This window comes from Eumetopias jubatus, unplaced genomic scaffold, assembly GCF_037043125.1.
Source record: "Eumetopias jubatus isolate StellerSeaLion01/CBP00866 unplaced genomic scaffold, mEumJub1_p1.0 scaffold_5, whole genome shotgun sequence".
In the NCBI taxonomy this organism is placed as follows: Eukaryota; Metazoa; Chordata; class Mammalia; order Carnivora; family Otariidae; genus Eumetopias; species Eumetopias jubatus.
Window position 1 is genome coordinate 17356166 of NW_028274811.1, and position 72089 is coordinate 17428254.

The 72089-nt window shown below is 41.9% G+C and overlaps 1 protein-coding gene across 1 annotated transcript; it reads left to right on the forward strand.

The window, feature by feature from the left end:
* The first annotated feature begins 7352 nt into the window (after positions 1–7352).
* ZNF475 (zinc finger protein 475) lies at positions 7353–36563 on the forward strand. Its single transcript, XM_088023596.1, has 3 exons — positions 7353–8387; positions 33326–33499; positions 36405–36563. The coding sequence occupies exons 1-3, from the start codon at positions 7353–7355 to the stop codon at positions 36561–36563; spliced, it is 1368 nt and encodes a 455-aa protein (XP_087879722.1).
* The last annotated feature ends 35526 nt before the right edge of the window (positions 36564–72089 follow it).

Here is a 72089-nt window from a genome sequence, read left to right on the forward strand (position 1 = left end):
CTCCCACCTTCTCAAAAGGAACCAAAATCCTGATTTTGTGTGACATCTCCCAACTTTAAAATAATGGCACCAAAGTCAGACTTTTCTTAAAAAAAGGTATATTTATTTATTTTAGAGAGACAGAGAGAGAGTGAGTGTGGGGAAGGGCAGAGGGGGAGAATCTTTAAGCAGACTCCCTGCTGAGCACGGAGCCCGATGCAGGGCTTGATCCCACAACCCGTGAGATCATGACCTGAGCGGAAACCAAAAGTTGGATGCTTAATAGATTGAGCCACCCAGGCACCCCTAAACTTTTTTTTTAAATAGGTTCCATGTCCAGCATGGAGCCCAATGGGAAGCCCAACGTGGGGCCGGAACTCACAACCCTGAGATCAAGATCAGAGCTGAGATCAAGGGTCAGAGGCCCAACCAACTGAAACACCCAGGCACCCCAAAACATTTTTAACTCTAGGGAGGTCAAAAAGAACTTATTGATGGGCCAGCTTTGATGTATCAACCACTGCTTTAAAGTCTTGAGAAAGAGCTATTTGGAATAGAGCTATTTTATTGGAATAGTAGTATGCCGCATGTCAGAAAAGGTGCTTTGTAAGCTTGTTTATGATTCAACAGCCTGACTCCCCCACTTTTTTTTTGTCTACTCTTTGAATTTCTACACATGATAGGAGTCTAATGTGATTATACTGATGGTTTCCATAACCAGTTCTCCACCACTCCAAATGTCAATGTTACAATTACATGGTCATACCTGTGTGGCGTTCGTGACTCTCGAGGACTCTGTGATTTGGAAGCTCAATATAGAGTGAAAATTACAGACTCAATCTAACAATAGCCTTTATAGGGTGATATTCTGAGCTTTAGCAACATAAAATGTCCTTACCGAAAGCTCTACTTAGAAGTGTAAAGAGTACACTTCTGCCATTTTCTGTGTGCATGGCCCTCCTAACACCATAGACTATTATGTCTACACCTGGGAATTAGACTGAATGAAGGTGAAGAAGCTGACTTCTGGTTTAAAATTCTTCACAGTGAAGGAAAGACAAGGAAGGGTAAATTTTCATTAGCTATTCAGAATCAGCCTGGAAATGCCAACAGGGACAGCCAGATTCCCTTGAAGCCATACGTCTCAGGCTCGGTGGTTTTTCTGAATATGTGTTTTTATTTGTTTACCTTTCAGATGCTGCTCATGTCCTTCCCAAACCAAACCACCTCCAGTTCCTAGTTGCTCTCACCTGGCCTTTCGTCACTCCCATTAGAATTGTTGAGGACCACAAGTGCTACTGGCCCAGGGGCTGGGCCCAGGGAAGTGCAGAGAATCAGCCAGAGTGCGCTGGACCATTCCCCCTCACCCTACCTGGTCATCCTTGATCTAGGAATTTAATTTGACTCCCTTATGACAGTGGCTGGGCAGTCAGCTGCAGAAGAGAATCATATAAAATGAAGGAAAATATGAATATGCCTAAAACGACAGATTTTTTTCTTTTGGTTTAATTCAGTTGGTCACAAAAGGCAAAGCAACATTTTCTAGTTCTGGAAGCATGACGATGGTGTAAAATTTAAAAATATGTTTTCAGTGGTCTGAATGAGTTGAGGATTGAATGTTAATATAAGCAGCATATTATTTTCTAAGATGCTATGAAAGAAGTTTATATTTATTGCATTTGAGTTTATATTTATTGCAAAACTGAGGTAATGTGCAGCTTGAATATCACAGATTTTTATTACTTATTTTCTGAGCGTGGTTGTATCAGTCAGGAGACAGGAACTACACCAATTATTTATTTAATTACAGTTTCATATAAAGAGCTGTTAACCAGGAAGGAAGTTGTTGGTAACTAGCAGGATAAAAAGAGAACACAACTCTATGAAGGAGGCGGCAGATACCACTCCTAGGGCTGAAGTATCAAAGGGAAGAGATTAAGATTAATCCTATCTATTATGGAGCATGTGGAGTCCCAGAGCGAGCACAGTGAAGCTAAATACAGGAATGAGTGTTTGGAATACACGATGTTATTAATTGTCACAGCAGATGCCTTCTAGCTCCTTCCAAAGCTTGTGGAAAAAATAAGTTTCATTTTCCCAAAGCAAAATAAGTCATTCAAATTTGTTCCCCCCAAAAAATAATTCTAGGACAGGAAGATCATGAATGAATTTCTTAAGGACCATTGGTTCATATTTATAGTTTCAATTTTTTTATTTCCGATTTTCAGGAAAAAGTAGATGTTTAGTAAGTCAGTTTTGCCCCCAAGGTGTACTCTCTCTCTCTCAAAAAAAAAAAAAAAAATTCACTTATTAAAAACAAGACCCTGCAGTTTGAAATATTGCTGTTAGAATTCATTTTGTGCTAAGCCAAAGACAGCTATTAAAATACAACTCTATCTCCTTAGAATTAGGTTCTAGTTATAGGTTTTATGCTAGGAAAAGACTCTTTAAAAGTGGCTAAAATACAATTAGATATTTATTTCTCTTATGTAAATTAAGGCTAAGGGTGACACCTGAGAGCTTGTATGGTGACTCCACCATTATTAGGGACTCAAGTCCATCCAAGGGTCTGCTCCGTCATGTCAGGGGTCACATAAATATAGTCTGGTCCACGATGGCTGCTGGAGCTCCAGCCATCACATCCATGATTTAAGCATCAGAATGAAGGAAAGAGGAGCAGGTTGTGGACATGTCTTACACAATTCTGCAAAGGAGCCTGCAGACTTGTAGCTGAGAAATCATGTGCCCAGATAAAAATTGGGGCTCTCTTAATTTGAGGAAGTTGGGCAAAATAATGACTGGTGGGAAACCAGGTGTCTCTGCCAGACTGTGGGAGGGATATTACCTCATCAGTCATAAGCCTTGGTGTGAATAAGTCTATCAGCTCCTTTTTGAAAGTGGGGTTTCAAAAGTAAGGAAGACTGGCGAGCATATGAGGACACCAGGCAGGGGAGAATGGAGCCTGCTGAATGTGGTGGATGGAGGATATTAAAGACAAACCTCCTCTATTTTATAATTTTGCTCAGAGCTAGCACCAGCTCAACTCCATCTTTCTTATTTATTCATTTGTCCATTTAAAGAATTTGGATTCTATACTAACAGGGAAGGGGTCGTGCATCATTTACATTTATTTTGTTTCAAAAGACTAAATTTGTTGTTGTTTTTTTTTAAAGATTTTATTCATCCGACAGAGAGAAAGAGACACAGCAAGAGAGGGAACACAAGCAGGGGGAGTGGGAGAGGGAGAAGCAGGCTTCCCGCTGAGCGGGGAGCCCAATGTGGGGCTCGATCCCAGGACCCTGGGATCATGACCTGAGCCGAAGGCAGACGCTTAACGACTGAGCCACCCAGGCGCCCCAAGACTAAATTTGTTTTTAAAAGATTTAATCCTTTGGTTGTGCTCTTCCCCACCCCCACTCTTTTTTGATAGGGAAACACCTCCTAATGCCAAGATGGCTTTGGATTTCCGTGGTTATTATATTCGTCTTTGTGAGTGTCTCTCCCTTCTCGTGAAGCCCAAAGGGCATGGAAAAATGGCATCATATTGATAAAATGTGATGCCTTCCAAGACATTCTTTAAATATCCTGTGTGCAGATATGGTCAAAATGAAGAATTCAGACCAACTGGAGCGAACCTTTCTCCACGGTTGCTTGGGGTAGAGCTGGCTGGCTTTGCAAAGTAGTTCTCTTTATGAACTCACAACATTGCTTTATGATGTGTTTGCATGGCAAGCCAATTTCTTAAGTGATTTAACTACACGTATTTAGTATTTTCCAGTACTTGTGCTTATAGAACTAACATATGGGGAGAGCCTCTGACCGGGCTAGGCCTTGCCAGAATCGCGGGTGGAAAGAAACATCGCAAGGTTCTCCATTCAAAACTGCGGTTGCCCAAAATTTCACTTCTTCCGGCTACCTCATCTTTTATATGTTGATAACTTTAAGCACAGTAAGGCAGCGAGTTCAGAAGGACATTGAAGGAGGAAAGAGATGGTGGAAAAAACGATGAAGATACAATTAGGAGTCTGATGATGCTCTCATGTTTGCTGCAGAGAAAATATCAATAGCAGAAAAATGCTTATGTGCATGAAGATCCATCCCTAATCAGACGGGGGAAGGGGCTGCAAAGGGAGCAGCCATCTGGCCTCTTGGGGCGGCCTTCGCTTTCACCCTGCGCTCGTTATACCACCCCAGGGCCCCCCGGCCCGTCCCCACGCCTAGAGATGTTGGTGCGATCAGGAAAAGGATCCGTGTTGCACATGCTGCAGAGGCACAAGGTCCTCGAGAAAACCACTTCCGGCAAAATAAAAAATGAGCCCTGTTGCTTCGGGGAAAAAAATGCTGCCTCCCGTATCCCCAGTCTCTCTCTGTCCTGCTTTTTCTATCTCAGAGGCTTGTCTCCACCTGCGCCCTGTTCTCCTCCCTTTCACCTCTTTCTCCTCCTCAAGGGCCACACAAAGGCCGGAGGGACCTTGGTTACCTTCCCGTGAGACCTATGAATCGTACATTAAAACCGGGATAAAAACTAAAGGGAAGAAACTCTGTTGGTGGAATTTGCGGCCAAATGAATCATGGAAAGAGCTGACTCCTGGAGCCAAAGAGAGCTGGGATTGGTCCCCAGTTCTGCCATTTAAAAACGGACCGTCTTGATGGACTCTGAAAAACAAACAGGGTTCTAGAGGGGAGGGAGGGGGATGGGTTAGCCTGGTGATGGGTATTAAGGAGGGCACGGTCTGCATGGAGCACTGGGTGTTATACGCAAACAATGAATCATGGAACACTGCATCCAAAACTAAGGATGTAATGTATGGTGATTAACATAACAATAAAAAAATTAAAAAAAAAACGGACCGTCTTCTGACTCATAGTGTCTTCACTTACAAAACGGAAACAATCATACCTGCCTTCATTTGAGAATTAAATGAAACTGTGTATATAACAAATCAGTACCATATCTGACGCATAGTTGTTCAGTAACTATTAGTCTTCTTACCTGATCCTAAGGGAGATAGGAGTTGCTGGGGCAGGTTATGGGGCCTCCCCAGTATTCTGATCAGCTGGGAGCAGTGTGTGTGTGTGTGTGTGTGTGTGTGTGTGTTTATGAGAGAGAGAGAGAGAGAGAGAAACTGTGAGCAAGTTTAGGGGAAGTAAGGTTATTTAATTGCATTGATTTTTCCTGTCTTCTTAAGGCCTTTCGTTTTCTGCAGCTTCCGGGTATGAAGGAAAATGGGAAAGGAAAATAAGGATCCTTGGTAAACAAGATGCCAGAACAAAAGAAGCAGAGTGGTTTGGGGGTTATTTCCCCCATGTGCTGATAAAAACCTAATGAAATCATTTTCCTAGATTCCTTGTGTTTTTTAGATCCACTTTCTCTTTCAGATGGTGCCAGTCAGGTGACACACTTTGTTTCTGTGAGCTTCATTTTCTGTGCTGGCTATCCTGGGGCCAATGCATTCTTTTGTCACATGTGTTAATATCACTGTCTTAGGATCTGTCAATATGAAGAATCGCTTGCTTTTCTGTGCCAGAGCTGACCCCATAGTCTCATTTGCAAAGATTCAGACCTTCCTTGGCACCAAAATACGGGAACGAGGCATAAGTCTTACAGCTCTTTTGGTCTTTGTGATATTACCAGCAGGCAGTCCCTGTGCCGCCTGAACTCAGGGGTCTGCTGTGGTCCGCAGGGTCCAGCCTCAGGTCAGGCGCTGCTCCCTTTGTGATGGGGGGCCGGTGATACAGAGCCTCGCATCCAGACGGAATCCCCCTTCAGGAAATGAAGGAGGCCCTAAGACGTCTGACAGTAATCTCTCTTGGGCCTTAGATAATAATCTTTACCCTGGGTGAAATCGACTTATGCCTCGCCCCATGGTAAAAACTCCTTAGCCTCCTGCCCAGGATGAGATTTTACCAACCCGCCCTTCTGGCTTGTCTGAGAAAATCATGAGCCATGTTTTTACAAAAATTATTTTGAAGATAGATAATATCTATCATAACATCTAGTATAAAATATAATTATATATGATTAAATATATTAATAACCTATTGATAATTAAAATAACTTAAATTTAAAATAATTTAAAATAATAGATTATAAATATAATATAATACAATAATACAACAATATATAATATATAAATATAAAGTATATTTATAGATAACAGATGTTATCTATATTATCTATCTTCCATATTTTAGTTACTTCATATATATATTATATATAATAATATGTAATATGTAACTATAATATATAAATAGATAATACTTATCTAATTGTATATTATCTATCTTATCTAATATTTAACTAGTATCTATACTGATAAGGAATTAAGCACAATAGCCATATAAAGAACATCAAGCAAAATCTGAGCATCTTCATCCCCGGGAAGATCTACAGATAATTTACCAAGAAGGGTATAGGCCAGGGTTGCATTCTTGGCTTGACATCCATGGCCCCAATTTATTCACACTCCATTCCCATAGTAAAGAAAAGTGGATACATGGTAGGTTATAAGAAGTTTACCCCCTCTGCGGGTTTTCCTGATAATACTCGTAATATTCACTATTGAATTCCTTCTGCAGGGGTTCTTAACCTTAGGCTAATGGGCATTCATTAAGTGTGGCCTATTACTATATCTCGAATAAAATATATATCAGGACCAAAGATATTCGATCAACTGTTTCAATAAAATTAGCTTCACTTTTGCCTTTAAAACCGTAGGCTTCAGAGAAACTGTCAAAAGGATCCATGGCACTAAAAAGCTAAGAATCCCTAAGGGAGTGGAAAAGGTCTTTGTCTATTATCTGCAGTTTCATTAATTTAATTGTCACAGGTCTTAGTTCTGTCTTCCGTGGTCTCACCACCATGCCTCTGCTGGTTTGTGCTGTGCGTGTCTCTAATATACTGTAATTGCTGATCTTTCTTTGCTCAGAACACTCTTTTCAATACAGTAATAGTGCAATTCGTAGCGGAAATTTTCTTCAAATTTATTTCAACATTTACTGGACAAATCTTATGTGCTAGTTACTATCTAGCCAAAGAGGATACTAGGTTAAAAAAAAAAAAAAATTACTGCTCTTTATCAACTTACAATCTAAGAGGGGTGTGTGTGTGTGTGTGTGTGTGTGTGTGTAATGAGTTCTTGATTTATGTTTCCCCCACAGATCTTGGAGGCATCTGAGGTTTAACGAGGACTTTCCAGCATTCCAGACCGCTGCCCTGCAATGAAGCTCTGAGTCACGGTCCTTGAGTCTAAGGAGTTGGCAACAGTGTGGAACCCCAGGACAGCCAACCTGACAAACCTTCACTCCGAGCAGAATCCCAAAATGATTCTGGCCTGAAATCAGAGCAAGCCTACAGAAAAACTTGCTCCTTAATGGAAACAGGAAAGGAGAGAAGGGTTTGCAACAAATTGCAACAGAGTTTCCACCATTCCAAAGAGCCCACCTTCCTTATCAAACAGGCCATTCTACGTGATGACTCCCGTTCTAGCCTTTTGCCGGACACAGAGCATGTTAGTCTTGCTAGAAAAATAAGGATAGGACCTCAGAAAACGAGACCCGGAACGGTGATGCTCTCAAAACAGTCCAGTAGGAGAATTATGTCAGGAAGTCAGCCCAGCCCCCCCGTGATCCCCTCCCGCAGGCCTGGATTCCGGGTGTGCTATATCTGTGGCCGAGAATTTGGGTCCCAGTCAATTGCCATTCATGAACCCCAGTGCTTGGAGAAGTGGCGGGTTGAAAACAGCAAGTTGCCCAAGCGCCTGAGGAGGCCAGAACCCTCCAAGCCACAGCCTCTCGGGGGCAGTGGGTCCTCCAATCTGCAGGCAGTGAACGAGGCAGCGCTCCAGAGTTCCCGGTCTCAGCTGCTGCCCTGCGATGCCTGTGGCCGCACGTTCTTACCAGATCGGCTACCTGTTCACCAGAGAAGCTGCAAGCCCAAGGGCGAAGGGCCCAGAGCACCAACCCCCAACAGTTCTGACGGTTGTACTGGTCCCAGGAAGGCTGCTGGGGGCATCCCAGCCCGACCAAAGACTCTCATCTGCTACATTTGTGGTAGGGAGTTTGGCACTCTGTCCCTTCCCATTCATGAGCCCAAATGCCTGGAAAAGTGGAAAATAGAAAATGACCGGCTCCCCAGGGAGCTCCGCCGACCACTCCCACAGAGGCCTCAGCCACTTCCCACTGGACAGTCCAACCAAGAGGGGCCAAGTCAAGCTCAGCAGGAGCCCTGTCCAAACTGCGGCCGGACCTTTGCCCCAGACTGCCTTCTGGTACACCAGAGAAGCTGTAAAGCTCAACCTCGTGGGCCAAAAATTCAGAATTTGACCTTAGGGAGTAAAGGTGACCTAAAAGAGTCCCCTAATTCCAAGCAGCAAAGGAACATGGCAGCACCCATGGTGACTGATAAGGTAATTCATGCCACGTGAGATGCATTGTGTCGACCCATGGGTACTTTCCAACCCCCCCCACCTTCCCAGGGGGAATGAGAGAAAACTATCCCCAGAATCAGCTGCCTCAACCCCTAGGTTGGTTTCTTTCAATGCCTTATGTATGCCTCAGTGCATCCTGCCCAAGCTGACCGCTGTCGGACCCTGTATCTCGGTCGGCCAACTCGATATAAGAACATCCCTGCCTGGTGGGTCTATAGTCCTTTTACACTCTGCCGCCTAAAAGAAAGAGAGATGGACGTCCTTCCCTGATTCCTCATCCCAGGAATCCTTGGGAGAGACTGTTCTTTGGAAAATGAGTCATTAATGCTGTGTCTACATTGCAGAGATATAATTCCCATTCCAACAGCCAATATTTATTACCGGTTTATTTTAGTCATCTACCTTAGGAATTCATTTTTGGCAACACCGGGTTATGCTGAGTTTATCTTACTAAAATAGAATCTGTGTCAAAAACCCCAAATGACTTTAGCAACAATTAGGCGCTGAAGCACTCACAGAAATAGACGCACTCCTCAAAGACAGCATGTTTTCTTTTAACACTTCTGTGATTCTGATACGTGGGCGATTAACCCCAGGGCGCACTCCCAAAGCGACGGGGTGTGGGTCCGTGGTTCCGGGAAGTGCTCAGTTCCCACTGTTGCTCAGTGGCCTGTGTTTGGGCTGGACAGCAGGCTCTGCTCCCCGCTTGGGCACTTGGGAATAAGCATGACGCCGTGGGTCTCCGACCTGTATGGTGAAGTATCGTTTACCTGAAGGTTCACCATCAGCCACAACTGGGGAAGAACGCTTATTGAGGGTGGCTCCCCACAAGACGTGGTCCGTGTGCTTTGTCCTGCCATTAAGCCCGGGTTAATCTTTTCTCTATGGTTTGCTACCCAAAGCCCACCACCTGTAGGGAATAGTTCTTTTTTTTTTTTTTTTTAAATAGGCTCCACACGCAATGTGGGGCTCCAACTCATGAGCCCAAGATCAAGAGTCACATTCTTTACTGACTGAGACAGCCAGGCACCCCTGTCTTCTAATGGACTGCTTGGGGGAAACTGAGGTTACCCAAGCTATTCTAAAAGATTAAACCAGAAGGACTGGGGGTTGGGGGGGGCGGGAAGCAGCCTTTATTTTTACTGCAACTTTTCTTCCTTACTTTTTTATTGCATTACATTGGCAACCTTCTAGTACTTTTTCCTCACTTTCATGTTTAAAATGAAATGATTAGAAACTTACTGGTTTAGTAGATTCCAAGACCATGATCATAAAGCCCAAGAGTCAGACTAAGAGAGGCTGGGCAAGTTTTCCGATGAACATTGAAGAAAGAATGGCTAGTTTCTGTGCCGAAATCAAAACCCACACTCTTAAGTGTGGCATGAGCGAAAGGCTGGTCTCCTACACATGATCTGTTTTTCCCATCTCCTGCCTGTTGCTTTTCTTCCAAAATGTGTGGGGTCTGGATTCAGAGATCACAAGAATCCGTGTCTCGGGGTCACAAATCAGCGAGTCCGTTAGCTCTCTGACTCGCAGCCCTGTTTTCCTGAGTGTATGCATTTGCTTCACATGTTCTCAGTACAGATCTCGAGACAGGGAAGAGTGTGGTCAGGGTTCCTGTGCTTGTTGTTGTAACACATACTTTGTGCCAACAGGCTGAGCACAGCGTGTTCTTACTCAGTCACGACTGCTCAGAGGCTGGCCTGGGCCCACGGCTTCATAGGAAGACACCTCCTGACTCAGCCAGTCGTCTGGAGGGGAGATGTCAGAAGAAGAGGTCACAGCAATGGCCCTCGGTGACTGGGGAGTTTAGATCAAAGTGGGGGCTGTCCGTCAGAACAAGGGCATCTAGAGGACGTGGCTCTGTAACAGCGCCACAAACCCTGCTCCCGGACCCAAGGAGACGCGTGTCCACGGGTAGTCGGCGCTCACAGCTGTTAGACGTGTGCTGGCCCGGTTTGGGGACCACACAGGCTTTCGTGAAGGGCATAGGAAGGTCATCCAACATAGGGTCCCTTTCGCTGCCAGACTTAAAGCAAGCTTGCATGACTTAAAATGGAGAAAACTGGTAGACTTCAGGGAGACAGAGGTTCTCTTGAAGCAATGGACTTGACTTCCCTAGAAGAGACATTTGCCATTCCACGGTGCCTTTCAGCCGGCAATGTCTCCCGGGCGGTGTGGTTTTCTCTGTCAGTTACAATTTGATCCATTGCTGTTTTTCTTTCTTTGTGTCAATTGAAATTTAGATAGCACCATTTCTTTGTATCGTTCAAAATTGAGATATTATGGGAAACCATCCATTTCCCATGAAAATCACTGCCTTGTGCACGATTAGACTTCAATATTTATCTGCCAGTGACAGCCGACTTTTGGTTATGACACACACGCGTTCTTGTCACACTTCAGATGTGCGCTGCTTCTCTTGTCAGTCAGAATCTAGAATCCTGGGTCTGACTTCAGATCAGCATCAGAGCTCGCCTGATGCTCTCGGAGGGCTCAATCTTGTAGCGAATTCAGGTGAGGAAGAATATTTTCGGCACCGTGATCATGGTGCTTGGAAAACAATTCGCTCTAGTTGGGCAACAATGACTGTTTCGCTGGCAGAGGGAAATACGCCTCTGCTCAGAATGTTCCTCCAACATAGACTGGCTCAGTTCTCTTATGACACAGGGGTGCTGTTACCCTTCAATCAAATCTAAACACAAATAAATACCGCCTGAGATGAGTTCTTCTCCAAGACTTCCGCGGGCATTTTGCTTTAGCTCTTGCTTGGCCCACTGACCACCATATGCGCTTGAATTGTGCCGTTGCTTCTCTTCCAGAATACAGGGCTGAATTTACCCTTTCTGATCTCACAGGCAAGCTCTGAAGGATGCTAAGCAGTATGGAGCAGAGGAATAAAACCCTGAGTGAGGATCCTTATTTCAAAGGTGTGACGGCCCTGGGGCCGCCGCATCTGCATTAGATGGTTTTGTGAGCTGAGTCACACTTTGTCTCTTTCCTCCAAAAAAAAATGGAAAGCCTGCATAAACAATCTCCACCGTAGCAAGATTTTAAAAGTGGTGATAAGCCCAGATGAAATGTTGATGCATAGTATGGAAACCCATAGATTATCCCTTTAAATGTTAATATTGCATTTATTTAATCTATTACATTTTAGTCTATTTAGTAAGCCTACTGTCTATTTTACTAAGCAATTTCCTAAGTGATGCTGAGGGGTACAGTAATAGAGGTCATTATTGCTCCTTATTTTAATACGAGTGGATAAATTTTAGTGCTTGCATCTTAATTTGGGAAAAAATGTTGCCCTTTTCTAGAACCCGATCATCTTTCATTCTTTGATTTCAGGCCCTTTCTGGCTAATTGGAACACAGATCAGCAGTTAATGAAATGTAACTACAAACCAAAATGAAACCTTGGTCTCATTATCTTTTATTGGTTAGATAATGCTTGGGGTTATTTTCTTAGAATTTTGCTTGTAACACGTGAAACATTGTTCCTAAAAATCCCCTACTATATTACAAAATAGGTGTTCTTTAGGGAAATCATCCTTTTTCTGTAAATGATTCTCTCTGAATTGAGTTTTAAGCTACCTTTGGCATCCTAGATGTTTAGGTTTGAACTAAAATCCCATCGGACACATCGTTAGCATCTGGTGCTGCCATCTGGCGTTTTCTTTTAAAGTCAGGTCTCTATGCTGTCAAAAATACTGTTCTTCTTGTGTTACCTCCAAATATATTTGAGAAGGTGCCCTTATAATACAGACTGCAGTTATTTAGAGATTCAGTTATATACTTGGTTTAGCATTATGAATGCTGTTCCATGGCTAAGTATTCTCATTCTCTAAAGGCAAAACTCTCAGTGGGCATGTCACAATCAGAAAGACTCAGAAGGGGCAGGATGCATGTTGTCACCTTGTCAAATGTGTGTGCACGTTTGCATCTACTGGGTTAGAAGCATTTGGAATTTATATGAAAGCATGGAAGAAAGAAAACTGACTTTTTATTAAGTACCTTTATGATCAGCCCTATATATGCATGATCTCCTTTGAGTATTACCATAACACAGATATGATTTTCCCATTTTCCATCTGGGGAGACTGAGGTGAAGCATCCTGCCCAAAGTCACACAGTGGGTTTGGTAGTGGGTGTCAGAGCCAGATCTAATTCCAAAGACCTTATCTTTTCAAATCTAAGAGACATGGCATGCGTGTGATACAAAAAGGGTGGAAGTGTTAAGTACGACAGAGGACAGAAGTGTGTTTATTCAGCAAATATTTATTGTTGGGCAGTGGACTGAGTCCTAAATATAGAGTCATAAAAAAGGCACAGTTCTTGATCTCATGGAGTTTTTATTCTTATGGAGGAAATAAATACAGAATTCCAAATTGTGGCCTGCCAGACTTGAATACTACTGCCTTAGATGTCAATTATTTAAATGCTATGAACAAAATCTATTCGTCTTTTTTTACAATTTTCTAATAAATGCAGGACTAAATAAAAAAAAAGGATTCCAAATTGTGATATGACAGTGTCTAATGATGGGAGGTTGGCATTCCAATAATCTTGGTTAGAGAAGTCCTCTGGGAGGAAGTGATATTTCAGCTGCTACATGACAAGTAAGAAAGAATTAGCCAAGAGTAAAGATGTGGGAGGGAAGGGAATAGTAAGAGGAAGAGACATTCTGGCCAAAGGTCAAGTGGCCAGAGCCTGATGAAGGACATGACAGGCACAGAAGATGAGGCTGTAGAAACAGTATGGTCCCCGAAGCTGCCCAGTGAACATAGGTCATCAGCTGCGTGGCTCTTGCAGGGATCCAGCTGAGAGCAGATGAAAGCTTGGCCAAGGTCATTGATAACGAAGATGGAGATAAGGTATAATAGACAGAATCCGGTGGCAGTTGGGATGTTGGAGGTGTTGAGAAAGGGCCGAGCATGGCTCCCAGACTTCTGGCTTGAGTAAGTGCTCTGGTGCCATTTTCTAAGATGAGAAGACTGGAGCCCCGGGGAGGACCTTGGAGGTTAAGACCAATAGTTCCTTTCTGGACACAGCAAATTCAACGTGCTTGTGAGAAATCTAAGTGGGTAAGTCAGGCTGAATATAGAAGTCTGGATCTCCAAAGAGATGACTGGACTGGGACATATATTTGTGCATTATTAATATATATTTCAAGTCACCGGAATGAGTAGTGGGTTGGAAAAGGCGATGCCAGGCTGAGCCCTGAGGCATTAAGTGATTTAGCGGTTAGAGGAGAAGGAGCTAGAGAATGACAGCCTGGAGACACTGCAGAAAATGTCACGAACAAGGGTGTGGAAAGCAGTGAGGGATGCCGAGAGGTGGAGTCAGAGGAGGGCCAAAAGAACACCTCTTGGATTTGGCAGTGTGGGTTGAGTCTCATAACCTTGGAAAGGACGCATTCCCTGTAGTGATGGGGGTTCCAGAGTGTGTGAATGATGAAGATTGTGTCCTTGGGGTATTTTTGCTGTGAGCATCTTTGCCACAGACACCTTTGCCCCAAGCATTTCGCTGCAAACATTTTCACCACGTAACTAATTGGCTGTAGGGCAATTTGGCTGTAAAAGACAAAATAACCGGTTGACAGTTTTGTTTTATTTCTTTATTGACAAATTCCAATTTTTACATTATATAAATCTTACCTAGCCCTAATAAAGCTCTGTGCAGTGACGAACAGACATGGTGATCTTAATGTTAGTGAATAACAACACCATATGTAGACTTGATAGAAAATAGTGATAAAACTTACTTGAAGTGTGAAAAAAAGAGAGTGTGAAGCCAGATTGCATACTATCCTCTACCATACTAAAAAATGATAATGCATCAGTGACAGTGGTGCATTACAACATTAGCATTTCTTCCACATTTCCCGTAGAACTTTGGAACGTCTATCGACAGACATGTGCCAATATGCCAAGAACAAACAGCGTAGAAGGCTTTCACAATGCAATGCAAAGCTCAGTTTCAAATATGCACCCTCGGATTTGGAAAACTGATACCTCTCTTAATGAAGGAAGAAATTATTAATTTTATTACTTTTTAGGTTTCATCATGTCCTTTCTCCTGTCCCTCTTTTTTCATCATTTTATCCTTTACGGCAAAATTGCCCTACCGCCCATTAGGTATGCAGCAAGAATGCTTGCAGAAGATGCTTATGGTGAAACTGCCTAGAACCAATAACAGTGGGATGTGTTTTGAAATGTTTGGCTTTGAAGACCAGGACAGAAATAATGGGTGGGCTAGAAATAGAGATGGCGGGGTAAGAGAGGTTTCTATAGGAGATGGGAAACTCTAGACCATATGAGAATGTTTAGGATCATGATTCAGTGGAGAGAGGGGGTTGAAGATGCAGGGGAGGTCATAGGGACAAGTGTGAAAGCTGGGGGAGAAACACACAGCAGCGGGTGGAATCCTAGCACACCGGGAGGGCGGGTTTGACAGGAGGTGTTCTTGCTCATGTCCAAAGGAGGTTGAATACAGAGAAGGCCAGTTTGTAGGCTGCTGGAGGGAAGATGAGGTAACTTGGATCTGTTCACCTATATCTCATGTTTTCTCAATTAAATACCGGTCGAGCTTATCAAGCCTATCAGATGAGAAAGAAAGGCGGAGGGAGTAAAAGGTTGATTTATAAGAGTCTACTTAGTCATCTGTCTCTTCATGCCTTCGGTTAGACTGAGTTCCTGAAATCAAGAGTAAGGCTAGGTTCCCGGAACCATTTGCCTCTACGATTCCCAAACACAAGAATGGCTTGGAAGTCTTTGGAGATGGTGGATGAAACATTCAGTGGGATCCTTCTGGGAGTTCTTAGCCTTACAGTGGCCCTAATTCACCTCCTCAGCTGTGTTGATGTCATGAAAACCAGCATCGACCTCACAAACTGCCCCCTGATGATGCTGACAGCTGGACCACTAATGTCCAACTCCATGTGCCATTTCTTCATCTTTCCTTGGTGCCAACCATGCCTCCATATCAGGGAAGCATTCTTGGATCCCATGACTCTCAGGTGTACCAGGCACAACTGTAAAGGTAACCAGACCAGTTCTTTTCCGCACTCTTGATTCTAGAAGCCAGCCCAAAGGAATCTGTGCATGTATATCGTGTGTGAGCTCTGTGTGCAGTGAGGGTAGGGGGGAGTTACAAATTTTAGAACAACAGCATCATCAGTGAAATTGATGTATCATTTCCTAATATGAAAATGTGAAGAGTAATGCTCATCTGTACAAATGACAGTCTAACATAATTTTTTTTAAAAAAATCAGTATCAAATTACAATTGTATATATGGGAGGAGAGACCATAACAGAGTTACCTCTTCCAGAGCCCAAAGACCAAAGCAATATTAGATATTTGTTACATTAGTGTTCCAATATGTACAAATATACTGTCACCTCTGTGAGAGGAGAGTGTCATATATAATAAATTCTAATATTATTCAGGCCTAAAATGAACAAACTACAACATGCTACAGTCTCAAACAATTAGTCCAGCTTAAGTAATTTCGTATGTCTTTATGTGCTTGCTGCTCCCTGTCACTTCCTTCTCCCTACTTCCAGCCCAAGCAGACGTCCATATTTTCTGGTTGTGAATCCTCAGTAAATCATTGCATAATGACTGAATGGATATACATAGTTCTTAGAAATCCAAATTCCAGGGTCAACAACTAAGATCTCTCCCAAGATTCTTAGAACTTCACCAAAGGCAATGCAAGCTTGAAGAAGTTCTTACTGAAACAGAGGTGATTCTCCTGTGAACAGAATCTCACTGCTAAACGTCAGACAGAAGTTCAGCCTCTGAATAGGTGGAGCTTCAAGAGGGTCTGACTTAGGACTCTGTGTCTCACTTTCCCTTTATATTACATAATTCACCTCCTTCTTACATCTACTTCCCTTTCAAGTTTTTACCTCTGTGAAGTTGTCTTACACATGAAGAAATGTCCTAGAGATTGAACGAGGGCCTAATATGCCCAGGAACTCAAGAAGTTTCCAATATTTCAATATATAAATATTCTAATATTCTTCTTTGACCTTCCCTCTGAGCTGGGGGGCCTGTTAGCTATAAGTTGGAGACAAATCAAGCATTGGAAATAACCCAGCTTTCAAGTTCCAGGTTGGATAGTATCTACGCTTTGCTTTTTTTCTCTCTAACTATAAAAGCTGGAAAAACTGAGTGGTTTTCTCAGTTTTTGAGTCTTTCCTCTCTTACCCGCACTGCTCCCTTGATTGTTCATTTTACCTGTGACCTGAAAGTCATTTCAGAGCCACAAGTTCAGGCCTTATGCCAAACAGAGGAGCACCAGAACCAAACACAAGGGACATCCTCCAGCCATTTTCTTCAAGGAAAGTCAGTCTTGATAATAATTTGGCAAGAGACTTAATTGATCATACACCTCACCTTCCAACCAATATCTTTACAAAACATCAGGGACAAGAGCAGTTTTATCTCAAATGTGAGAGAAGAAGAAGAAGAAGAAGAAGAAGAAGAAGAAGAAGAAGAAGAAGAAGAAGAAGAAGAAGAAGAAGGAGAAGAAGAAGGAGAAGAAGAAGGAGAAGAAGGAGAAGAAGAAGAAGGAGAAGAAGAAGAAGAAGAAGAAGAAGAAGAAGAAGAAGAAGAAGAAGAAGAAGAAAGACAAACAAAACAAAACAAAACAAAACAACAAACTTCAGCCAAGAAACTGTATTCCTTTCAGAAGCAGAGACCAATTTGGCACTTGTTCTTTGACTTACATTATTCAGCCTTGTATCTCAGGATGAGCAATTCTAAAATGCCAAGCATATATTCCAAATACTTGTAGCTCATTTTAAAAAATCAGGTATGTGCAGATACTTGAATATTAACAGCCTTTCCAAATGACTGGCGAAGTCTTCCTTATCGTTCAAAGGAGCAAAACAAAACCCCACATCATAAGTAACAGACTCTAATAGTTGGCCAATACACAGGCTGGGTCGGAAAATTCCTTAACGTGGCAACCAGTGATTTCCAAAAACAATTCAATTTCAAACAACGATCCTTCCAGATGTGACATTTGGGTAGAATTGTTTGAAAACACCAGAAGGAAATGTGAAATACCAGTGGTTTCTAGACAATCAAACTACAATTGTTGAGGTTTGAGATGGAGCTATGCTGTTACTCCTATATATTAAAATGTTATTTATACTTTGCATGGTATGGCGTGCCTGAGGGGATGGAAACTTAATTATACACATTCAGTCTCAGTCAGGTTTGTTGAAATTATGCTTTAAATGGCCACAGGCAAAATTATGACTTGGGAAATGAGTCTCTGGTGACCCGGTCTCATATTCTGGTCTTGTTCTCCTTTTTAGCACCTTGTGTACCCTCCCTGTCCCTGCCCACCCCCATCTCTCGATATTGTTGGAAGGGGCTTGGGAGAATCCAGTAAAATCCTTCACAGGAAAATCTTCCGTAGGGCTTTTTGCATTTTGAAAGAGGATCTGGAAAGAGGGCAGTGTTCAACCCAAAGGAATAAAAATTCGAGGTAGTCAAGAGAACAGACGTAGGAATTGTGCTGGTTTCTCTCAAATCTTACCCAGTGGCTGATGCTGCGGACAAGACTGAGTGTGACACTCTGCTAACCTTTGGTGACCTTACCTCCACCATGTTCCTAGAAGCAGCCGGCATCAGACAGACCTGGAATCTAAGAGTAGATGAACAATGAAGTCACAGATCTTTGAGCCAATTACTAAATTTCCCCAGCTTCTGTCCTCCCACTGTGAGAGGCTGAAATGAAAGATCTCCCACACAGAACCGGGGATGGTGTCTGACAAATCATCCCTCATCGGCTCCTTCCTGCTACTGTCTGAGTGAAAACAAACTTCACTACCTATTAACTACCCTGTGCCTCCGTTTCCTGATTTGTAAAATGGGGGCACGGAGTCCTGCCCAGAAGAATATCATGAGAATTATTGTGATTAAAGCATGTTAAGCGCTTAGTACAAGGCCTGGCACTTAGAAGGTGCTGGGGAATTACTAGCTGCTACTTGGTCAGGTATTTTCAATACTGGAACATTCACAAGGATTTCTACAAGAGATTTTATTCTTTTCTCCACAAGTATGGAGGAGAAAAACTTTCCCTCTTGTTTCTCCATCCAAACTTTCTGCCTTCTCTGATATGCCTTGTGCACTTACCACAGACATTTCAATTATTTGGCCCTAATGGAAGGAGTCAGGAGTGTGGAAAATCTAAAATAGCAGTGAAGGCCCAAGTCCTCTATGTTTAATTTTGTCATGCAGAAAGGGAGCACCATCAATGGCATGACACCCATCCAAAAGCCGCGGAGACCCTCAGCCTCTGGCAGGATGGGCCCTATTTCTGACAGCCAGCGATCAGGAGTGGGGGAAGCAAAACATCGTCCAGCAAGCCAACGACTTGTGGGTAATGCACAGTCACTGTGCGCACAGTTACAATGCGGTCTTGGAAACCATCCTCAGCCTTTAAAGTAAGAACTTCTTTAGACCTCAGGATGGGCGTCAAGACTCCTGTCGAGCTCTGTGGGAATTGCCTCGGTGCTAGATTCAAAGAAAGCAGGGAATTCTCATTGTGACCATCTGTTAATTTTCACTGTACACGCTCTCTCTCTCTTTTTTTTTTTTTTAACACCTTCCCTGCTACCTGGCGGCGAGTCTTGAATTCCAAAGTCTGAGATTCAGTCGTTTGAGTTCCAGCTAAAACGCAAAGATTTCCTAGATGGATAACAAACCCTCTTTAGCTATTGGCACACGAATGCCAATTAACCACAAGTTCGGCTTATTTCTTAGACAAATACCTTTTATCGGGGAGAGGAGTGGGGAATTAGCTACTCAGGGCCCCCGGCTCAAGTGCTTTCAGGGTTTGGGCAGGCTGCCTGTAGGGCTAGAGGGAGAGGTAGAGGCTGTGGTATTTTGGAGAATAAGTCCTCCCTAAAGGTATCACATTTAAAACTTTTAAGAACATCGTGCTAGTCAAGTACAACATGCCTGTCTTTTGGCTGAAATGGTCGTTGGTCCATCGGGTTACCACCCGAGATCCAGAGTATGAAGCAGAGGGAGGGAGTTCTGGGCGGTAGCCTGGTGAGATGCTGCGAAGGGGACAGCCTGAGTCATGAGGGACCTGTGAAGGGACGCACATAGTTGTGTGACAGTTGTGTGCAGGGAATGCTGGCCTGCACCCTCCATGCCTGAGTGTAGCATAACTCACCCCAGCCGCCAGCTGCCATTTGGATCACCTGTGAGAGTCCCCAGAACAAAGAGGCAGTTCTTGTGAGTCAAACATCCAGGAGACAAACCTTCTAAGAATTTTACAGGGCCACAAAAAGTACAGGATCCTAGAGAGATTCCATAATCTGGAGAGTACTTTTTAGAACTTAGAGTCTGAGTTTAAACATATTAGCGGGTGGAGAGGTGAAAAAATGCTTTCTCCCCTCAGTGGGCCCCTTGATCACCCAGACTCTGCTTCTTGACTAACTTCACATGGAGTGGGTTCTGGGCATGCCACAGAGGGATCTGTCCGCCTGACCTACTGTCCCAGAGAAAGGGCTTAGGGGAAAGTGAAAAAATATTTCCCAAGTAAAGTTAGGGAGTGAAGTACGGTTATCCCAATTGTTGGGACCAGTTCCTGGTTCTGTAGCTAGCATGGTGCCTGGCACATGGCCTGTAACCAGAAGATTCTTCCTGAGCAACGATATCTGGGCTGCACTGGATCACCTTCTGATAGACAGCCCATTCGTCCAGATGCATTTCCACTTAGGGTAGGTCTCAGCCTTCCAAAAGCCTGAGCTATGCTTTTAGTAGGTGTCCCTAGGTCCTTTCTGCTCACAGTGTACCTTCAGTATCAATATTTAGAACCTCATTGCTTTCCTGGCTTTTGTGAAGTTGAAAAAAGCTGATGGAACCCAGATATTTACAGACTGGCCATACTGGGCTTATCACCCGTCGCACTCCCAGAAACAAAGTACATGTCAACATATAGAAGAATGATCCGGGGCCAAGTCTTGAGACGGGAAGGATTGTCATGTGTATCCCTCCCATGGCCATCACTTTTCAATTTTGCATCTTGTGACTTCTACCATTACAGATTAATGATCACAACCAGATGGTTTGAAAGCGTGTTAAGGCGGGGTACCTTTCTCTAATGTACTCATCAATGTCATGGTTCAGAACAATGGAGATGGTTTCTTTTTCAGGATGTTCTCACCTCTGGGTTCCTTGACTCTCAGGTTAACGAATGTCCCCAAATGAACACAGGACATATGGCTGTTTTGATGCAGGGATGTTATGATTCACGCTTTAAAAAAAGGACAATTAGGGGCGCCTGTGTGGCTCAGTCGGTTAAGTGTCTGCCTTCAGCTCAGGTCATGATCCCAGGGTCCTGGGATCAAGTCCCGCATCGGGCTCCTTGCTCAGCAGGGAGCCTGCTTCTCCCTCTCCCTCTCCCTTTGTACTCTTCCTCTCTGTCTCTCTCTCTAAAATAAACAAATAAAATCTTAAAAAAAATAGAAATTAAAAAAAAGGACAAGTAAACTTACTGCATTTTTTGTTTCATTTCCAAATAATGTGTGAAGCACATTTCCTTGGAGGAAAAAGCAGGCATTTTATTTACATACATATTTGGTAATAAAATGACATCTTTTACATTTTGATGTGTTTGCTTCAGCACAGCCCCGCTGAAATGACCTCCTCAAAATGAACAGGCCAACTGCTCCCATGACGACAAAGAAATCCAGCAAATGACTGTCTCCCAGTGGGTGAACGTGGGAGGCTTCCTCTGCGTTCCGGTGGCACATAGCTAATTGTACTTGGGACCTTCTAGAACCAAAGCTCTCAGCACTCTCTATCTCTTTCCTCTTGAGGGAAATGAACTGAGAGATGGTAACGGTAGGCTGGAAGGAGGTCAAGGACAAAGCCGGGGAAAATGTAAAGGCATGGATAGTTTGAAGCAAAGGGCGCCTTTGGATATCCCTGACATCACCTGCGGAAAGTGACTGACCTGACCTGTGTCCTTTGTGCACAAGCTCACACACACACACACACACACACACACACACACACACACACTCATGCACTAAAGGACTTTGTAGTTCCTTTTACAGGAAGATGAGAAACTGGTTTGAGTGATGTTTCCAACGGACCAGATGCCACGCACGTGGGCACGGAGGGATAGCCCTACTTTCAAACTATTCATCTCTGCCCTAGGGCGAGGGCCTGACAGTCTAGAATTGGACTTTTCTGAATGAATTTGTATGTGACTGGGGTTGCCACTCCCTGGGGCATTGTCTCTGGTAAAAATGTTGATGTCCCGGAAAAAAAAAAAACAAACAACTCAATAAAGCGTTTTCTAATTCTCGCTCTAGTTCTTTTTCTTTTTTCATTTTTCTTCTGTGGTATTTTTTTTTTTCTTTTTTCAAGAATTTCTTGGGAGACAAATTAAAGGGTTGTGAATCTAGATGACTTAACAATTGTCTCTAATGCCCGGCAAACGTCGCTCTAAAATACATCATTTGTGGGGCGCCTGGGTGCCTCAGTCGTTAGGCGTCTGCCTTCGGCTCAGGTCACGATCCCAGCGTCCTGGGATCGAGCCCCGAGCCCCGCGTCGGGGCTCCCTGCTCCGCGGGAAGCCTGCTTCTCGCCCTCCCACTACCCCCGCTTGTGTTCCCTCTCTCACTGTGTCTCTCTCTGTCAAATAAATAAATAAAAAATCTTTTAAAAAAACAAGATACATCATTTGTGACGGGGTGTACTGCTGACTTGAAATTGACTGCAGTCCCTGATCACGGCAATGCAAGATACTCCCCTAAATGAGGTCTGCGTGAGTGGTTTTTAACCAGTGTTATTGGGGAACGAAAACAAACAATAAACTGCATTCATTAAACTCAGGCAATTCAGTGAGTTTTGACAGTTTTATGTACCTGTTATATCACCACCATAACTAAGATACAGAACATTTTCATCACCCCGAAGATTCCTTATATACTTCATTCTTGATCCTACCTCCTGGCAACCCCTGATTTGATTTTTAAACACTACAGCTTAGTGTGGATTTTCTCTCCCTGGAATCAGGCAGCAATGGACTCTTCCGTGTCTGGCTGCTCTCAGCCTAAGGGCTCTGAGTGCTATCCACTTTGGTGCAAGCGGCGGTGGTACTTATTGCTAAGTAATGGTCATGACAGTGTTATACTTTATTCACAGGTTTTTCCAGTTGCCTTATTGTTTTTTTTTAATTTTTTTTATTATGTTCAGTTAGCCAGCATGTAGTACGTCATCAGTTTTTTGAGGCAGTGTTCAACAATTCATTGGTTGCATATGATACCCAGTGCTCATCACAACACGTGCCTTACTGTTTTTATTATCACTTAAGAGTGCTGTCTACTTCAGGGCAGGCAAAAACCCATCTGCATTTCCTCAACAAGAAAGAAATCAAGATGGTTTAATCTAGGAAAAGTATAAAGTGCCCCCATGTGATCCATGCCTTCATCTGATTCTGCCTCAAAGAGATGAGATCCTCAACCTTACACTCAGGTCTCAGTACGATCAAGAGCCTTTGCGTTACTTTTCTCATTGCCCTCTCTCTGCCTGATGCCCCAAACAGCACAGTGCCTTAGCAGTGGCTGATGCTGTTCTGTTGGCAGAGAAAGTGCTGGCTGCCAGTACCTTCTGTCAAATCACTCCCCAGCATCTGAGGCATGGCTAGCTTCTTGTGGCAGGAAGGTGAAGTCTGGGGTCAGGACCCAAGCGGAAAGGTGGCAGGATGCTTTGAAGAGGTGCCAAACTTTGAGTGTGTTCTCAAGGACTGACCACCTATTTTGAATAGACTGATCCTTGCTCTCACACTCTCTCTAATCAGTTTTCATGACCGACTTGAATGTGCTCATGTTAACTGACTACAGTAATATTAAACAGTTGTTGAATAGGTCAAGTACGTTTCTACCGCTTCAACAGCCCATTTTACTGGCTTCTGGTCAAAACCCTTCCTTCCTTCCTATTGGAGGCTCCTGTGGGGCCCCTTCTATCACAGCACTTAACCAATTTTGCCTTCTAATTGAATGAGTAATTGATATGCTAGTCTCCATTACTAAGGAGAGTTAAGGTTTTTGGCATTCCCCATAACCTCCAGCACGGGGAAGACGCTATCCTCCATTTAAATAGTTATTGCTGGAAGGAGCAGACGAATAAAGTCATGAAGGTAGGAAAAGTTGAGGACTGTGGGCCTGGGGTCTGGGGCTGAGTTTGGTGTTGCTAGTAGACCTGTTTCACGGGGCTAAAGTTGGCATGAATGAAGTCAGCATGAAATGTTTGGCCTTTATTCTGTAGCCACGAAGAACCACAGAAATTCTGGATACCACATCAGACAGGCCAAGTCTGCACAAAACATAGTCAAGTGCAGAGAAGAGAGGGGGGCAGCTGGGAGGCTGAAAATTATATGTTGACTTGTCAGTCCAGCCACAGTTGGGCAACACAGGACCCAGGGGATGGTTCAATCCATCCATCCCCCCAAATTATCCTTTTGGCTGCCACTTTTCAGCATAAGATGGCTAATACCATACGGTTCCATTTAGTCATTTCTGAAATCATATTTTGGCTAATGTAACCAAGCCAGACAAATGAGCCTGAACAAAATGAAAATATCTGGAAGACCTGGATTTAGATTATCTTAGGTGGAAACAAACTCATGCTAAATTCTGTCTTCAGATTTTTTTTTTCCCCAGGCCTTTTTATTGCTTTTTAAAGTAATGGAGTAGAATTCTAGGGCTTCAATTAAGTTGTATCATATAAACATGTGACTGATGTATGTTAACTATAAACAGTTGACAAAATTAAAAGGTACTATTGGACTAATGTAATTTAAGACACTGTAAATATTTTCATTTTGCATTACAGTTTTATTTTATGCTATGCAAAACTATTCATTTGTAATATTAATTCTAGGTCCAATTACTAATTGATGACAACACTAGATTGGCTTATATACACAAGCTTGATTACCATCTTTTATCAGTTATTTAAGGAATATTCGGAAAGTACTTTGGGCCCCACCTGATTTTTCCTGTTAGGACTGATTTGATTACCTAATCCCAACTTGAGTTTTGACCCTGGAGTTGATATTCTTTTTATCATTTTATTATTCTTATAAAAATGACACAAGTTTATTATAAAAAATTCAAAAAAAAGAATTAAAAAAAGTCTTATAAAAATGACACAAGTTTGTTATAAAAAATTCAAAAAAATTATAAAAAATTCAAGCCCCTAGTAAAGTACAAAGATTGGCATAAAAATTGCTGTGAGCTCCTTTTCATTTGGCCTAAGTGACTATTACTCCAGCCATCTCTCTCTGGGCACGAACATATATAAATAAGCAGGCATGCAGATGTTTTCATAGGACTAAGGTTGTCATGTGCAAGTTATTAATACAGATATTATAAAGGCAAAACCAGAGAATATTATAAAGGCAAAACCAGAGATACTATATTTAATTTTACTTGAGTTTGACAAAAAGAAACCAAAGAGATGGTGATGGTATTGCTGAGCTTCAGAAAAATATTTCTTCCCTAAAGAATATTCTTTAAAGAATATTTTTAAAGGACCCACTACAGTTAAAAAACAAAGATAAGTTACCAGATTTGGAAAAAAAAAATGTAACTCTGGGTTTTAATTTTATACTGTTTTAAGTGACTGTTTGTCGTGACAGTAAAGAATTTAGTATCATTAACATCTTAGCCCCTCTCCTTCCCTTCCCAAATTTTGATAAGTATTTTTGTATGTCAAGGTATGTTCTTTTTTTATTCTCTTCTCAAACCCCCAATTTCTAGGGTCGTCTTGCTTTAGTTCTAGGCTTAACTGGATCCATTGCCAGTCTTAGAGTCACGGCTTCAAGATTTCTGAGCTTGTCTGGTTGTTTCATTTCTTGATTGCTTCTATTTTATTAAATAATGTTTTCCAAAGGGGATCAGAAGTAGAGTGATTACATAATCTGTTAATCAAATGGGGACACCTCAGAGAATGCAAGAAGGAGCTATTAATACATGTCAAGACAACAGGTATCATAGGGACTGTTTTAGGCAAAGCAGAACTTAAGATCATCCTAAAGCCAGAGGTGGTGTATTTCATAAGTTCTCATCAACTCAGCCCTTTTTTGAGTCATTTAAATGGTGCCAAATGGCTCCTTACACAAAGAAGCCTCTATTTGGGGGGAAAAAAAGTTTGCTCTGACTAAAGTTTCAACAGCTGACTTCTTGGGGCTAATGGGTAGGCTTTACGGAGTCCACCAATTGTTCAAAATCATACCCATAATTCTGTATACGTGTGCATTATTCTGGAAAGATGACCATATAACTCATTAGATTTTCAAAGGGGACTATTGCCGCATAAATATTACTAATTTCTACTTCACCACAAATCTCCAAAAGGCTACCTTGCTGGATTATGTTCCCCTAATCTCCTAGAAATGATGTCACACAAATATATTTCACATTATTATTACTTAGTTTTTGTTGTGGGATTAGTATAAGCAAGGGCCAAATGTAGAGTGTTTCTGATCTTTTGTAAAATTGCTAGTAAAGACTTTGATTTTACTTTTCAGTATCAATTTCGTTAGGATTCGTATGATAACACTTAATGCTTGGAGGATTTTTCCCCTTCAACCAGTTGTTATCCTTCCTTCTATAAGCTCTATTGGGATTGAGCTGTGCTGTTTGCTAGGGTTTCCTTTCAGCCTGAGCTCTCAGGGTGGTCACTGGGAGCTGTTTGAAGCTATTGAAATAGATATCCTAATCTAGGATTACTGGAATTATTTCCATTCTTCTTCTGTCAATACCTCATTTAATACCAAAACACTCTCCTTTTTGGTCCTTTTTCTGTTTCCATTGCTTAGAGGGTGGTATTACACACCTATTTATTTTTTATTTTATTTTATTTTAATCTTACTTTTACATTAGTTTCAAGTGTACATTACAGTGATTCAACACTTCCATACATCACCTGGTGCTCATCATGACTAGTGCACTCCTTCATTCCCAACACCTATTTCCCCCATCCCCCACCCCCTTCCCCTCTGGTGGCCATCAGTGCGTTCTCTAGGGTTAAGAGTCTGTTTCTTGGCTTCTCTCTCTCTCTTTTTTCCCTTGCTCTTTTGTTTTGTTTCTTAAATTCCACTGATGAGCGAAATCATAGGGTATTTGTCTTTCTCTGACTGACTTCACTGAGTATTATAATCTCTAGCTCCATCCATGTCATTGCAAACAGCAAGGTTTCATTCTTTTTGATGGCTGAATAATATTCCATTGTATATATATATACCACATCTTTATCCATTTATTTATTGATGGGCATCTGGGCTTCTTCCATAGTTTGGCTTTTGTAGATGATGCTGCTGTAAACATCGGGGTGCATGTGTCCCATTGAATTAGTGTTTTTGTATCCATTGGGTAAATACCCAGTAGCGTGATTCCTGGGTCATAGACTAGTTCTACTTTTAACTTTTTTGAGGGACCTCCATACTGTTTTCCAGAGTGGCTGCACCAGCTTGCATTCCCACCAACAGTGTACGAGGGTTCCCCTTCCTCCGAATCCTCGCCAACGCCGGTTGTGACCGCTACTTTTTTTAAACTGTAATAGTGAGTAGGTAGATGGCCGGTCACCCACAGTGACCCGGAGAAAAGCTGTTAAATGTCCACTTTCCTTTGCCATGCACAATCCTGGCCCAAAAGATTAAACATGAAGCATTCCCAGCAGAGAAAAGACATTAGCATAAAGGAGGGGAAAAAATGCTGCGTGGAAAATAAAATGATAATGCCAAAGGTGGCCAGCAAAATGATTGGAAACATATGAAAGTTAGTGGATTCAAGTTAAAAGAAATACACACGTCTGAAAGCTTTCCCTGAAGGGCTCAACGCCCTCTGTCCATTTCCAGCCTCAGTAGACTTTCCCAGGAAATCAGGAAGCAAAAGCAAATTTGTGATGAGTCCTAAGAAACTTGCATGGGGGTGGGGCTTTAGCTGCTCCCCCCCCCCACCCCCATAAAACAGTTCACACCTGAAAGAGCTCTTCTGTAGATTCAGGGATTAACTTCTTTTAAAAAATCTTTTATCTAGATGTTAAAAAATTAACGCCTCACCCCAAGAATATCTGAAATGTTGACAGGAAAACTGTTGATCTAACCGTTCGCTCTGTCGGAACTTTAGACTTATCGGCTTCCTCTTTGCCTTCCTTTGATTACGGTTTCCTGGAATCCGTGGCCCTGGCAAGGCCCCGGGTAGACAGTCCCCACGCCGCGCGGGGCAAAGCCTCAGTGCGCCTGCCTTGCTCGGCTGGGCTGTGCCCTTTCATAGCAGAGCCTCCTGCCCTTTTCTTTCCTGGGGCGCTGACCCCCTCTACCTCTGTTCCCTCTCCATCTTCCCCACAGCGCCCCCATCCTGCTCAAAACACCAGAGAAAGAGGCTGAAGAGCAAACCCACCGCAGGGACCAGGGGATGGAGATCGTTTAGTTCTCTTTGCAAGTTTCAGACTGACAATCGTGAAATGAATGAAAAATAAAAGAGGTTATCTTATCTCCATTCAGCCCCACAGGGGATGCATTTTTCTCTACAGCTGTGTTCTGGGTTGCTTGCACTTCCCTCGAGCAGGCTTAGGAGTGAAATGTTTAAAACCTAAGAATATGGAGTGTGTTGCAGGTTCAACTGCAGTTCAACCACAAATAGAGAGCATGGACCAAGCTTTGGAAAATATAATATAGAACATCTTAGCCTTTTTATGGTATTAATTTTCTCCCACATCCCCTTAAGTTATTTTGTGCATGTCTTCTGGCCTCTGGGTCTGCCTGTTTTCTTCTAATTTTTCCTTCCAAAGGAAACCTTCTGACAATGTGACATGAATGTCCCCATTAATGACCCGTGCCATTTATTTTGCTTATATGCTTGGTTAAATACTGGAATCGGCTCATGCTTTCCATATGGAATATTAATATTCATTATTCTCAAAGTAAAAAGACAAGCTTCTCATGTTAAACTAAAAAAGCCTGTATTTAATTAATCCTCAAGTAAATGAACATGTAAAAAATAGTAACTGTTGAGTATTTTGAAAATCACTGCTTCTGCTTTAGCCTTTCTCTTAGGTCTCGAATTCGCCAAATATTTTTAAAGTCACTTTTCAGGCATTAGATCCTCTTACATGGCTAATAAAAGAGAAGTCTAAAAACAATTTAGCCATTTTTTGAGAAATGTAGTTTATTGGCATGGTTCAGCATAGAATAATAGAAGAAAAATATTCTACTTCAAATAGTGTGCTTTTAAAAAAAATGATTCTTTTGGGGCGCCTGGGTGGCTCAGTCAGTTAAGCATCCGACTCTTGGTTTTGTCTCAGGTTATAATCTCAGGGTCGTGGAATCGAGCCCCAGATCGGGCTCTGCACTGAGCTCAGAGTCCGCTTGAGATTCTCTCTGCCTCCGCCCCTCCCTCCACTCTCTTTCTCTCTAATTAATTAATTAATTAATTAATTAATTAAAATATTTTAAAAATTATTCTTTTTTTTAAATTATTGAAGTATAGTCAACATACAATATAATACAATGCTGTATTACTTTCAGGTGTACAGCATAGTGATCTGACAATTCTGTAAATTCCCAGTGCTTACCCCAGACAAGTGTCATTACCATCCGCCACAATACAACGTTACTACAATATTACTGACCATATTCCCTATCTGTACTTCTCATTTCTGTGACTTACTTATTTTATAACTGGAAGTTGGTACCTCCGAATCCCCTTTACCTTATCTCATCCGTCCCCCATCTACCTCCCCTCTAGCAAATAATGTGTATTTTTTAAAAAGTGGATCATCTCGGGAGTAACTCCATTTTCCACTTTGCTTGCTGTGTATTAGTGACTTCACTCATCTAGAATCTGTCGTTCCTGCTCGGGTATGCAGAAACCAGAAACGTGCTTCCTTCTTGTTTTGATTTTGCTCTCTCTTTGCACTGCAGGTGTAACCCCCATGAGCCTTAGTGAAAAGCTGGCTGACTCTCAAACCTGCACACATTTGACCGTGTCTTATATCCCCAAAGGAAACCACACCACCAACTTAATTTGTTTCTGCTTTCACGCCACCCAGTGCTACTTACAAACATTGGCAAAGGTCTTTTCATTCCACTAAGTTTCTTGCAGCTCATCCTCACTGGGTCTTCCCATTATCCGGTGAGTATGCTTCCCTAATTGAATGACTGTCAGATTCTCTGCGGTACCAAGAGAATCCCAGTTTGTTTTTGCAAACACCTCAGTAATTTTTGCTATTTTATTTCCCAGAATCCAAATCTCTTCATTCTCTGAAGATGGTTTGCCTCATAGTTAGAAGGCTGAATTCATCCTGTAGGAGCTCCTTCTTGTGCCTCACTTCCTGATGACCCATCCCTCTTTCGTCTTTTCTCCTTGTCCTCAGAGGCTAACATGTCTAATTACATCCGGGGATCTCATCTCCTCCTGCCTCCTCAGAGACCTTGCTCCCATACTTAGCCCTCTGCTCTCAGTGCTAACTGTCTCTTTCTGCCTAAGATTGTTCTACCCCTAAAACAACAACCAAACAGATCTCTTTATTTTTTTTAAGATTATTTATTTATTTTAGAGAGAGAGAGAGAGTGGGGGGGTAGGGGAGAGGGGCAGGGAGAGAGAAAGAATCTCAAGCAGACCCTAGTTAAGTGCAGAGCCCAACGTGGGGCTCCATCTCATGACCCTAAGATCGGGGCCTGAGCAGAAACCAGGAGTCAGAGGCTTAACTGACTGCGCCATCCAGGCGCCCCCAAAACAGATCTTTCTTCAGCTCTACCTCTGTCTCAAATTTCCTTTCTGCGAACTTTTTGAAGTTGTATTTCTGTTTTCCTTGACTTAATCCTTAACTTTTAACAGTTAAGTTTTTACCCATATCCCTCTGTCAGAGCTCAACTCTCAAAAGTCACTGGTATATAATCTGTCAGCAACCAAATCTAGCGACTTTCCTCAACCCCTCATTATTCCCTGTGGCATTGGACAGAAGTGATGCCGCCTTTCTGGAAACCGGAAGTGTTTCCTGAATTCTGAACGGAGTCTTTTGTCTCCACGCCCTGTTTCTTTAATTGAGAACTTGAACCTTTGTCTTTTCAGGCTGTGATTTCCTTTGCCCAATCTCTTCACTGTAGATTTCCCTCAGGACTTTCCCTCCATACATACTCTATATTCTACTTTTCTGGAATTTTCATGGTTTTAAACATCATCTCTGTGTGCAAAGCTCTGAAACCCATTAATTCCAAAGGACAGGACTCTATTTGCTATTTTGGCTGGACTTACACTTGAATTCTACTAGGATATCAAACGCAACACGTCCAGAACAGAATCCACTTTTTTCTCCTTCCCTAACCTGCCTTTCCGGGTTTCCTCTTTTCCGCAAGTGACATCACCACTGATGTTCTCTTGGATCCATGATTTCCTTACCCCAGAGCCAGGGATGCTCAAGCTCTCATTGATGTGCTGCCAACACAGCCCTTGGAGATACATTATTGCCAGACTAATTTTCTATAAGTGCAATTATAGGTTATTCCCCTGCTTAATAGCTTCCTATCACTTACAAAACAAAATCCAGATCTTAACATGGCATTCATGGTTGTTCATAGCACGGCTGCAGCCAAACTATCTGATTATAGTTCTCAAGGCTACACTTATCACTGGGCAACTATTTGTTATTATTAATATAAATATTTTATATTAGTTGCTCTTCTCTCCACTCACTTTTAGGTTCCTGTCCCTGAGGCTTCGCTCATGCTGTTCCCCATCTCCAAAACCTTCTGTGATCCAAACTCTACCCATTCTTCAAATGCTACTTCCCTCAGGCTTCCCTGGTCTTCACAACTGGAAGAAACATTTCCAACCTTTGCATTTCATTTATGTGTTACCACTAATAGAGCCATACTCATTTTCTTTTGCTTAGTGTTTACATGAAACTTCTTCCCCATCCTTCTGCTTGTAAACTGTTTGTGCCTTTATTCATAAAATGTGTTTCTTGTAACCAACATATAGTTGGGGTTTTTCATCTAGAGATTTTTTATTTTATCTAGTCTGTCAATCCAGACCTTTCAATTATGTTCTTTAGTCCATTTATATTTGCTGTAATTATTGATCTGTTTGAGTGTAAGTCTATCACCTTGGTGTTTTAATTCTATTCCTCTTGCCCTTTTGTGTTTGTTTGTTGTTTTGTTGGTTCCTTCTTTCCTATCTTTCTTCGGCAAGTGGTTAATTTACCTTTTTTTTTTTCATTCTACGTCCCATGTTGAATTTTTAGTTCTGCCTCTTTGCATGTGTTTGTGGTTTGTGATTACTGTAGACATTAAAATTTGCACCTTTAATATATCACATTCTCTGTTTAAAAAAATCAGTTTAAGAAAAATCTAAGAATTCTATGACAATCTATTTCCAATGTTTAGTCCTTGCTTTAGGTAAGTTTAGTCCTGGGGTTTAAACTCCCCAATGGTAAGCTACCCCTGCCTTGTACTTCATATAAAGCCTGGGAGCTACAAGGCTTTTCCCTGTTCTCCTGCCGCAGCCTTAGGCTGCTGTGGACCCTTCCGGCATGCAACACGGAGGGAGTCCCTCCTACTGTCCCCTCCCTCCTTAGTTCCTACCCCTCCATCAGCAGTCGATTGTTCTTATCTCGAACCCAGAGCAAGGCCTAGTTCTCCAGCCTCAGATTTAGGCAGGACCTGCATTCCTGAATTGGTGAGGGTTTCTCTCCGCATTGTTAGACTGCCCCACCCCTTACTGTTACTGGGTGTAAGACGGGGTGTGGGAGGGCTTATATAGATAGTTACTGCATGCATGCCTGCATTTCAGTAAGGTTCACACTCAGCTGTCCTGCCTTCTCTCTGTGGGAGACCCTGCTGTCTCATATTCACATAAGGTTGCAGCCTGGGAGATTCTCTTGGTTGTGCTGATCCACTCTCAAACTCAGGCAGTCCTTCTGGTTCATTAATTTACCTTGCAACTTTGATTCTCCAATAGACTAAAAACTTACGCTTCCGTAAGCTCTCTGATTTGTTCTTATTGCTTAGGTGGGAGCAAAGTTTCGTGTCACTTTCTATACCCTGGAGAGAAGCAAAAACTCCCTATTCCATTTTAACCTTCAGTCTTCCTTAGATTTAGTTCTCCCAGAAACAAGTGCTAAGAAAAGAATTTGAGTCCAAGTAGTTTATTGGGGTGGTGATCCCAGGACCCCCAGTAAAGTTGTGGGAGGAGCGACAGGGAAGAGAAGGAAGTCTATATAGTGTGTGAATGAGCAGCTGAGGTGAAATCCCACCGGGGGCTCTTGGAACACTGCATGGAAAAAGCCTTGGTGAAGTGGCCATTATCGACCAACTCCCACTTGTGGTTGATTAGCCGCCCTGCCTGTGGGTGGAGCCTGCTCCAGGTCAGAAAAGGCTTAGAATCACAGGAAGTTGTTAAGGTGAGGGAACGTGGGACGCTCGCTACACAGTGTCCCTTCTAGACTCTCCAGTGACACTTAATGACTTGACTTCTCAGGAATATTGGCTTACTAGAGCCTGATGTTACTGAAAAGATGATTCATACCTGATTTATTTCCGTAGTCTCCCAGCGTGGAGAATGGCCGGAAGATAGGTAATCAAAAATCATTAAATGAGAAAACACATTTTATAAAGTACCAATTTGTAGAATTCTGGTCAGCTCTTCTTTATCTCCTATCGTCCTCCCAAACCCACACCCGCACCCCCACCCCAATCACTCAGATGACATGGTTTGTTCTCTTAGTTGTCAAAAAAATTTCCATTTACCTGACTGGCTGGAATTTTTAAAAAATGTGATTGTCCAGCTAATGTGAATGTATTATAATTTAAAGTGTAATTTCTACGCCTGCACTTTATCTAACAGATATTTTATATTACTTGTAGCCAACAATGATAAGGCGTCCACCAACAGTTATCTGCTACATTTGTGGTCGTGAATATGGAACAAAATCTATTGCCATCCATGAACCACAATGTCTGAAAAAGTGGCATAATGAAAACAACTTGTTACCTAAAGAGTTAAGGAGATCAGAACCTAAAAAACCAGAAGTCAGGACCATTACAGGTAAGTTCTGGGAAACAAAAACAAAAACAAAAAAACACTTGAGTCTGTAAAGGGAGACTTTTCTCTCTGAACTTATTAAGAGGAGAGGTATTCCTTCTTATTTATTCAAATAACTGCAATCAGCAACATTTACTGTCTTGACTATAACCAAATAGGAAAAACAGTTCTAGAAGGCCTGACCAAAGGGCCTCAGATGCTAAGACGTAAAGACACTATTGTCAAAACTGTGCAAGGAGAGCGACCCACTGGCATTCCCTGTATTTCCCAAAAGTTACTTTCGTATATTATCAAACTTATACTTAAAAAACATGAAGCTTAAAAAATCTTGGCGGGCACCTGGAGACATGTTTTCAAATATGAATGTTTCTTAGTGTTCACAGAGCAGGCTACCGGCCTCACAGTTTTTAGGGTCCACCAGCCAGGATGCCAAACTGAATAAATTAGTCCACGTATGACAAAAGGGAGGGTGGGGGCCACGGGAGTGGGAGAATACTGACTCTTTCTAAAGGAGGCCACGGCTACCTGCTTCCTGCTGTTACCATTAAGAAATGTAGCCCAGTGTGGGCATGTTTTTCGAAAACACAGAAGAAACTGTAAATCCAGAAATCGATAGGCAATGCCCAGATCTTTCAAATTTTGCAATTAATGCTTTGTAAAGCACCGCACAAGCCAAATGAAACCCCATTGACTGCCGTGTGTGGCCTACTGATGGAGCATTTGTTTGCCCATTTGGGGCGAGAACAAAGTAGTTCAGAGAATGTTTGCCAGGCCAACTCAGACTTGCGAATCTTATTTCTACCATCGTCACTTTCTCAGTGGATCGCCTCAAAGAAAAATCATTCTTGGTTTTAAGAAAAGTATCATTCAATTCAGTAATCCTCCTTCTGTAACTGTAGATTTGCATAACTGGAGGGTACCTCCAAGTCATTTAGTATTGATCAGTCCAGAGCACTCTTGTCAGAAATGTGACCCGGGAGAGTTCTCTAACAACCCACAGAGTGGAATCTAGGTTGTCATGATGAAGTTCTAGAGGCTGCTAGAACCCAACTATTCACAGTCCTTGCCAAGAGTAAGAGGACTCATCGTTCAGGTGGGAAAAGGGCTCAAGATGAACACATGCATCCATTGAAATTAGAGCATTTGCCCACAAAGACCTTGTTTGCCTCACTGAAACTCTCTCCTAGCAATTCTCTGTGGTGTCAAAAATCTGTTTTCTTGGGTGCCTGGGTGGCTTAGATGGTTAAGCGTCTGCCTTCGGCTCAGGTCATGATCCCAGGGTCCTGGGATCGAGGTCCTTATCAGGCTCTCTGCTCAGCGGGGAGCCTGCTTCTCTCTCTGCCTCTCTCTCTCTCTCTCTGTCTCTTATGAATAATTAAATAAAATCTTAAAAAAAATCTGTTTTCTTCACTTCTGACTTTATCACCTTCTGTGCCTGAGCATAATGATCACAAGTCTCGAAGAGGAGAGAGAAATGACGGGCTTGAAGGCCCTGGGGGTGTTCATTAGTCTCTTACTGGCCACAGGTGGAAATGGTAGGCCCTATCACTGTACTTCCCTGCAGTTTTCCTCTGGGCGCCATGCTGTTTTTGTTTCTGAAGGCGTCATTCATCTCGAGGCAGAGAGAATTCCCATTCTGATTTCCACCCCCACGGACTTACTATGGTCATGGAATCCAAAGAACCCTTCCTCCAGATCCAAAGTCAATGTCCTGCTCAAAAACTTTTAGCGATGTGATGAATCATCCCCAGTGAGACTCAATGAATACTCTGGAATTTTTGAATACATATTACATTGTATGAGTGAGGAGAAAGTCCACGCCATTCCTTTTTCAATAGTTTTCAAAGCTTTCAAAGTATACATTCGTGTGGAAAGTGATACTGGTTTGTCCAAAGGAGAAAAATGAGGTTGTGCTGGGGTTCAATTTCCCGTGGAGTAAAATAAAGAACATGAGGAGTAGCAGGTTGGGAATCTAAAGTTTGCTATGCTTGTGTGAACCATTAGGAAGAAGTCACAGGAGATTTGCTTGGGCTTTAATGAAGAAATATTTGCTGTGAAAATGATAAAAAGAAAAGTATGCAATCTATGTTTGAGTGCCTGGCTACACTTAAGGGGACCTATTTGGGGTGATTCGAAGACACAGTCAATTTAATGTACTAAAGCCATTCTATTTAAATAAGGTTTATTAAAGCTAAATCCCACACTGTTTTTCTAAAATAAAGCCATATGCCTTTTTTCCTATGGTCTGCCAATGAAGATTATACATTTCTCAGATGTCTTGGTTGTTTTCTTAAGGACACTTCTTTTTGTCAGATTAACTATTCTGTTTGCATTCTTCGCTCTAATTATTTAAAGAATCTCCAAGTTTATGGCCTTGAAGAGATGATACATTTTTAGGATATCATTCATCCTAAATTCACCCTCAACTGTCAGTTTTGGCTTTTCAGAACATTCCACTGAAGGATTACAGAAGAGGAAAATACAAATGCATGTTCTTTTCCCTTTGTAAGTTTATATTTAGAGTCAATTGAAAGAAGGCCAAAAGTTGTATTTGCAAGATAATAATGTGTAAGCAAAGATGTTAATAATTAGTGAAGAATGCATATCATAACACATAAAACAATGTCTTCCCCTTCTTAAAATACAAGGAGCGAAAAGTCTCTGGTTCATAGCTAACTTTTTATTCAACCCTTGCAAGAGGGAGTGGCACTTTTTTTTTTTTTGGCAAAAGTAGTATGATTTGTTTAAAAGCCTCAGTCAACAGGTATTTCCTGAAAATATTTTCCATAAAAAGTAGAGTATGGTTCTCCAGAATAAAAACTGATCCATTTTACCATTTTTCTTTTTCTTTTCTTTCCTTTTTGTTCCTCTTTCTTTCTTTCTTTTTTTTTTTTTTTTAACTTTTCTGCCAAAGGCTTCTATGATCTCGATGCCTTAAATGAAGCTGCTTGGACCAGCGCCCTGAGCCAGCTGGTTCCCTGTAATATTTGTGGGCGTACCTTCCTGCCAGACAGACTGATTGTTCACCAACGATCCTGTAAACCAAAAGCCGCCAAGTAAAGCCCTCTCCCAGCACAAGTGTCACAGGACTAAGATCCTTTTGAGAGAGATTGGGGTAATGGAGGGAAGGAGGAAGAGGGGGTAAGGAGAGGAAACAAGAAACCCTGGAAACCGCTCAAGGTTGTGTAGCGCGGGAAGCCAGCTCAGGGGTCCGCTGGCACGAGCCTGGCCATGACCGCGACGTGGTAGGCCGACGCTCTGCCTACCCCCCCCCCCCGACCCCGAACAGCTGTGCGCATGTGCGCAGACACACGGGTAGGGGGCGGAGCGTCACACTCCGTCGGGCAGAATTACAAGTGGGTTGCACCTCCTCAGGGCTGGCATTTTTGTCTCCAGGAAATTTCAGAGCCAACTGTTGCTGTTTTTCTTCCTTTCTCTTTTCCTGAGCAAGATTTTTGGAATTTCACAATTAGGCCTATTATTATTATGGGAACAAGAGGGTTCAGGTGGCAATTTCAGGCAACTCCTTAGTCTCAAGAAAAACCGGATCCCTCCCCATCCCTGTGCTCTCTGAAATAACGTGCCACCCAGGGAAATGCTTTTGATTGAGCTATTGATTGGAAATCTTCTTTTCTCTACAAAATTATTGCACAGCAAAGACTTTCAAAAAAGAGATAAGGAGTTAAAGTGCTAGAACTGTGCCTAACTCCTACTCTCTTACCAAGAGTGGGAAATTCTACAGAGAAATTTCAGAACTGGTGCCAGCCTCATATGTCAGAAGAGTTCTACAGTGCAATTCATCACATGGGTGGAGGTTAGCTCTTTCCTTCTATAGGAGAAGTCCAGAGAGTTCTCCAGGGTCTCCGAGGGGCTGATAGGTGTTTTATTGTTGAGATCTAAAAGCCTGCCAGGAAGTCCTGTGCCTCCCCACCCATTGCCCAGGCAATGGCTTGTGAAACTGCCCTGTATTTTAGACCTTGAATGTGCATTCATAGAGGCGAGGCTCTCCTGGGAGGAGGCCAGGGTCAGGGAGGGGCTCTGCCCAGGAAATTCTGCTCCCCCGGACAGCGCTGCTTTGCCCAGACTCCCGGCAGTTTTGCTTGGGATCTTTGTTCATTTTATGGCTGAAGTTCAGAGCCATCCTGGATCCACTGGGTTGCTGCAGACCTTGAATTCATGACCTAACAGCACAGTCAGCTCCAAATTATACAAGCAGATGTATTGGACCTAATATTTTAGTCCCACATCACTGTATTATGAGAGGTTAGTTAAGATAGTTGCACTAATCATCGTTGTTGGTTTTTTTGTCTGTTCCAAAGGAAGAAGAGATTAACTTTAAAATAGTCTTTAGCTACCCTCAAAGAACATTATCGCCTTGAGAAAGGCATAACATCTCATACCGTTGATGGTTTAGTTTTTTCATTTCGCTAGCAAAGATGACAACATCTAATACCCAAGTTAGAGTAATAGGTCAGACTGTGCTTAGAGCTCTCTAGACTACCGTGTGTATAAATCTCCCATCAGCCTACAAGGAGAGGTTATCTTTATTTTACATCTGAAGAGACTGATATTTAAATAGGTAACAAGCTAACTCGAGGTCACACTGAGCTTGAGTCGAGGGACGGACTAGGGAAGCAAACTCGTGACTCGGAATCCCAAACCACCACTCGTACCCAGTGCTATCTGTATGCTACAAACAGATCTCATCTCATCATGAACTCAATGAACTATGCAAACGAAAGATCTGCCGAATGTGTTTTTTTTTTTTTTTTTTATCCAGTGTTTATAACTAAGGCAAATGGGAACCTTAGTATGCTTCTAGTTTGCCTGCCGGTCAGGGTTTCTCTTACACTGAGGAGGTGAAAACCCAAGTTTGAACGGCACTGTCTTTCAAAAGCCACTCTGCCTTCTGCTGATACTCAGCAGTCCAGCGAGGAAACACAGCAAAAATGCCGGCCTCCACTTTGAAATGGGTTGCCACTTGGGGCCCTAACAAGACATTCTGATACCCGTTCCTTGCAAAGCATGACCAAAAAAATCCAAACCAACTACTCTGTAGACATTATTAGGTCTGTGAGTTCTGGAAGTGGGCAACGACTGGCTCTTGCAGGAATTGTCACTTCCACAGGGAGTCATGAGTCGCCTGGACATGCACCTGGACACAGGGGGAGACTCCCCCCGCCAACAGTTCCCCCTCAGCTGGCCTGCAAGTGTTCCGTGGAATTACACCCAGAGCAAGCTCAGGAGGAACGACCTCAGTCTAAGAGTTCCTGTCTCTTAGCAAAGGCAAGTCGTCAGAACCTCCACATGGACAGGAGGGAGCTCGACGGTTCTCTGCCAACGGCCCTCCTTCCAATTAACTCACTTCTGTGCCGGTATTTGTACCGCAAAAAGAAAATAATTTCTTGAACAGTAGTCGGAACCTCCGTGAGCTGTGAATTCGAACCTTGCTGTGGTCCCCGTAGATAATCTCCTGGATGATGAGGAGCAGACACTAGATGAAGGTACTCCTAGGTTTCCATTTCCACTCCCAGCTGGGCAGTTATTGGTCTGGGGTGCGTGATTTTTAGAGGCATGGGCAACGCCGCTCCGCCCTCACTGCTCTGTTAACTGGTGCTGCAAACTTCCATTAGATTCTCCTCTAGGAGAGGAGGGGGGTGGAGGGGTGGGGCAGTAAGGAGGGCACATGATGTGATAAGCACTGGGTGTTGGATGCAACTGATGAGTCACTAAACTCTACCTCTAAAATGAATAATACACTCTATGTTAATTAATGGAATTGAAAGAAAGAAAGAAAGAAAGAAAGAAAGAAAGAAAGAAAGAAAGAAAGAAAGAAAAAGAGAAAGAAAGAAAGAAAGAAAGAAAGAAAGAAAGAAAGAAAGAAAGAAAGAAAAGAAAGAAAGAAAAAGAAAGAAAAATAAAAGTTTAGGAATTGCAAAAAAAAAAAAAAAAAAAAATCCCCTCTAGTTAAGGCTACGGGAAAGGTTCCAGGATTTCTGGATGCTCATTTGCACATCACAGTTGCAGGGGATGTCCTATCAGCAGGGAACACGGGGGACCAAACAAGCATATCCTAGCAGGGGTGTGGAGGGGACGAATCTCCCGCTGTGAGTCCGCATGGAAATCCCGTTAAGAGCTCCATTACGGGGACTCTTCGGGCGGCTTCCTCTGAGTATTTTCTGACAGACAAGTATTTCCAACTGGGGTCTCTGGGCTGGCTCCCAGATGACACTGCTTGGGCCTGAGGAATCCTGACCCGAGACTCTTCGTGGAAAAAGAAGCAAGCTGCTATGGCTAAGGGCAGGCGGACTCATTTGTGGAGCAGGGGAGAGAGAGAGAGAGCAGATATCCAGTGCCTTCTACCTACTGAAAACAGCCCTGGGTCTTTCTGTATTTGTCTCCTTCTGACATTAGTAGCATTTCTTCTTCACACTCCGGCCTGAACCAGCCTGTGTGGCTTTAATCCTGTATCAAGTCAGGGCTGGAAGTTCAGCGCCTTTCCTTCCCCCATCCTGAAGTGATGGTCCACCTTCCTTTATCATTTATTACTTTCCTGGTGACCCACCATCCAGCCCACATGAAATGGTGCTCCTGTCTGGCTCATGCTGCCCAATCTCTGTGAGCACTGTGATCAGAGATGAGACATGAGGTTTTCCTGCATTTGAAGGAAACAGACTCCTTGGGGAAGGAGTCAGGTTTCCAGTGGGGGCCAAACCGGGAGGTGTAGAGAGAATATATACCAGGAAAAACACTTATCGTAAGATGATACACCTTAGTTCTGCTTACGTTTTTTTTATAAAAATACTTAAATAAACACAACTCATAGAAAAAGTATAGTGAAGTCTCATGTTCTCTACACCCAGGTAAACTCTCTTCTTGACATCCCACTGGGGTCGAACTGGAATGGTTTAAATTTTAGCTCCTAATTTTTGGGGCAAAAGAGGAAGATGGAATGGCAGAGATTGCTGTTGAGAGCATAGGATTCCACGGTACGTCTGATAACGCCCTTCAGCTGTATTTATGGGAACATGAGATCAAGCCAGCAACGGATATCAGCTTCAACTTCAGATGTGATTAAAAAAAAAAAAAAAAAGTGAAACCTGACCTAGGCATTATGGAGCCAGGTCCTATCACTGAAACACATTGATCACTTACAGGCCAAGGGTTTTAAGGTGACTCTTAGTTGAGAGTGTGCTAGGCAAAACAACAGCCCCCCAACATTGTGGATGCCCAGTCCCCAAACCTTCTGAAAATGTTACCTTACAGGGTACAAGAGACTTCAAAGATGGGATTAAGGTTGTAGACCTTGAGGGGGGGGGGAGATGATCTCACATTATCTGGGGGAGCCCCAATCTGAACTGCATGAGTCCTGAAAAGTGGAATAAGAAGGGAAAGGGGGGTAGTCAGAGAGACGGCAGCATAAGAAGGATCTATCACCCTGTTGCCAGCGGAGATGGAGGCAACTCTGTGTAAGGACCAGAGAGATGCCTGCAGGGGCTATGCGTGGCCTCAACTGACAGCCAGCAAGGAAACTGGAACCTCCGTCCTCTAACCACACATGCCTGGACTCTGCCACTGACCTCAATGAGCAGGGAAATGGATTCTCCCCTGGAGCCTCCAGGAAGAAACGCCGCCCTGCCCACCATTCATTTTTATCTGGTGAATCCAGGGTTGAACTCCTGACCTACAGAGCTGTAAGAAAATAAATGTGCATTGCTCAAGCCAGTAAGTTTTCAGTGATTTATTTTGGCAGCCATAGACGACGAATAGAAGCACCTAGGTGGCGTAGGGTAGGACCAATGTAACTATGGACCAGAGCTACAGCAATCACATCCGTGAGGGAAGCCGGCCACCTCCACGGCCGGCCTCAAGGAAATGAGAACACAACCGAATTTGGTTGGGGCAGATTGCCCAAGGAAACAGGCTCCAGGATTTGCCACCCCTGAATACACAGCTATTTTGAAACATGTCACCTTCTGGATGCAAATTTTTAATGTTCTGTTTCATCACTGTTAATCTTAATGTCCTGTTAATATTTTTAACCACAAAACCGATTGTCATGTGCCCACAGTTGTTTTAAAAACTAACCGTACATGGACAGATGCTACTGAATTATTTGGTCGTTGAGTTTGGTGCCGATAACCCCAAAGGCCTTGCCCCGCCCACCTGTCTGTCCTTTTCATGAGCCACAGAGAGAAAAATAACTTCATCGTCTGAAATGGTAGCTATCAGTAGAGGAATCTCTAAGGAAGCTATTGAGTGAAAAATTAGTCAAATCATCCAAACCCTGAAAGGTTGCGTACGGTTACATTTGAACAAATCCCAAGGTTCACTGATGACTGTGCACAGGGTTCTCGGGAGGGGCCATGGGCTGGGCCATCGAAATCACCCACTTAAAACAGGGAAAGGCTGGCACCACCGATCTCAGGATCGGTATTCAGCCAAATTATCGAGCATGAGGTTTTCCTTCAACGCCTCCCTCTCCCTTCTTAGAACCTCTGGTTCTCTCTCAAGGTTTCTCCAGGATCTTATGGTCCCACATCCCACCCACTGCTGGCCCAGACTTCCGTGTCCATTAGGGGAACAAAAACTCAAGGGCTCCATGCGCCATGCTCCAGATACCCCTCTGGCTTTCCTTCACCCATCTGCCCTTTGACATTTCACGGCCTGTGTCCCTTCCGTGACTTTTCACTAGATGTTTCAGTAGAAAGAAATTTGAGAAGGTCATCTCTGCAAAGGGGTAATTAAAGGGAATGGTTTTATGTGCTATCTCTTTCAGGTGATGTAGTTTTTTTTAATTTTAATTGCAGTAAGTTAACATCAGGTGATACAATTTTTTTTAAAGAGAAGCTTCCTAAGAATATGCCTTCATCCAAAGTAATGAAATCTGTGTGGTGGGATTTCAGACAGAATGTTGGGATGGAAGTCACAAAGGCGTGGGGGGCAGGCCTCTCCTTGACCATAAGTGTCGCTCCCCATACCAGGCAGACCTCCGCTAACTCCACATTTCAGCAGGGGCATCTCTGATGTATCCATTTATAGCTTGTGTTAAGGGGAGGCTAACTGGGGTCCTAGACCCAAAACATGATGGCTGAAATAATGCCGAAGTTTATTTCTTGCTTTAAAAGGAACAATGGCCAAGTGTCTCACTGTGGCAGCAGGAAGAAGAGGTAGACAGACATTCAGAGGAGCAAGTCTCTACCATGCTGCTCTAACAGAAATCTATTTCTGGCTTCTTGTTAGGGACCACTTTCCCTTCGTGAAAAACTGACAACATTTTGGCCACAAACAGGAGCAAACAAGGCTTTGTTTTTTGCCATTGAGGCAGATAAATTTGGCAAATTAGGTTCAAAACAGGCAAAAGTTTAAAAAATTTCAGTCAGGGGTGCCTGGCTGGCTCAATCGGCTAGAGCACGTGACTCTTGATCTTGGGGTCGTGAGTTCAAGCCCCATGTTGGGCATGGAGCCTGCTTAATTTAAAAAATAAGTCAATTGGGGCAACTGGGTGGCTCAGTCGTTAAGCATCTGCCTTCGGCTCAGGTCACGATCCCGGGGTGGGGTCCTGGGATGGAGCCCCACATCGGGCTCCCTGCTCGGTGGGAAGCCTGCTTCTCCCTCTCCCACTCCCCCTGCTTGTTTGTGTTCCCTCTCTTGCTGTGTCTCTCTCTGTCAAATAAATAAATAAAATCTTTAAAAAAATAAAATAAAAATAAAAAAGAAGTCAATAAAAAATTTCAGTCATATGCACATATCAGGATACTAGCAGCATCATCTGATATTGGAAGGAAAGATTCTTTTTATTGTTCAAGGAAACTCTTTAAGGGGCATTTGTAATATACAAAGCTTAACCCTGGCTTTAGTCTTATATGGGTGGTTGCCACAAAGAAGAGAGAAACAATTTTGCAAAGGCATAGCAGACAGAGCTCCAACTTTGGGAATTACTATTATATTTCATCCTCTGGGGCTAGCGCTGGACAAAAATGAAATTGAAGTTTTGGACTCAGAACTGGATCCGGGGGACTCCCACTTATATGAGGAGGGACTGAAACCATAGCAACGTGTCCACAAGATAGACGGAGGTGAGAGACAACAGAGAGAGGACTCTGTACATTGGGAGAAGGCTGCTGGATGTGGGAGCAGTGATTCCTGTTACTAAATTCTAAAGATTCCTTACATGCATTCCCATTCTTATTGTGCATCCTCAAGCCTTCATGCTGCCTTATTGTTCGCTGTGCTGGGGTGGGGGGTAGATATGTAAAAGAAGAGGGAAACTGAGATCTACACAGGGACAGAGCAAGGAAACACTTGAGCCTGCACGGAGCATGCCCAGTAGCAGTTAGGCGCATCAGCCGGGTCAGGTGCGTCTCTCCACTAATCCTCAGTTATCATCTACGGGGAGGATGGAGATTCCTGATGTCATCTAACGAGGACTCAGATCTGGGTAATTTTGGCCAGCAAAGGAGTATGCAGCCCTGAAAGGCCAGAGAACGTGGGTAGAGGATTAAACATGCTCCAAGGGAACGTCCGTGAATAACCCCAGACCAAGTGCCAAATGGTGGTGGGCAGGTTCTGAGTCCTGCGGCCAAAGCAGACAGGGAAGCTGATATGGTTAGGAAGACCATGAGGCAGAGGGAATTTGGAGCTGGCCCTGAGAGAATGAACAGGTAGAGGCAGCGGGGACACTGTAGGACACCCCAGGAAGGAAACCACAGGAACCAACCGTGGGCCGCTCTAAGAATTGTGGAGCTCGGTATGTTTTGTTTGCATTCAAATTGGCTTGTCTTTCCTTGTTACTCCTTGGGGTCTGTCCACAGGATTTCCTGATAACTTGATTAAGGCAAGCGACTTGGCCTTAGTCTGGGGCATTTTCTAGACCACAGCTTCCTAACCAGGGTGCCCATTACTGCTGTGCTAACACATTGTCCCCCCAGGCTGTCTGCCTGGTGGTGGTCGCCTCTGGCTGTGAGCAGCCTCGGTGGTTAACGCGAGTGTGCGGGACCCATATCAGCATCTCCTGGATGTGCTGGAAAGCGAAGCATGCTGGGGAGATCTGCAGCCTGTGTGTTGGTAAGTGATGTTGACCCTGATAAAGACGAGCACAGAGCCTTTAGACTGTGGGATCAACTATAAAAAGACATTATCAAAGTTCACATTTTAGTTACTTGCCCTGGCGAAAGTTGCTATTTCTCTTCTTTTTTTAAAACATGCTTCCTTCCCAGCTTCTATCGCCAATGTGGAATTTTCTAGAGAAAGAGGATCCCAGATTCAGCAGGTGGAGAAGCAATTCCATATACCTTTTAGCAATGAGGGGAAACCCCTGGTGCCATCGGGAAGGCTCCCCGGGGGTCCAAGAGCAGGTCAGCTGCATGTGGAGGTTCCGGGGACAGCGACACCCACAGCAAGTCAGAGCAACGGGTGAAGCAGGATAAAGGGTGCGTGCTGGATTCGTGTGCTAGAGAGGAGAGCGGCCCTGACAACGGTGCCTTCACCCTTCCAAGCCCTCAGCTTGCGGGAGGTGCTAAAGCAAGTCTGATGAGTTTTTAGACTTGCCTGGTTTTCTTCAGGTGGACTTTGGACAAGATCAAGGAGGAGACACGCGGACTCAGTGAACATCGAGGTTTGGGGGGCGGGGGCTGTAGATTTACCTTTCCCGTTTTGTTCCCAGATTTGTCTCATGGTGCTTGTCATGCCTGCAGAGTATCCCTGCCTCTGGTCCCATCTGTGTCGCCAAGCAGGCTCCTGTCGCCAGGATCTGCCAGTAAGCACTCTGGCCAGAAGAGGGCAGCATTTGGAAGCAATGATCGGAGAAATCCTGACCGTGCAGGACAGGCATGGCCAGGCCTGCAGGCCTCTCGGTTCTTGCTTACTGTAGCAACAAACCTATGAAAGGGACAGGAATTTACTGCCAAAGTCATATCGAGTGACTCCTTCATCTTGTCCCCTTGCCAACTTTTAAAAGAAATCGTAAATATTTACGGTATAAATATTGACTTGGCTTCGCAACAGGCCACGTCTTGGCCGGTTCTCTGACAAAACAGGCAGAATATAGAATGCAAATATCCAGATCTCGTGAGTGATTCCGGCAGTACGGGGGCTTTGCTGAAACCGTGCCTGCTCTTATGCAGTTGGCAAGTCGAATTTGTACTCTACCCAGTTTTTGTTTTTTTTTTTTTTTTGGTTTTGTTTTCAAAATGATTGCACACATTGTGGATCAACTTTCTCAATACCTACTTTTTGGTCTTCTATTCGTTGTCCCCTGCTGGCTGGACAAGGGGGGGGGTATGCGGATAAGCACAAGGAGAGATATGGGTGATATGGGTGGATGGCATGGGTTTGAAAGAAATGGGAGTTTTGAAAAAGGAAGAGAAAGTTCTATAAAGGGAGAGCAGGGGGAAATAAAGAGGATGCTCACCCCGTCCCCAGGCACCATAGTATGTAGGGTATGGGCATCTGGCAGTGTCCTCAGGGGCAGCTAATAATGAGTTAGAGTATGAAGAAGTCTTTTCAACATTTAGAAAAGAAATTGAGGGGACGCCTGGGTGGCTCGGGTGGTTAAGCGTCTGCCTTCGGCTCAGGTCATGATCCCAGGGTCCTGGGAGCAAGTCCCGCATCGGGCTCCCTGCTGAGCGGTGAGTCTGCTTCTCCCTCTGCCTGCCCCCCACCCCCGCCTGTGTGCTCTCTCTGGCAAATAAATAAATAAAAGCTTTAAAAAAAAATAGAGAAGAAATTGAGATTACATTTTGCTGATAACAACTACAAGGCAATAAAGAAAGGGTTTGGGGATGAGAACACAGGCAGCCTCATGAGGGTATCATTCACATGGAAGGCACCCATGCTTGCCTTAATGTCTCACTGTTACCATCATAAAATTCATACTCACTTTTGGACAAGGGGCCCCACCTTTTCCTTTTGCACTAGGTTCTGCAAATTATGTATGGGAAGCATGGATATGTGCAAATTTGGGAAAAGTACGACTAGGGAATATCCAGATCTGTCCCTGAGTAAGAGTCTCCATGAGGCCCTGGAAAGCTTGAATTTCTGGATTAAGTGTATCAAGTAAATGGGTGTAATTCCCAACAAGATGAGTACTGCTGGTCTTTTAGGGAATGGCTGTTTCCACTTCCAATTAAGGAGGGATACATGAAGGGAGGCAGTGTTCAGGACCACTGACTGTTGTGTGGGTCTGACCCGGAGCGCGTGGGGCCTCACTTAGGTTTAGGGGTACTTGGTGCTCAGTCCTTTCCTTTCTGCACTGTAGTGTGAAATGTGATGGGGGAGGTTAAAGGGAGCTTTGTGGGCCTCCCTTAAATCCCACAGTAGGCAATGCTGTACCTGGAAGAAAGGCATCTTATCAGGAAGCAGTTAAACATCTGAATGTGGTCAAGTATGTTAGACTTATGCTTTCTGAGTATGATATCAAGCTTAAAAGCCCTCTTCACTCCCTCTGCCCCAAGACTACAGAGACTCTTAAATTTCTTTTTCTTCTTCTTTTTTTAAGTAGGCTCCATGCCCAACTCGGGGCTTGAGCTCCCCTGAGATCCAGAGTCACATGCTCTAGCGACTGAACCAGCCAGCTGCCCTGACTCTTCAATTTCTTCTAACAATATTTAGTTTTTTTATTTGGCCCTTAAATCACCTGCAATTTCATGATTCTATGGTATATAGTAGGGTTCTAACTCTTTTCTTCAATGAAGTGTTCCAGGATCATTTATTAATTGATCCCATCTATAAATGTGACCATTTTTGATGCACCATCCTGTTCTATCTCTGCAACATTATCATGCTGATTACAGACTTTCTTTCCTGTATATTCTGATGTCGCCTGGCAAAGACCTCCTTCTTTTCCACAATTTTGCCAGGTCTTTTTACTGATTTCTCCTTCTTGATGAATTCTAGAATCAAGCAGGTCAAATCACATAAATAATTTTGCTAGGATATTACTTTGTATTGAATGAAATTGAAAACATTCCTTCAGGAAGAATCCCCATTTTTACAATGGGGACTCTTGCCCAGCAACACAGTATGCAATTTAAGTTTAAAATCACAAATCCTCAACCCTGAGTTCCGTTCACCCACCCATGCTAATTTGTTTGTTTTGCCAATAACAATCCTTCTGCACATTTTCTGCTTTCTGTGGAACCCTGACATCTTTTTTTCACAGCCATGTGTTTTCACATGAGGGGCAGAGAATACAAAACAAATGAAGAGTTTGAAGCCAATAAAAACTTCATACTTAGAAATTTTCTAACTACTACAGGACTTTGTTCATTTCTTAAATTAAAAAAAATTTAATTGTTAAATTAAATTGTTTATTCTCTTAAGTGCTGTGGAAAAGATTTGGAATGTTTTGCCTTAGAGCCTGAGGACGTCCATATCAACAATCCCTTTTATAATCAGATAGTTAAAATATAAAGCCAGATGAAATTAAATGCCAAACATTGCAAATGAAAATACAGTTGGAAAAGCACTCACTCTACCGAGCTCTCTCTGTTTTTCAGAAAACCAAAACCTTCCGCAATACCCATCTTGTACAATGAGGATATTCAGAAAGAAGCGAATCCTTTTTATTCAGCTGGTTGCTTATCCCACTGTCCAAAGCTAATCAAGGCATGTGATTAATAATATTCCCTTAAAATGGCATCGTGGGAAGTGTTTTCACTTAGGTTTAATGAAAAACACTTGGAAGCAATTTGAGCGCTGTGGCGAAGTGGTTAGCGATTATCCTTGTTTATGAATTAGCATGACGCTGAAGGCTAAAGTTTTTATCTCTTTTTCATAACAGTGTTCCATCGAAACAGAAACAGAAAGACTGACAAATGTCAGAGGGCATCTAGCTTGTGAAAGGAGCCAAAAGCCGGAAATTCAGTGTCAGAAATGGAGGGCGGCATAGGCGGATGGAAACGTGGAGCCCAGCAGGGGGCAGTAAAGTCTCTTCTCTCCCCTCCATGGGCCGGCATTTCCCGTTAATTCAGCTTCTGAGCCCATCCTTAAAAGAAACCTAATTTCAATCATTTATGGTCTCCTCGTTGTCATGGAAAGGAAGATAGGCGGAGTCAGGATAGAACCAGAGGAATAAAGGTTTGTACATAAAATCTGAACGCTTGAGAAGGACTTTGCTTTTCCAAATCACGGGAGACTCCTATTCATAAAGAACATGTATGTTTCAATAGCCTCTGGACATGTTATTGTGAGGATTTTTTCTTTCTTTCTTTTTCAGTTGGGAAGGGACAATAAAACTTTAATCAGCAATAGTTTTCAGTTTAATAGCAAGGCTCTTGGCAGATTCGTATGGCTTACTCAAAGGGAGCTCGTTGAAATGTTTGAACTACTAATGAAGGTTAGAAAAAGCAAAAATTTTAAAATCCCAAGTGTTCTCATGCAGAGCCCCAAGGGAACTGCGATGTTACTCACAAGAAGGGTTAGAAAGAGGGAAACTTCTGAAGTAGGTTGGATAAGTATTTCCAAGGCATACCAAGAGTAAACGAGATTATTTTCTAGGGTATTTCTCAGAGATCTATCCTGAAAGGGGAAAGGCCTTTCTTTTACAGTCTTTATTGTATTCTTAAAGTATAGTTGGTGGAAACAACATAGACTTTGGAGCTTACAGAGTGAACTCGAAGCCCACCTGCTCCAATTACTACTACCTATGGGATTTTGGCTAAATTACTCCTCTCCGTGCCTCAGTTTTTTTAATCTGTAAAAGAGAATTAATATCAGTATTTACATCATAGTGTTGTGTGTGATCAGTGTGAAGCACTGTGATATTGTGATTTATAATAAAAAGTATAGATTTGGCCTTGGTCTCTGTTTCTGGTACAGAGGTCTTAAAGACCTTTGGAATTTCCCGAAGGGAAATAGGGCCATAGAGGTGTCTCTTTTTATGTTAATGAGGTGACTTTGGGAAGCACTTTAGTCGCCTGGAGAACCACCTAGGTGATTCGAGGGTTGGAACTATCAGTTCCACCCCGAGGCCTCCTGGGACAGAACGGGGCTGGAACTTGAGTTGGTGGCAAAAGGCCAATGATTTCATCGATTCTGTTTGTGTAACGAAGTTTCTGTGAAAAACCAAAAGGACTGGTTCTGAGAGCTCCTGGTTGGTGAACACAGGGCAGGTTGGGTGAACGCAGGCAGAGTGCTACACCTATCCAGGGCAAGGAAGCTCGGAGCCCCTTCCCCATACCTTGCCCTATGCATTTCTTCCATGTGGCTGTTGCTGAGTTCTACCCTTTTATTAACAACCAGTAATCTGGTAAGTGAAATATTTCTCTGAGTTCTGTGAGCTGCTCTAGCAAAGGTGTCTGACTCAAGGAGAGGTCTTTGGAACTTCCAGTGGAGAGCCAGTCATTCAGAAGCACAGGTGACCCTCTGGACTTGGCAACGGGCATCTCAGTTAGTGGGGAGGGGGCGGTCTTTTAGGACAGGACCCTTTACCTGTGGGATCTGGATAGATAGTGTCAGAAATGACTGGAATTGTAGAACACCCAGCTGGTGTCTAACAATGGTTGTTGGTGTCGAAACCACCCCCTGGGGAATTGGGTGCAGAACATTTAAGCGCTTAGAACTGTATAGAAGTACTTAACAGACATTGACTACTGTGGCAGAGACAGTTAGTGCTCAATACCTATGTATTTGTTCCACTACGTTTCCCAGCCTCCTCTGCATTTATTTTAAGGCCATGGGCAGGACTGAGGCAGTTAAGAGCCAGTGTGCTTTCAAGGTCTCTTTCCTGAGGAAGAAAACGTGGAGGCTACATGTTCCCAATGATATTGCTCCAAGATGGAGGAGAGCCACCCAACCCCCATCAGGGTATGATGAGGATGAGAATTGTTGTTATGTCCCTGAGATTTCAAGGTTAACTTACTGTCACAACATAAGGAAGACAGGAGATGTGACTATTAGAGTTCTTTATAATTACTGCACATTCTAGATAATGACTAATAAAATGTTGAGGAAGAAGAAGTAGCAGACTGACTTTCAGTTCCTAATAAACAGAATGTAATCTTCTTGAGAGTAAGGCCTTTTTATTAATTGCCATTGAAACCCCAGTACCTAGAATAGTGCTTGGCTAAATAAGTGCTATATATGTATTTTGTGTGTGTGTGAAGACACTGTGCATTTTCCACATGCACAGCACTCTTACTATGTTGTGTGATACACGAGAAATTAAAACCAGGTCTTTGCCCTCAAGGAATATGCAATCCAAATAGGGAGACAAATAACACTTTCTCTTCCCTTACTGTTCCCACCCCCAAGTGCACAAACCAATGACATTGCTGCTTCAAATGAGACACCATATTTAAATGCTAATTGATGCCACAGACTGAAGATAGGCAGATAACAGAGCACCCAGCCAGGGCAACAAAAAGCTGGGGCCTAGGTTAGAGAAACAGGTTAGTGCAATAGCTGGAGGCAAGACCCAGGATTCTGGACTGGAGACTACACCTGTTAATGCAGCAGGACCAGACGGGAAGAATAATACGTGTTGGAGAGGGGGGAGAAGGAAAATGGATGCCGGATGCCATGGCAGACCACCCAGACCCCTGCTTTAAGATGAAAGCAACCGTTCCCCAGCCACTTGGACTGTTGTCTGCTGAATCTCTCAGCTGAGACCTGTCCAGAAATTGCTTTCAGCTGAAGGGAGCCCTCTGGGCCAAGGTTTCAACTTTTCTCCGGGGACAGCCCATATCCAGTGATTGATGGAATTTAGGAGACAAGGGCTGGGCCTCTTGCCTCCATGAAGAGGCCATTCTGCGGGGCCATTCCAGCTCCACGCATCCCATGGGATTGTCAGAGACCTCTGCTATGACCATATCATGGCCTGACATCTCTCGCTGCTTCCCTTGTCCGGCTTCCCACACTTACCTAAAGATAAGAATTCCCAAAGTAGGCCCAATGCTTCCTGCATGCAAATCTCCACCTCAAAATCTGTTCTGCAACAGATAGCAAGGGTGACACAAATGTACAGAGGGTCCCATAAGCCAGGAGGAGATTAAACTTGTTATAGGAGGAAAAGAGAGTCGCTGATGAACTCTGAGGAGGAGGAGGAGAGCCTAGGAAGGATGTGGCCTGGTAATGGAGGGTAGCTGGAGGTGAAGATCTTCTGTTTGGAGAGGCAAAAATCACTTTAAAGAATTCTGCTGAACCATCTGTGGAGCCCTTCAGTGGGCACTTCCACTGTCTGACCCCAGAGTACTGGCTGGAATGTGTCTAGTATTTCGAAGTCCACTTAGGACTCTGAGCTACAAGTCTAATGAAAACAAGGGAGTGAAATTCCTTCCTTGGCTCCATCTCCAACAGGATCATTTGACTGGAGAGGAGTTTGAGGAGTAACCAGAGTTAAATGAGAATTCTAGGTTTCTTGAAGAAAAAATCTCACCATTTTTTGACCTTTCACAATGTAGAGGTGGGATTCTGAGAAGGAGCCACTGAAAGCAAGACTACATCTTTATATGGAGAGCTGGCCAGAGCTGTCTCATTCCTTCCAGTTAGGTCTTAGTGTTCGGTGATGGCACTGGCCACAGAATTAAAAACCAGCTGATAATAGTAGTCTGTCAGGAGACACACACACACACACACACACACACACACACACACACACACACACACACAGAACCAGGGCAGATAGCTAAGAGTAGCTAAGTAGACATAAGCTATGAAAAACATTTATTAATTAATATTGTTGATTGTTTGATGTGGTCGCATTTTCAGACACAACTTATATAACTTTTAGGAAATTGTCTCTACACAAATAAGACCTTTCCTCTCTTCTCAACTTTCTTCTTAATTCTTAGCTCTTGCTTTAAAGATGGTTGCAAGACACTGGGCCGTACCAGAACATCATGTCTTAAATCTGATCCCTCTGAGAGTGATGTTCATTTGACAGAAACCATATACAAATCTAATAAATGTTATCAGTGGGGTCTTAGAAAACGACTATTTTGACTAGAGCAGTTTCTAGGAGTGTTGATTAAATATTTAAATAAGAACTTTGGGAAAAAGCTTAGCCTTCTAAAATGTTTTTATAATGGGGCCATTAGCTGAAGTGAGTTTGGCATGGTATACTGGGTGATCCCAGGCTGATGGAGCAGATGTTCTAAGGTGCAAATATGGGAATTTATATATTCGAAGGAAAGAACAAAGATGGGCCATCCTTAAGACAGGATGTGTGCCATGAATGGTTTTGACGCTAATGAGCCCAGTAGGGTGGGAATTGTCTGCTTTCTAAACTCATTCAGCAAAGATTTCTGGAGCCTCCACCCTGTGCCAAGCCCTGCATGGGAGGGTGTTCGGCAAATTTAGAAAGAATTAGAACTGATAAGGCTTTCTGAATTCAGAAAGATGAGGGCAAAAAGGCAAAAGAGATGAAGGGCTTGGGGAGAGGACTAAAACCTGTCACTGATGAATTAAGAGAGCTGAATATGGCCGGTGCGGCCCCCGTGAGGACAGGCTGCCCAGCGCAATTCCCTTGTATGTGCCAGGCGTGAGCAGCTGCATCAGCAATCCTGTGACTTCTGGGAGCAGGCGACTAGGTGGCCTCATGGAATTGGTAGAGGAGTCTACCCTGGAAGCAGGCTGCCAGAGTTTACATCACAGATGGATCACCACAACCCCAGGACTTTTGAAGTTTCCTCGATTCTCTGTCTCTTGGGTCCGCATTTGAACAATGGGGTCAATAGCAGTACCTGCTGCGATTGTTGCTAGAAAGTAATAAAATAATTCATGTAGATTGTTCCGCGCCATGGCTCACATTCCCACAAAATCCTTAAGTACAGGCGCGTGTGCTATGTACTGTGTACGGGGAGAGAGGTCCCTGGGGAAATGAAAGGGCACCTGTCCTTGAGATGCAGTCCTTCCAAAAGTCCTCCCTAAGTTCTCTAGGGAATGAGAATGGAGAAATCACCCAGCCCAGCAGCATAAGGAGCAAAGCTGGGAGGCATTCTCTTTGGACTCCATCTCCCCACAGCCGTCCATATGGACATGGAATTTCTTTTCCCCATAAGTTTGTAGGCTTATATAGGACGTCTCAGCTTCTGATAGACTGCAGGTACCTTCTGGAGAGACTGAAGCAATTTTCCCAATTTTTGCTTAATAAGAATAATTCAGTCTAAGTGCCGAGTCTGCATAAATACTTTCTGACAGTTGAAACAGTTTATAAAATCCTCAGGAGCTTTTCACTGCGCTTGAGAAACCCTCCCCACTATCTGGGTGCCCTGAGAGCCTGTTGTATGGGAAGGCCTCACACTCTAAAGAACAAAGGCCAGGCCTTGTTGTTTTCTTTATTTAAACAACAACAACAACAAAGGTGTAATTGTCTTGCAGGCCTGAGGTTCCCTCTGACTCAAATTTCCCCAATTCTGTCCACTTGGAGCAGAAAGGCATTAGCAGGAGCAGGAGACCAGAGTCTCAGGATTTCCCTGTCAGCACTGCTGGGTTCTTGCTTGACAGGTGACAAATGACTTTTCTTCTTTTTTTCTTTCACCCTCGCAACCCCCGACACATCTGAACTCTTGCTCTTGTGCCTTCTCTGGCCTTTGAGGAGAACAAAGCAGCTGCGTGTTAGGCAGAGGTAAAGTAGCTTTTGAAAGGGTTATTCTGGCTTTCATAACCTCCAAATAAGAATAAAGAGAAGTGATTCAACTTGCGCCAAATGACAGTATATTCTGACAGGAGAGAAGAACAGGATATTTGGGGGTTTTCTCATCATTGTTTTTGGCATCGTTCTGTAACTCCCATCTGACACACCAAAGCCAGGGGAGAGAAGGAGTGTTCACCTCCTGCCCTTTCTTTGGAGCTGGACATTTGGCTTTCTAACTCTTCACTCATCTTATTCAATCCTCCTGACGTTAGCATGTGTGTGTTATAGACAATACTTGGAGATATGTTTGTGTATTTCTTTGTACATATTTTTGTGTATCATTTACATGAATAAAGTCCCTAGGGAAAAAACCTTCCAGAGATAGAGCATTGGGAGACAATTCTCCATGAGTCTCTCAAGTTTCTGCCCATCTTGCAAAAAATACTGACTGTCCTTTCTTCTGGGCCATATCTCTAAGGAGTGAACAGTCTTGGACAATATAGTATCTGCCTCTAGAGCAAAGTATGGACAGGCTCACTGCCCATTATTAAAGATCCAGGTTACCTGAGCTCAGGTATAACCCACAGTGGCATAAGCCACTGCGCATCCAGGTGTGTTATGGCTTTCTTCACAATGCCCTGTGGGACTTGGAGCTCCTAGCATAGAAATGTTACCACGATTTCTGTGTGTAATAAGCTGTTCTGTCTCTGATCCAGGAGTCATATCTTCTGCCGGCCTCCATGAAACTGTGGCAAGCTAACTTGTTTGTACATAACTTATAATGTCAGACTGTTCCAAATTCTTGATCCGTAGTTCCAAGTTTAAAATGATACAAGGGATTGACTAATGTACAAAACCCCTGACAGGTTCTTAACGTGTTGATGCCGTATCAGACTGCTCAGGATGTCCCAGCGCTTTCTCAAATTCTTAGAAACTTATCCTATGCGTGTGTAACAGGAGGTGCGCTCGTTCACTGTTCTCCTTGGATCATTATTTCTGGAAACTTTTTTTTTTTAAGATTATTTATTTATTTATTTGAGAGAGAGAATGAGATAGAGAGAGAGCATGAGAGGGGAGAGGGTCAGAAGGAGAAGCAGACTCCCCGCTGAGCAGGGATCCCGACGGGAGACTCGATCCCGGGACTCCAGGATCATGACCTGAGCCGAAGGCAGTCGCCTAACCAACTGAGCCACCCAGGCGCCCTTCTGGAAACTTCTTAAAAGTTGGCAAAAACAGTATTCAACTTTCAGACCACTCTCTAAATGTTATCACCTCTTTGATCCATGCACTGAGGATGAAGCCCTGTAAATGGCTAGGAGAGTTTATGTTCACTAAGCATACAAACGGTGTCCCTGTTCCCGTTGTATAGGTAGGTCCACTTATTCTGAGTCACTCACCTATTCTAATCAATTTATGCATTTACTTAAAAATAGATTTCACAGAAGTAACTAAGATAGGCACACTCTTGCCTTCATGGAACTTGTGGGTAGGGAAGAGGGTATTAAAAATAGTTACATAAAAAAAATAAAAGAAAATAAAAAAATAAAATGAGGGAAAAAATAAAAATAGTTACATAAAAATTAAGTTATACATATAACAAGGAAAGTAAAGGCTATGAAGACTCTGAAACATGATAGAGGATGTAGTGGGTGATTTTTTTCTTCTTCTTCAGATTTTAAAAGTAGCATAGTTTAGCAAAGAACTACACACTGCAAAACTACAAAACTTTGAACAGTTGATCATTTTCCTTTTTTTTTTTTTGCCTCAGATCTTATACACAAACAATAAAACAAGAACTAAAATATCTATGTTCTTCACAATTTTACCTAAATAAAGTAACATGTTCACCAGGTAAAGTGGATTTGTGGAAGGTTCCTTGAAAATCTCTTTAGAGAAAAAAGACCTTGCTTATTGACCATTTTGAGGAGAAGCTGAAGTTTGTTGGGCAGTTGTGTAGGGATTAGATGCTGCAGGGAGGGTGGGAAAGGGAGAGGCACATTTCACTTCTCAAAACAGGAGGGTAGATTTAAGACCTGAAGGAATGTTCTCACCTTTCTCGACAAAGTTTCATAACTATATTTAGGTGACTACAGCCTGTGATGAGCCCCTGATCCGTTAAGTATTAAAATCAGTCAATTGAAATAATAAGGAGGAAGGGAAAGAATATAAAACAATAGTTAGTCATAAACATTGTAAATTAAAATTCCAGAAAAGCAGAAGCTTTTAAAATTTTCTAGTAAACTCTCGGCTTCATTCGAGTCACGGGTTGATTTGAGCAGAAAAATGGCAAAACAGCAGAATCCACTGGTGTTCTAGAGCTATAGGGAATAGTCTATATATCCTATTTGTCTGTCTCTCTGTCCCTGTCTCTTTCTCTGCATGTATGTGAAGTATATTTATCTAATCAGTTTCCTGAATAATTCAAACTTTGGTGTTTTCATTTGTAAATTTATTCCAAATTACGCAGTTAATTTGCTAAAATCTGTACTTTTGCCTAGTGTTGGTAAAGTTTCATCATAAAGTCCAAGAAATAAAAGCTATTTTTAAGTGAGAATAAAGAAAGCATGGGATAGGGAGGGATTTGATTGAGGGACGGTTAAAAAAAAAGGTATTATTATGTTCATCTAGATTAAAGGAACCTAATCCACTTGAAATTATGCTTTTAAGGTGGTGCCAGAAAGGAATTTGCTTTTCTTTGTAGTAATGCTAGGACTTGAAATAACTTAACTAGTAATTAGTTACTTCGTGGGAAAGAAAAATCTCATTTGTATTTGTGTTACTAAAAATGACGGCAAAGAAGCCAAGATGCGGTAGACCAGTTCTCTTCGTCTTTGAGCAATGGTAGATGTTTATCTGTTTTTCCTTGAATGCTGTATATATATCCAGATGAGGCTGAGTGTCACTGCCAAAGCATACAGACTGATCCTTGCTGTCCAGCAAACCATAGCCCTCCCAGCTTTCCTTCTGGTTTGATGACCCTCACTGCACTATGCAGCTCACTTTGGACAGGGATCGTTCAATATAGACCGTCCCTTGCTCCTAAACGTAAACATCTTACAAACTGGTGTAAGATTTCTGGTTGGATAGCAGAGCATTGTTAGGTAAGTATGCTTTCTCTAACTATTAGTGGCACAAACGCCCTCTCCTCCAGCATTTTAATTTTCTGAGACTTTCATCCCTGCCATCAAAGTCAAATAAAAGTTCAAAAGGCTGCAGCCCTTTCTTTCATTTCTTCATCACTGAGGGAGGGAATCCTGGGGCAAGGTATAGATGGGGTTAAAGGCCTTCTTGTGTAAGAGGCAAGACTTCATTATATTGCCTGTGTTTGGAAATATCCACATGGCATTCACATCCAGTGTTGGACCGAACAACAAAAACCTGCTGTTTCCTATAGGACTCTTGGTAGCTGCTACTACTTTATCTGAATTATAGCTTATAAAACAATATAAACAACTCCTATTGTGGTTTAATAAAGGAAATCCTCCTGCTAGATCCAAGTCAGTCTCACAGTGCCTGAACAGAAAACAATTGTACTGGGTTTATAATGGCATTCTTAGTCCAGTCTATCCCTAAAAGAGTAGATCTAAGAGACACTACCTTGAGACTTTTGTATAGAGTACACCATTCCCATTTAATGACAACTGAAACTAAAGCAAATATTTTCTTCTTTAGAAAGTTATCCTACAAAAATTTCCATTGACAATTTAAGTGTTGCAAATCAGTGAGGCTTTATAGACGATATACCTTTGGATGCGTTTTTTTTTTTTTTTAAGATTTTATTTATTTATTTGAGAGCGAGAGAATGAGAGATAGAGAGCATGAGAGGGAAGAGGGTCAGAGGGAGAAGCAGACTCCCCGCTGAGCAGGGAGCCCGATGTGGGACTCGATCCCGGGACTCCAGGATCATGACCTGAGCCAAAGGCAGTCGCTTAACCAACTGAGCCACCCAGGCGCCCCCTTTGGATGCGTTTTTAAGTGGGCTAGAGTACGGGCTCTTGGTGGGCTCTGGCTGTGTATCCCCTTATGTCTCCTAGGCTTATAAATATAGAGACATTTACCTCAAAGACTGGTTTTTGGACTAGCTATATCATAATCAGTGGGGGAATTTAGAAAATACTATAGATTAGAAGACAGCAGTCCCAGGGATTCTTACTCAGTATGAGGCAAAGCTTTGGAATCAGCATCATTTATTTCTCTTATTTAATTTTAAGATATGCCACATTTGGGAAACAATTTTTAAATCCCTAAGATACTTCAGTTACTTTTTCTTAAAATGGTTTTTCATGAAAACATGAAGAAATAAAATAAGAACTTTGAACCATGGCACAATAATGGACCATTGCTCTTTTGGTTGGTTGGTCTTTATTTTTTCAAAGAAAATGTTGTGGTGGCAAAGCGCTAGGAGGGAAGAGCCAGCTTAGGCAAATTTAGGTACTTTGTCAAAAATGTTTTAGGTACTCTTGGGCCCTCTCTTTGTCCACAGTTGCCTACATGTCTGTACCAGCCAGGATAAATTAGGTTATATTGTGGAAACAAACAACCCCCAAATCTCAGTGGCTTAATACAGCAAAGTTTATTTACTGTGCATGCTACAGATCCATATGATCGACTGTGGCTAAGCTCCACAGCATTTTCTCTGGGGCTCAGGCTGACAGAACAGCCTCTGTCTATTACACTGCTGGTTATTATGGCAGAGTGGCAAAGAAGACATGGTGAGCCACGTGCAGGCTATTAGGGCTTCTGCCCTGGGAGGGTCACACAGCCATGCTTGAATTCCATGGGGAAGGATGTATAATCCCACAACAGGAAGACACAGCAAATATTTGAAAGTGCACCACATGCTTCTTGCTAGAAGATAAATAGTGCTGGTCTTAAACCGAAAGCAAGTATTTACTGAGTACCTACCATGTCCTGGGCACCAGGAATACAATAGTAAATGGAAAACACAAAATCCCTGAAGTCCTGGGGTTTTCACTGAAGGAGTAGAGAGGAAATACAATTAAATATTGTTCTCTGAAGTAAAACCAAGCAGTGTAGGGAGTTGTAGTTGAAGTCATCAGGGCAGTGTCTTGTGAGATATTTGAGTATAGAATTTGAAGAGAATGGTGTCCATTCCAAAACCTGGGGCAGGAGATTTTGAGACAGAGAGTAGTAAATGCAAAGGTCTGGAGGCAGGAACATGTGTGAACTGCCGGGAAGTACAGAAAATCCAGAGTGGATAGATCCTTCCAGTCCAAAAAGGAGAGAAATAAAGGGGGGCTGGGTGGGTAACGTGTCCCAAATAAGTCCAAACTTCAACAAAGTCCATGAGATCTTAATGCTCAAGTATCATCCTTGTTGAGTCGATGTCTACCCTCCAGGTCCAGGTAGGGCAGAGGTCCCACTTTCCAGACACATTGGGGCAGAAGTCCCACCTTGCGGACCCACTAGGGTGGCAATCTTGCTGCGGAGGCTTTGCCAGGTTGGGGTGGGACCCCTCCCAAGGCTCTGGGAAAACCAACCCCCACAGTTTTGGCAGATGGCCACCCCTTTTGCAAAAAAGGAGATGGTGGTGATCATCTCTGAATCACTTTCAGGGTTGTTCTTACCTTGTCTTGAAGAATGGTGCACTTTCACAGTTAAATAGCTCTAGGGTTTTGTCTTGTAAACCCCTGAAGCCTGCATTCTTCTTCCATCCTTCCAATCTCCTTCCCTTTCTGTTCAAACACCAGTTTTCCTGTTGAGGTGGCTGATTAAATCTTTGGTGCACAGATAGTCTAATCTCTTTATCAAAGTGATGGTGGGCCACACCCTTGCTGTTCTCATTCTTTGCAACGTGGATGGGTTCAGCATTTCTCAAATCTTTGAGTTCTTCCTTTTTGCTTAATGATTCCATCATTAAGTCATTCCAGTTGTCCCACATTTTACTACAAGCAGTCAGAAGGAGACAAGCTGTACCTTCAACACTTGGCTTGGAAATTGCTTCAGCTAAAGTCTATTTCTTTGCTTACAAGTTCTATGTTCCACAAAACACCAGAAGAGGGACACAATTGAGTCAAATTCTTTGACACTTCATAATGAGGATTGCTTTTTCTCTGGTTTTCATTAACATGTTGCTCATTTCCTTCTGAGACCTCATCAGAATGGCTAGCATAGTCCATATTTCTACCAACATTCTGTTCAGGATTACTTAGAAAGTATCCAAGAAGATTAAAGCATTCTCCATAGCTCTCTTCCTCTCCTGAGTCCTTACCAGAGTCATCCTCAGTGGTCTGTTCAGAGCAATATAGGTTTTTTTCTAGAATGTACCTCAAAACTCCTGCAGCCACTGCACAATGTCCGGCTCTAAAGCTGTTTTGGTATTTGTTAAAGCAGTACCTCATTCTCAGTACCACTATCTGTGTTAGTTCATTCAAGCTATTAGTGACATAAATAAGAAATTTACTTCTCACAGTTTTGGAGGCTGGGCAGTCCAAGATCAAGGCACTGGCAGATGCTCTGTCTGGTGAGGACACACTTCCTGGTTCCTGAACCGCTGTCATCTTGTTGTGTCCTCAGATGGTGAAAGGGGTGAGGGAACTCTCTGAGCTCTGATTTATAAGGGCACTAATCCCAAGAATGACCTAATCACCTCCCACAGGCCCCACCTCCTAAAACCATCCTCTTTTGGGGGGCAGGATTTCAACCTATAAATTCTGGAGGGACACAAACATTCAGTAGAGAGGAAGTTCGTTAGTCATTTTGGCAAAAGGGGCGTAAGTAAAGTTGGAAAGGATTAAAAAACTTGAGTGATAATGGAAACTGAGAATTTGGAGAGAAACTATAGACTCTTTTAAAAGGTTTCATTATAAATGGGAAGAGGTAGCTAAGGCCCACTTCTTATTAGTACTTTTCTATTGTAATTGTACCATTTTACAAACTAATAGCAGTACTTTGAGAGTTCCACTTTTTCCACATCCTTGTCAGCACCTGGTATGGTCAGTTTTTGTTAGTTTTAGCTGTTCTAATGAGTATAGAGTTGTATCTTTTTTTTTTTAAAGATTTTATTTATTTATTTGACAGAGAAAGCACAAGCTGGGGGAGCAGCAGAGGGAGATCAATCATTTTGATTTTAAAAGTTACTTTGGGTAAGAATGTTCTCTTATTTTTAAAAGTTTTGATCCCTTTACCATTCCACTGTTTTTTATTCTTATTAGAATTTCCAAAGAGGCAACATTTGAGTATACATATATATTCTGTTGTGCTTTTCTTTTCTAATGAATTAAATTCTATTTTTATCTTTTAAATCCTCTTCTAGTTTCTTGTGTTTTCTCATTCTTTCTCAGCTTATGTTAGTATTTGATTCATTTATATTTACTTTTTTTATTAAATATTTTCAAGACTATTTTTTATTAGGATTACCATTTTGTGTGTTTTTAAATTTCAAGGTGAATTGATTTTCCTGCCTGGGTTTCTCTTTTTTTTCTATCCTTTATGAGTTTTTGTTTGTCTTGTTTGGTTTTATTGCATTTTTGTCTACTTCATATATATATATATATATATATATATATATATATATATATATATTAACATATATATATATATATATATTTGTTAAGGTCTCCCAAGTGAGAATATTCTCTTGTTGCTGGACTGGGCCCAGAGCATACATCCCAAGTTATCTATGGATTGCATTTTTGATGGCTTTCCATAACCTCTGGAACCAGCTCAGAGTTCCAGGGGGAGAGAGCTGAAAAGATGATACCCAGAGGTCCTTAATGTAATGCATCTTGCATCATGTCTTTATCTCTCGAGCTAGAGCCAGATCAGCAGTACTCTTGGCAAGCCAGACCCTCTCTCTGGAGGTAACTGTATGTAATTAATGAGCAAAGCAGTCTCTCTCTATATAACATTATTTATAAGATTTCCTTGACGTGATGAAGGAAATTGCAAATTCCCTGGTGGAGGTCTTTTGTATCCACTCTGAGCACTTACTCACTTCATAAGGTACAAATGTCTAAACTAGTAAATGACCAAACGACTTTGACAATAGGACCTCCTTTTCAAAGGAAGACAGTTTGACCTGTAAGAAGGTTGAAACTGTCATGGCTTCAGAAAAGTTGTTCCAAAGTAAATTAAAATTCAAGTGTACTGTCGTTCATAGAATATTTTCATATACACTAGATAATTTTATACTAGCAGCCATCCCATGGCAAAAGTAAAAAAGACATGATTATCATCACCATGCTGATGAATACCATTGAGTATTAGGGACCAGAACGGACTTGTTCAAAGTTACACATCTAGCCCCAAATGAAGTCAGTTTTGGAGTGTACATCTTATGCCAGCAAAGGTCAAGTTACTTGTGTTTTACCTTAGCAATGTCCTAAAACCTAGAGAGTCTATTGTCATGGGAAAATTTTCCTTGGATTCCAATCTATGTAGATGATGGAATTTTGTAAATGAATTCCTCAGGTGTCGTTGTTGAATAGTTATCGGTTAATTTTTTAGATTTGCTAATGAATTTTTTAATCTAAGTACAGTTGACACACCATGTTACCTTACTTTCAGGTGTAAAACATAGTGATTTGTCAACTCTGTGTTATAGTTATGCTTTGCTCATAAGTGTGGCTACCATCTGTCAGCATACAACGTTATTTCCATACCATTGGCTAGCTACTGGTTGATTTTAATAGAAAGGGGCTAGATCTCTTCCAGTTGCCCCTTCATGCTCTGCACACCAGGAGGCCGACTTACACTCAGAGTTGTGGGCTCCCTTGCCCTTTGAGATTTGGTAGGATTGACCAAATGAGCACCAGCAGGATACTTGAGAGAAGACGTGAGGTTCGGGCTTTTCTTTCCATTTCCTCCTTGCAGGGTGGTTTGAGCTGGCAAGGGAATTGAAGATTCCGGTCTTCTTCACCCAGTTGGTTTTCTCCTTGTTACCATGGCAATTTCCTCCCCTTGACTTCTCAGGCCTAGAGTGAAGGTGTTTGTTTGTTTGTTTTGTTTGTTTTGGGTTTTTTTTAGCAGCATTACTTACCCCAAGTACTATACCATCCCTTGGGGTTTCTTTGCACCCTGCTCACACCTTTGCAAAGGTCTCTTCTTAAACAGTCCTCAAATCATCCAATTTGAATGTATCAGCTATTTTTCTTTTGCAAGGACCCTGACTGATAAAGAAAACAAATTACTATTATAGTTTATAGCTTAAGTTAAAAAACATGGGGTAAAGGAACAAGTTTCCTACCCAAGCCAAAAGCTATTCATATACTAACATCTGATTACTACAGTTTTGGAAAGGAGTTGGCTCTTTTAATATGTTCTTCATTGGGGATTACACATTTTTCTGGACCAAAATCATAATCAAATCCAAAAGATTTCTAATACTTTGTATATTGTTAATACAATTTAACAGTAACAGGGGGGGGAAAAGAAAAGGAGACAACCTCTCAGTTTCCAAAGCAGAGTGAAAAAATAGCGCGTTATTCCTCAATCACTTTGTTGCGACGCAAACTTCTTTGCCATACCACCCTAAGAAATCCCTTAGAAGACTTAGATCCTCTTTATTCTGATTGTTTGGTGAGCTAAAGCAGGCATGGGGCCCTGCAAGGGCTCACTTTGCAGAATTCAATGGAAGAAGGAAGTGGGAATGTTGATTATATGTGAACAGAGAGATTGAAACAATACATTTTTAGCAGGCATCTACGTGTACGCGAAGATCACACATACACACACGTGCAAACACATTACACACACACACACACACACACACACACACACACACACACCCATAGCTCTAGAAAGGCAAACCTGCAGAGAAAATGTTAAGATTCTCAGAATTCATTCTGGTACCTGGGGACTAGATGGGAACAGAGGCTATTACTTTCCTTCTGAGCCAGAGCAGGGTGATATGCTGACATGTTTGGTATTTTCTGCCAGTTGGCCACAATTTGGGTGGGTGGGAAAATAAACATCATTCCCATTCTCCTCCCTTATTCCCCTGCCATGGGTTAATTTTTAATATCCTGCCATAAGGAGTATTATAATTCAAAAAATAAGAATGAAATCAAGGTATGTAATTGCTTAATCAATAGAGAATAGATTTCCACTGTCAAAGTGGAGTGGAGCATTATCTTCCAGTGGGTTTGTTTTCCTGTTATTTGTACTAGAGGAAGACTGACTACATTTCCCTCTTTTGCATTTTAATGATAAGCAGGAGTGAAATCTAAGATATAATGTCTGTGCAGTCACTGAAGGGTGTGAAGTCAAGCAAAGCAAGAGTAGGTCATTTCTGCTCACAATTTTCAGTTTTTAAACAGTCTCTCCATTCTCATTCAAGGTAATGAGATAAAGTGGTCTACAAGAAGTTTAAGTTTTAAAATTTGTGTCCTCAAATAATTACTGTTGCAGCTGCTAACCCCTTGGTTCCACTTTTAGCAATGCAATAGATATTACTCTAGACCACCAACTCAGAGGTACAAGTGCAGCATAAATTAATAATAAAACAATTTGTGTATCAGCCATTTCAGGTTTGGAACAAGAAAGACAGTGAGCGCTTAGAAACTGAAATTATGATTGCCCAAATGAACATTTATTTCCTAATTTCTTGAACTGAAGAGAAATAGCTATGCTCTAAATGAAATTGACACCTTGAGAGCCATAGGTTTAAACATATTATTTAAAACTATACAATTTCTATTTGAGCTTAAAAGTCTGTTTTTTTTCATATGTTAAAGTAGAAGATAGCAAAGAAAGGAGACACAAGGTGTTAAAAGCAGAAAAGAACATTCATATGACAAGAAATCTAATATTGGCTTACCCATAAAATAAACAGGATAATCTACTAAATAAACAAAATGGCAGCTGGAAACTTCATGCTAATATCAAGGAGAGGCTAGTTCAAGCTGAAAACTTTTTATCACTTAATAATTCAGGTTAAAATCTACAGAGCAGTTATAATTATTCTGTATTCCTTATGAGTAAAAATATGAATAAAATACACAATTAGAGAGGATAAAAAATAGACTTACAGAAACAAAAATAATGGAAGGCAACACTTCTCTTCTAATTCTTTATTGACAAAAAAGATAAAACTTAAATGCAGAAGATTTGAATAGTAATGTGTATAGCAATAATTAACAGACATGATTTTGTCAAATATCCAATCCCAGAAATAATAAAATGCATCTTTTTTTCAGGGACCCATAGATATTCACAGGTATTTATCATATTTTTTTGAAACAGAAGAACTGCCAAGTTCCCAAAAGAAATATGGTAGGCAACATTCTCTAACCAAAATGCTTTCAATGCTAGAACCAATTAAGAAAATTAGACAAAACAAAAACTTACCTATTAAATCATTCTCAGGTTAAAGAATCAATAAAATCACAATTACAGAATGTTGGTAAAATACTAGTGAGAGAAACTGTATACATTTATATTACTGAGAAAAAAATGGGAATAAATAAATAAGGTGCCATTTGTTAAATGAGAAAATGAAAACCAAAATAAACTCTAGGAAAACAGAAGGAAGGAATTTTTTAAACTAAGCAAAAATCCATGAAGAGAAAAGTGATAGGAATTATAAATGAATTTAAGACTTGGTTCTGTGGGGAGAAAAAAAAAAACAAATACAATTAAATAATTTTTTTTTTACCAGTACTAAATATGGGTGAGAACAAAAGGGAGAGAAAAAACACAAATTCATGAAATAAGCAGTGAAAAGGGAAAATGACTACAGATGACGGGAAAGTCATCATGTGAAAATACTTTAGGGGCACCTGGGTGGCTCACTTGGTTGAGTATCTGACTCTTGGTTTCAGCTCAGGTCATGATCTCAGGGTCATGGCATCCAGCCTCTTGATGTCCTCCTAGCTCAATGGGGAGTCTGCCTGGGATTCTCTCTCTCTCTCTCTCTCTCTCTCTCTCTCTCTCTCCCTCTGCCCCTCCCCCCACCATTCTCTCTCTCTCAAATAAATAAATAATGCTTTCAAAAAAATATTTCACACAACTTTATACTAATAACTTTTAAAACCTGGGTATTTTTTTCTAGAAGAAATAAATAGACTGCAAATTGTGGGAGAAATTGTGAATGTTGTCAAAATTTCCCAAAAAGCTTCTGACACAGAAGGAGTCTTTGGTAATTTTTTTCATTCTTCCAAGAAACAGATTACTCCAATATGATTTAAATTTGTTCCAGAGCAACACAAAATAAGGAATTCGCTTCAAATTCTTTTTTTTCTCTTCAAATTCTTTTATGACACCAGCATATGTGTGTGATAGTAACATCGAACAGATTCTCTCTCCCCCTCCTCAACCCTCCCTTCTCTTTTTTCCTCACAAAAATTCTTAAATCCTATATTAGCAGAGATAATTTAGCAGCACATTAGAAGAATAAGACAACATAACCAAATGGGCTTAACTTCAAGAAGGTATCTGGTTCAATATCAGGAAATACACTGATTTCTTTCAATAAGACAAATCATAGTAGATGCAAAAAGGTATTTGATTACATTAAGGACCCATTCCTAACCTAATAAAAAATTTTTTAATCTCCCAAAAATTATAAATAAGAAGATAGACTTATCATGGTAATAATCCAAACTTGGCAAAAAGATAATATAAGAAAAGTTATATTCAAAATGGTAATAAAAACACTACATAAAAATAAAATATACATGAAAAAACTGATTAAGCAATGTTCTGCAGGAATGTAAAAGAAAACTGAAAAATTCTACTAAAGGGCATTAAACATAATTTCATAAATAAAAATGCCACGTTTCTGTTTAGAAAAAAAATTTTAAGGCTATTCATTGATTCACTTTCTTCAAAATACTCCCTAATACCAGTGTAATTGTGTTCAGTATTGAAGCAATGTTTCTTTCAGAATTTGTCACTTTTTAAACTTAATTTTAAAAATAGATAAAGCTAAGAAAATTTGGAAGGATTAAAAAAAGAACTATAAGAATGTTTATCCTGCTAAGATATTAAAATTTGTAAATTACATTATCTAAAACAGAACACAGAAGCAGTCTGAATTGAAACATAATAGCCAGAAATAGACCCAAAGATATTTGGTATTCAAGTATATGATAAGAATGGCACTTCAAATTGGTGAGAAGATGGGTAGAATTTCCAAAAAGTTACAGCAGGATTCTTGGCTAGACAATTGGGGGAAGAAAAGCTGAATCCCTTATGGGAAAATAAGTTCTTGGTAAATCAAAGGTTTAAATGTATACATAAAATTTAGGAAAAGATAAAGGAAAGAAAGGAAAAAAGCATGAAATACTAGAAGAAAATATGATGGATAATTTTATAGATTAGGAAAATCTAAGCAATATAAGTAACTTAAGATCTATAATTATATTTTGATAAGTATGATTACATAATAATGTAAAATTTCTGTACCATGAAGTAAGCTTTTAAAGTAAATCCAAAAACAAAACACAAGCCGGATAATAGATAAGAAAGAATTAATACACTTTGTATGTGAGGAGCTCTAGCATATCAATGAAACAACCCTTCTAACAGAAATATGGCTAAAAAAAAAAAAACAACAGGTATTTCACAAAAGGAGAAATATAAGAACTGATAAACGTGGAATTTATTCACTCTCACTAATAGAGAAATGGAAAAGAAATTATACGTATTATTTTTTACTCATGAAATTAACAGATGTTTATGTGACTGCAGGGAACACTGAAATGTCCAAGTCTAATTGGTGGAAATGTAATTCTATAGATTTCTGGGAGGCAGAGTGGGTGTATAATATCTTAAATTAGACACCTTTGGCCTAAAAACTCCACTTCTAAAAATTTTCTCAGGATCATAGTTTAGGTTAAATGAATATATATGTGTGAGGATTTTCCTGAGGGTGTTTAAACAATCTCTAGCTGTCCCTTAGTAGGAAACCGATTCAGTAAGTTCATATACAAAGTATAGAACATTATATATCCAATAAAATGACAATGCATATCTGAATATAATTACCCAGAAAGATGCTTATGATAGGTTTGTTGGTTGAGAAAATCAGGTTAAAAATACGAGGCAAAGAATCAACTCAGTACGAGATTATATATAATAAAATCCATCTATGTAGATGTACACATGGAAATATATAAACATTTACAATCATATATCAGTTATATTTCCCTTCAATACAAACGACAGAAAGTGCAAACTGACTTAAGCAGAAGGGGAAATTTTGGGCTCAGCTGAAAAGTGTAGAGTTTTTGTTTGGTTTCAGGGTTATCAAGAAGAGACAGGTTTTTCTCTGTTACCAGGTTTCTGTCCCGCTTCCTCTCTGATGGCTCTGTTTCCAGAGCAGTGTCTGCCCTCATGGTGACAAAATGGCTGCCACAGTTTTTGCCATTTCAGCACTAGCATGAAAAGAGGAAGTCTTTTCCTGATTACTCAGTTGACAATTCTAGGTTCATTGGGCCTTGTCCACTAAGTTGGGGCATGCACCCACACCCAAATCAATACTGTGACCTAGAAAATCTAAGATTCTGATCGGCATAGGCCTGTGTGCTGGGTCACACATTCTAGCGTATATCCACATGTATATCCATATAACCACATATTCATATATCATAATACCTATAGCATGCAGCTTGAGAGTTGGATGGGACAGGGGGAGAAAAGGGGAGACTCTCTAAAGAAAAATCATGGTATGATTACCTGGAGAAGTGTAAGTGGACACTGAGTCACTATAAGAACAGAAGAAGTTTACCTCCTCATGATGATGTTTCCGGACATATTATTTTTTCTTCTGACTTTTGTGTAGCATTTGAAAATTTACCATTTTTTGATTAGTACAACAAAAAACTATTATCATGTGTTGTTTTTATATTTGGATAAACAGTAAGTCTATTTTCAACAGAAATCAAAGATGTGGATATTTCTCTCATTCATGCTGTCTTTGCTCTTTTGTATTTCTGCCTTGTCTTTCACTTACTTACTTTTCTTTCCTATGCGCTTCTTGGTATTACTTCTTTCTGTTATCTTTCCATTGCTATTTACTCAAGTTTCCAAGGTCACATGCAAAAAAAAAAAAATCTGCGCAAAAAGTAAAAATATTTACCCTAAGAAGTATTTCGGAGAAAGAAGTAGAGAAGTCAAGAAATAGCTGGAAACTCCAGAATGTTTACAGGGAGTATGAGGGGACTCATTTTGAATTTGTACTCACATAGCAAAGGTAATTTTCTACTTTGCTTGCAAATGTATACGTGTTTGGTCGCCAGATCAAAACGTAGCTTTCCAAAGCCTACTCCCTACTGCTGTGAATGTTCCCTTTGCATCAGGGCTTCAAATACCTTTCATGTGCGTACCTGAGTCACCTGGGAGCCTGCTCAAATGCAGATTCTGATCCAGTATGTCCATGTTGGGGCACAAGATTCTGGACTTCTCACAAATTCCCAGGGAATGTCAACACTACAAGCCTAAGGCTGGACTTTGTAAAGCAGAGTTTGGATGACATTTTCCTATCTGTGAAGTAAAAACTCAAGCCAGGCATATTCTGCATGTTTGTTTTGTTTTGTTTTTGTAAGCAGGGTCCACCCCCAGCATGGAGCCCAATGTGGGGCTTGTATGCAGGATCCTGAGATCAAGACCTGAGCTGAGATCAAGAGTTGAACACCTAACCAACTGAGCCACCCAGGCTCCCCTCTGCATGTTTTTTATTAAAATGAGAAATAGATTAAAATACACTTTTCACTATTTCAGGTTTATTTGTAGATGCTAGTATTTTTCTGTTGAGGGTTAAATGTTTAAAAAATCAACAAAATCTGAATCCGTGTCACCTCATTTTAAAACAAGGTAAATACTTCAATTCTCTCCCCCAGTCTCTAATACAGAATCCCAAATCTGTTTTTCCATTAATTCCATAAGGAAAAAAAGGCTTTCTTGCAATCTTAAAGGCTATTTTTCTTGTTCTCGAACCAAAGATTACTCACTTCAACTTTGACTCACACTGGGGTTATGGAAAATCCTTTCTTGTTGGAGGTTTCAACAATGTGTTCCGTCAAGGGCAAAATGAAGAGCTTACTTTATTGCTGCCGACCAGCGAGACTTGTAAGGCAGAAGGAGCAAGGTGCAAAGAATGTGTCTTGGAGAGAAAGTATTTTAAAACTTAGATTCCCACATGTGCAAAATGGCGACCCCTCCTCCTTGCTCCGAATCCCTGTGACCTTGGGCAGCAGACACAGCCTGGACCTAGCTTTCAACACCAATAAGGGCTGGAGGCCCTAGCCATTTAACCTGTCAGAGGCAAATTTCTGCGGCTGCATGTGAATTTACTTTGGGTTACAAACATTTTTAATGATTTTTAACGATGTTTATGTTTTTAAGTTTCACATACCCTCTCCAACTCCAGGCCCTTTGCCAGTCCCTCTTGGCTCTGCTGAGATCAATGGAATCTGAGAATCCAGATCGGGAGCAGGAGTCTGCTTTGTTCAAAAGTAGTGTGTGTGTGTGTGTGTGTGTGTAACAGAAACACCACTCTCCATGCCTCCGTTGGTTTGTAGACCTTTCTTTCAGCTTACCCAGAAGCCAGATTCGCTTTTGGAAACTCCAGTAGGCAATTCCAAAATGGTAGCTGTGTTATAATTTTAACTTATGTTTAAGCATCTCATTTGCCCCTGGGTTCCTGTGTCTGTTTTTTAATATCGCCTCCCTGCTGGGTGGGCCATGATGCTACCTCCCTTGGGCCCTTGTTGCTACCTCCCTTGGGCCCTTGTTGCTATCCTGACTACATATCTAGGTAATGTAGATTTTGGAAGCTTAACTGGGCTTAACTGGTCTTTAGCACCTACAACTACCTGTGTTCTTCTCTGGCTCCTCTAAGGCCACTGGCTAAGTATTTTTCACCTCTGTACTTTAGCTGTGCCTCGGTGACAGTTACTGGCACTTGCTAAGAAGCTGGAGGGATGCAGTAACATAAGACTTTGTAACAAAAAGAATGTTGAGAAGCAAAACATCACAATCTGTATTTATTTTTGCCAGCAACATAGAGCTGTTGGTACCCCAAAACATCTCCTTTTTAAAGGCTTATGCATAGGAAACAACTTCCTTTTTACTAGAAAATCATGACACTTGGGCCCCTGGGTGGCTCAGTCTGTTAGGTGTCTGCCTTGGGCTCAGGTCATGATCCCGGAGACCTGGGATTGAGCCCCACATGGGGCTCACTGCTCAGTAGGGCGTCTGCTTCTCCCTCTCCCTCTGCCCCTCCTCCCTGCTCATGCACTCTCTCTCTCTCTCTCTCTCATGCTCTCTCTCTCTCAAATAAATAAAATCTTAAAAAAAAAAAGAAAGAAAATCATGACACTTGTTTGATAAGGGATGTTGGGTTGGCCATTGGTGCAGACAGCCCAAATCCTAACATGCAGGCTTATTTAGCCTGGAGCCTTGCCATCATGATGGTAGAAACAGAGATGCCCATCGTGCTATCCTGCAGCTTAAAATTCCCTCCCCCACTTCCTTCTCCCGGCCTCAGCCACCTTGGTGACCCTATGGAGTTGTAGAGTTAATGCTTCTTGCATTTTATATAGACAGAAAAAAAGTCTTGCATAGGGATGTGACTGAGTTGCAAGTGTATAAGGAGAAAATGATGTTTTAAGTTCATCAATCTTTGGGTACAAAAGTTAAGCCTTGGGAGAAAATAAAAAAGATTCAAGTATGTTTCGAATAATCATTTATTCTAGAGCATCTGGCAAACATAAACTTGGAAGTATGGAGGAACCTCCATGTTAACAATGGCCACTTTCCAAAGAACAATAAGGGACATATATTTAAAAAGCAACAACAGAAAGGCACAAACCACAGTTGTCTGCCACAGAAGTAATGAGTGCAGGAATTCTAAAGGACAGTGATAATATGCGGAAGGTTATGCCTTTAAGTCTTGCCAATGAAATCCAATTTAATGAAATGAGGGTTTAATTATGAAAAAAAAGATGACTTTCACTTCTATTTTTAATTTTATGGATGAGAAGTAAGCCTCAGAAATATGAAAGGACCAAATAAAGGCATCACATAAGAATAACGTAAACTCCTTT

Excerpts from the sequence above, each read along its gene's own strand:
- ZNF475 (XM_088023596.1), top strand. The coding sequence starts at position 7,353 with ATGGAAACAGGAAAGGAGAGAAGGGTTTGCAACAAATTGCAACAGAGT. Across the intron at positions 8,388-33,325 it reads CACCCATGGTGACTGATAAG|CCAACAATGATAAGGCGTCC; the intron begins GTAATTCATGCC and ends TATTACTTGTAG. Across the intron at positions 33,500-36,404 it reads AAAAACCAGAAGTCAGGACC|TTTTCTGCCAAAGGCTTCTA; the intron begins ATTACAGGTAAG and ends TTTTTTTTTAAC.